The sequence below is a fragment of the Xenopus tropicalis genome, chromosome 8, assembly GCF_000004195.4.
Source record: "Xenopus tropicalis strain Nigerian chromosome 8, UCB_Xtro_10.0, whole genome shotgun sequence".
Lineage (NCBI taxonomy): Eukaryota > Metazoa > Chordata > Amphibia > Anura > Pipidae > Xenopus > Xenopus tropicalis.
This window is the reverse complement of record NC_030684.2, coordinates 129,711,125-129,783,213: the sequence shown is the minus strand read 5'-3', so window position 1 is coordinate 129,783,213 and position 72,089 is coordinate 129,711,125. Positions and strand designations below refer to the sequence as shown.

The 72,089-nt window shown below is 39.8% G+C and overlaps 2 protein-coding genes across 2 annotated transcripts; both read left to right on the top strand.

Annotated features, from left to right (window-relative positions):
* The first annotated feature begins 12,787 nt into the window (after window positions 1-12,787).
* LOC116406846 lies at window positions 12,788-15,778 on the top strand. Its single transcript, XM_031891811.1, has 4 exons — window positions 12,788-12,876; window positions 13,597-13,938; window positions 14,360-14,665; window positions 15,702-15,778. The coding sequence occupies exons 1-4, from the start codon at window positions 12,816-12,818 to the stop codon at window positions 15,776-15,778; spliced, it is 786 nt and encodes a 261-aa protein (XP_031747671.1). The 5' UTR covers window positions 12,788-12,815.
* An 11,736-nt stretch (window positions 15,779-27,514) lies between these two features.
* Window positions 27,515-51,959, top strand: LOC116406845. The gene is made up of 7 exons (XM_031891810.1): window positions 27,515-27,833; window positions 27,918-28,220; window positions 43,501-43,827; window positions 46,430-46,729; window positions 47,504-47,617; window positions 50,753-50,796; window positions 51,702-51,959. Exons 1-7 carry the CDS (start codon window positions 27,515-27,517, stop codon window positions 51,759-51,761), a joined length of 1,467 nt encoding a protein of 488 aa, XP_031747670.1. The 3' UTR covers window positions 51,762-51,959.
* The last annotated feature ends 20,130 nt before the right edge of the window (window positions 51,960-72,089 follow it).

Genomic DNA, 72,089 nt, shown 5'->3' with positions numbered 1-72,089 from the left:
TATTCATGGTGTTAGACTGTGTGCACTGTCCAGACTGTCATTTCCTCCCAGAAGCAATGGTATTTGAATTTGTAGTCATTTCTTCAGCTTGAGTTTAATGCAGTATATATTTACTTCTCATGCATTCATCTTTTTGAGCAGTACTGGAAATCCATCCCAATCTCCCATCCAACCTCCCATTCTATTTTTGAGCAGTACTGGAAATCCATCCCAATCTCCCATCCAACCTCCCATTTTGAATAATTTGCCTTTAGATTGTTTGCTACTGCTCATCTCAAGCATTCCATTATGGGTCTGAGTGGAATAGTAACATTATATGGTGAACAGATGTGAGTAGTGTTCATCCATCTTTTCTTTTGGTCTAGAATTGTGCTCATAAATTAAATACAGTGGTGAAAATTATATTTCTTATCCCTTTTCTCGTGCATTTCTTTAATGGTCTCTGCAAGTATAATTAATTTGATGGGGAATCATCTTTTTTGTCAGACTGTTCAGACCTGCTGAGATCATTTCTCTTCATTCCTTGTGCCCTTGCCCTTAATCTTGCCATCATTACTGATGCGGGTGGAAATATATCATCTTCTTTGTCTTGTACATTTTGTGTGTCTGGCTTTCTCTCTAGGGCTTTGGGACGTACCCTAGGTCCTTTGCCCAGTCTCAGCCTGAAACGCTTGGGGTTCCATAAAGCTACATCCCCAGGGTTGGGGTGCAACTTTCTCTTCCTTGTTTCAGGAATTGGGTTCCTAAATAGAGGGGAATCTTCATATGGGCACTGTCTGAGATGTTCCATTTGTTTTTGTAGAACAATCTGCTGCTGATGTGCTTGAATGGCACGTTCCCTGTCACTTAATGCTATATATTCATATATTCCTCTGGTTGTATTAGAAGGATTCTGAGGGGCATTGCACTGATTAGATTTCATAATGTTACATTGCTGTTGAGTAGAATTGTCTTTCCGGGCCATGGAAAAACTAATATTTGGCATTATTCTGGTATCTGTTGCTGGCAATGGAATTCCAGCAATATTCCCAGTGTTAATGTTCTGTGGTTTAAATCCATCATTAATTCTCACCATAGAGCTAGTACTTGGTATTGTGCTAGTATCTTTGGTGACAGTCATTACTGGTGGAACAGTTGTCGGGCTAGTGACAACGCTAGTGTTTGTTTCACTTTTTGATATTCCACGAACTTTGGCAACTGCATCCTGGAATAATTTGAAATCACTAACCTGGTGCCGATTATATCGGGTGGGCTTTCTACCTTTAGTAGATTTTTTACAAGTTGGTCTGTTTGTGTTTGTGTCATTTTTATTAGCTGCATTGTGTTTATCAGCCTCTTGCCTTTTTTCATTTCCGGGCTGTTGCTCACTGGAACAAGCTCTTTTTATTCCAGAGGAGCTGGTACTAGGAGTTGCCTCTGATCTGGAATGAACCCTTTTTCTCCCAGAGGAGCTGGTACTAGGAGTTACCTCTGATCTGGAACAAGCTTTTTGTGTCCCAGAGGAGCTGGTACTAGGAGTTGCCTCTGAACTGGAACAAGCTTTTTGTGTCCCTGAGGAGCTGGTACTAGGAGTTACCTCTGAACTGGAATAAACCCTTTTTATTCCAGAGGAGCTGGTACTAGGAGTTGCCTCTGAACTGGAATAAACCCTTTTTATTCCAGAGGAGCTGGTACTAGGAGTTGCCTCTGAACTGGAATGAACCCTTTTTCTCCCAGAGGAGCTGGTACTAGGAGTTGCCTCTGAACTGGAACAAGCTTTTTGTGTCCCTGAGGCGCTGGTACTAGGAGTTACCTCTGATCTGGAATGAACCCTTTTCATCCAAAAGAAGCTGGTACTTGCAGTTGCCTCTGAATTGTGACGTTTCTTACTGCCAGTCTGGTCCTGAGGAGAATATGCTCTTTTCCTTCTGGAAGAGCTGGTCCTTGGACCTGCACTGGAATTGCTGGGCACATTTGCACTGGATGATTGACCAGTCACAATGCCAGCATTGGCTCCAACTGGAGCTGCAACAGGATTAGTACCTGCTGAAATGCCAATGATTCTTGCAATGGCATTCTCAAAAACAGTTATTACTGTTTTCACTGGTTTTCCAAAAAGATTTGGAGCCATATCACCTGGATCACCTGGATGGTCACTGTGTACTTAGCACTGAGTACTAAGAGGTGACTGCATCCGTCGACATCTAGATGTCAAATGACAGCTGTGAAGCCATAAACTCTGTTCTTATCTGATTAACTGATAAGGTTGTCATGGTAACAGAGTGTTACCATGACAACCTTAGCAGGGGTTAAGAGACCTCTGATTGGTTGTCATGGTAACAGAGTGTTACCATGACAACCTTAGCAGGGGTTAAGAGACCTCTGATTGGTTGTCATGGTAACAGAGGTGGTGTGATGCTAAATCTATGTGGGTGGTCTAACAGCTGTGAAACTTGACACCATGCAAAACCTCTGACCACTGATAAGGTTGTCATGGTAACAATGGTGGTGTGATATGCTAATTAGCATAAATCTATGTGGGTGGCCAAAAGGCCGGGAAAGCGTTACTATAGAAATGGTTGTTTAGATTCTGGAAAATGCTCAGGCGCCTTGCTTGGGAGACTCTGGCTCCCGTGTGAATAAGCAGTGGTACAGTCTGCAAAGCAACAGCGCAGGGGGCAGGAAAGGGGATCGGTACCGATGTGCCACTAAGCACTTGGCACTGTTTGGGTCTGGCATGGTTGGTTAGGGTAGGGGGGCGTCTATTTATGTGCTTACATCCCCAACATACATGTAGCATTATAACAATAAAGCCAAAAGATGAAAAGGCACAGCTCTCTATTCACCTATATAGGGTTTTTTGTGTTGTATTGATCAAAGGGTAATATAATACGATACACGGAACACATCTTACACATACACTTTTTAGTGTAGACCTTAAATATGTCAAATGTGAGTTTCTCAGAAGCATGCTTCCTAGGATTGGTTGAGAGCAAAATTCTGGCAGATACCAGTGTATCCTCCTGAGGCATTTATACTTCAATATTTAAAAATAATAACCCTATCCTGGAAGCCTATCTACTTTGAAATTCTGGAAATATTTAATAAAATAGGCCCTCCCATCTATTAGATGATCTATCTGAGCAAAGGTTGCCTGGACAAACTTTAAATAATCTTGGGTCCCATACTTGCCACATCTTCAACCAAGGACAGTGTCTAACATGCCTATGGTCTGGTATGGAACTTGTTATCTAGAATGCTTGGGACCTGGGATTTCCCAGATAAGAGGTCTTATCTGGGAAATCTGGATCTCTATGGATCTCTATACCCTGTCTGCTAAAAACAAAATAAACAAACCCAACAGTGTTGTTCTGCCCCAATAAGGGGTAATTATATCTTAGTTGGGATCAAGTACAGGTACTGTTTTATTATTACAGAGAAAAGGGAATCATTTAACCATTAAATAAACCCAAATAGGGCTGTTCTGCCCCCAATAAGGGGTAATTATATCTTAGTTGGGATCAAGTACAGGTACTGTTTTATTATTACAGAGAAAAGGGAATCATTTAACCATGAAATAAACCCAATAGGGCTGTTCTGCCCCCAATAAGGGGTAATTATATCTTAGTTGGGATCAAGTACAGGTACTGTTTTATTATTACAGAGAAAAGGGAATCATTTAACCATTAAATAAACCCAATAGGGCTGTTCTGCCCCCAATAAGGGGTAATTATATCTTAGTTGGGATCAAGTACAGGTACTGTTTTATTATTACAGAGAAAAGGGAATCATTTAACCATGAAATAAACCCAATAGGGCTGTTCTGCCCCCAATAAGGGGTAATTATATCTTAGTTGGGATCAAGTACAGGTACTGTTTTATTATTACAGAGAAAAGGGAATCATTTAACCATTAAATAAACCCAATAGGGCTGTTCTGCCCCAATAAGGGGTAATTATATCTTAGTTGGGATCAAGTACAGGTACTGTTTTATTATTACAGAGAAAAGGGAATCATTTAACCATGAAATAAACCCAATAGGGCTGTTCTGCCCCCAATAAGGGGTAATTATATCTTAGTTGGGATCAAGTACAGGTACTGTTTTATTATTACAGAGAAAAGGGAATCATTTAACCATTAAATAAACCCAATAGGGCTGTTCTGCCCCAATAAGGGGTAATTATATCTTAGTTGGGATCAAGTACAGGTACTGTTTTATTATTACAGAGAAAAGGGAATCATTTAACCATGAAATAAACCCAATAGGGCTGTTCTGTCCCCAATAAGGGGTAATTATATCTTAGTTGGGATCAAGTACAGGTACTGTTTTATTATTACAGAGGAAAAAAACGAATTATGCGGTTAAAATGAAGTCTATAGGAGACAGTCTTTTCATAAATTGGTGCTTGCTAAATAATGGGCTTCCAGGTAATGGATCCCATACCTGTAACCCATTATGTAATGAATTTTACGTCAGGGCCTGCTTTTTTTCTTCCCTTCCTCTTATTCTGGGCGTGGTTGTATCAAAATAGGCGCGGTCGTGTGAAATAAAATCTCGCCATTCCGGTAGTTTCACAAATTGTTCAGTGAAGCGAAATGGGACAGATTCGCTAATGTTAAAACTGGAACGAATTAATAAAAAAAACCCCACAAGCCTTTTGTGTACATTATATCAGTTGGGGTTGAACTTGATGGATGTATATATTTTTTCTCCAGCCGTATCTACTATGTTACCTGTAGGTAATAAATCTGGGTGCCACATACTTTTCCCTAATTACTTCTCCTGTTCCTCTTACACAGCTGGATAGTGCAATAGTGTGACCCCCCCTAAATAAACCCTATATTTTTATACACAAATTCAACACAGGCTAATATGACTTTTTACTCTAAAGTGCAAACCTCTGTTATACTAATAGGATATTACAGAAATTGATTTCAGACAGTCACCACCTATAGGTATATATATATATGAAAGGTTTATTAATATAAGTTTATAAAATATTAGCCAACAGACTGGATAGGATTATTTATCTAGAAAAAAACAAACCTCATACCAGGAAGGCAGATAACAGAAAACATTGACAGGATCTTGGCCATGTACATGTGTCCAGGAATACTAAAAATTCTTTCACAGGGTGAACTGTTTGTAATTCTGCTCAACCCGGGGAATATGTATGTTCCCTCAAAATTTCATACCTGGTGTATGCAGCCATTAAGGTGCAAAGGTATGCAGGTATGGGATCCATTATCCAGAAACCTGTTATCCAGAAAGCTCCGAATTACGGAAAGGTTATCTCTCTAGACTGCATTAATTAAATAATTCAGTTTTTTTAATGATTTCCCTTTTCTCTGTAATAATAAAACAGTACCTGTACTTGATCCCAACTAAGATATAATTACCCCTTATTGGGGGCAGAACAGCCCTATTGGGTTTATTTAATGGTTAAATGATTCCCTTTTCTCTGCAATAATAAAACAGTATCTGTACTTGATCCCAACTAAGATATAATTACCCCTTATTGGGGCAGAACAGCCCTATTGGGTTTATTTCATGGTTAAATGATTCCCTTTTCTCTGTAATAATAAAACAGTACCTGTACTTGATCCCAACTAAGATATAATTACCCCTTATTGGGGGCAGAACAGTCCTATTGGGTTTATTTAATGGTTAAATGATCCCCTTTTCTCTGTAATAATAAAACAGTACCTGTACTTGATCCCAACTAAGATATAATTACCCCTTATTGGGGGCAGAACAGTCCTATTGGGTTTATTTAATGGTTAAATGATTCCCTTTTCTCTGTAATAATAAAACAGTACCTGTACTTGATCCCAACTAAGATATAATTACCCCTTATTGGGGGCAGAACAGCCCTATTGTTTGTTTTTTTGATGTTTAAATCATTTTTTAGTAGAAAGATCCCTTTTCTGAAAAAAACCCAGGTCCTGGGTATTCTGGATAACAGTTTGCATTTATATAAATATGGAATAAAACTAGCATAACCCTAATAAATAGTTAGAAATCACACTCCTCTCTATTATTTGAACACTTGACCTCTCAAATTGTATTAGGTGTATTAGGGTCAGCACAGTATGAATCACGGTTTTATCCCAAAGATTACTATACTGTCATGTACTATTCAGTGCACTTCTAATTCATAATATGGAGCAGTGATGAGCGAATCTGACAAACGCAGCTTTGCTGGGTGGAAAGTATCTGGCTATGGCTCAGGCTCTGAGGTACTTACTTTAGGTACTAGGGGTTAACAGTGCCCATACTCTGCCAGTTATTAAGCACAACTCTAAGGTTATTTAGCACATACATATTACACAATGATCCCTGCTATCACCCACATCCCCCGGACTGCGGTTGTGAATCCAGAAGCCCAGTGTGTGGGATGGACATATCCGCTTATTCATCAGCCTCCATATGGTGGACAATGGTTTGGATAGCAGGGACCCAGGAAAGAGCTAGAGGTCCTACGAGGGGCTGTCCCCCTACTGTGGACAATAAAATTTGTTATTCTTGGGCCGGCAACTTTGGGAAGAAAATAAACACAGAGAGACTAAAGGCGGTGGTGCACTACTATGGGTGGTGTGGAGTTAAACTGATAGGAGGTGAGTGATTTCTCCTGTCAGTTGTCCATTCTGTCACCTTGACTGTTGGACCAGTTCCTACAAGGTAATTGTTGATCCCAGGCATCCTGCTCTTTTTTGCTCCCTTGTTACAAGAATGGACAAGCTTTCCCTCATTTAGGGCCTCCTGTGGCTGCAGATTCCTGCACTTTAGCCTCTTCTCCTCTAATCAGGAGACCCCACTCTGTATGGAGTCTGCCTGCCCCCTTGTTAGTTACCTTAGCTGGAGAGGCCAAGGAAAGCCTATGTGGTGTAAATTCCAATGGGGGTGAGCCTGGACTCAGCCTTGAGGACAGAAAGGCCATAGCCAGAGGGAGGGATAGGGGCCACTTTTCTTCATAAAGAAAGATTCCACCCTCTGTAAACTGGGTGCTGTTATTAAGGACAGTGATATGTCAGGAAAAGGGCAAATTCAAAGAGCTCATCACCTCCCTCCAGGTCAGTTTCCACTGATAACAAATCTTTCTGGATGTCCCCAGGGGGGGCTGATACTTTTAAGTCGAAAACAATTTCCTGTGTGCGCTGCATGATTAATTCCTGGGTACGGGACCTCCTGATCGTTACATTCCCTATGCTCCGCAGTGTACTGTGTACGATGCTGTTGAAAAACACTCAGGTAAGTATGGTGAGCTGCTCAGTAAGGTTGATATGGGGCCAATAGAACTTTTCCACAGTGACCCCCAAAAGAAGCAGAGAGAGCTGGAGTTCTTGTACAACACTATGGGCCTGATTCACTAAAGTGCCATAAAATTTATCGCACGCTTTTTTGCGCTAAAATAGACACGATAATTAGCGTGTGATTTACCATAGTATTATTGCGTGCGTTAAGTCGCCTTATCGCGTGCGTTATTTTTAGTGCGACCGCATGCGCTAGTTTTAATGCATGCGTTAATTTCCGCCCTGAAAAGAAGGCGCGCTAAATATCGCATTAGGCTATGTGAAAATTAACCCCCTACTACAGGCAGGCGAAAAATGATATAAAAGTACAGTAAATGAGCTTTTGGCAATAAAATATGGACTTACAGTGTTATTTATTCAAGTCTGTGTTTCCCCTAGAGTGACGCAGCCGCCAGTTTGCAGCGAAATGGTCATTTTTAATACAGTAATTTTCCGCAAGTATTGGTGTGTATGGCTAACATGGCGTGCGTTCATTCGCGCGACTATTTATATGCGGCAACAAGTGATGAAATGTTTCGCCAGGCATGGATTCGCAGCTAATTTTTGGACGTGCGGCAAATTTTTCCGCGGCGTTTTTTTTAATGCGTTTTGCAAAACAATCCACCAATGGCAAAACGCATGAAAAAATTTGCCACGCAAAAATTCACCGCACGTCCAAAAATTGACACAGGCGGCAAAAAATAATAGTCACGGGCAACAATTTTTTTGCCTGCACAACATTTTTGCCGTTTTGTGGATCTTTCGAAAGATTTGCTAATTTTTCACCAAAGAAACCAGAACACAAGCATCTACCATTTATATGTGGCTAATATTTATATACACTATTTATATGATACCATTTATATGTGGCTAATATTTATATACACCATTTATATGCGGCGACAATTTACATACACTATTTAAAGCTACTATTTATATCCGGCGACTAAACGCGAGCGTTATTTAGCGAATGTACCGGCAAATACCGAATTGAAATAGTCTTCTAGAGTCAAATAACGCATGCAATATCGCTCGTAAAATAGCGCAAGTATGCTTATAGTGAATTGTGCGAAAAGTCGTGAAAATGAAGACGCAATAAAATTTTTACCGCACACTAAAAATAGCGCACGTTATTTCGCACTTTAGTGAATCAGCCCCTATAGGTGAGTGGTGGGGGTTTAGGAGAACTGTTCCGAAGCACCATGTGGAAAACTGTAGGAAACTCCAAGATGATTGATACTTCAACCTTTCAAGGATCGACAAGGCACACCCTTCCTACTATATTTCATATGAAGACACCCTGAAGAAGTTTGGTGTTAAAGGATGTTGGAAGTGAACTCCTCAAAGGACAGGGCTGCTCAGAGACTTCCAGTATAACTGACAACATTTCTGCATTATGTACAGAATTTATAACTCATAATACATGGATATTAGAGACATTCAGTGGTATTTTGTCTAAATGATTTCATGCTGTGTCAGTTCTCCAGTCTGGAATTTAAACTGTTGCTAGGGGCTCACATACCCTAGCAACAAGGCAGTTTGAATGGAAGATGATTAGGAGATTGTATAAGTAGAACGGTGATACAAATTAAAGCAAAAACAGCAGCCAGATAGAATAGATAATGAAGAATGGCTCTCATTTTTGACTGTATGAAGTTTTAATAATAACCATAATAGTTATAAGACATCAATATATGCTAAGCACAGAAATACATAGTCTTAAATTGGCTGCTTATCTAGCAACCAATCAGCAGGTAGCATTTGCTGGGCAGCTGAAAAAATATACGACTGGTTGCTATGGGTTACTAGATGTAGGCAGGCTTAAGGAGTTTTTATTACTTTACCCCATAAGAATGCACATTTTTACAACTCTGAAACAACAGTTAGCTCTAAAAAAAAGGGTTTTGTGAGGTGTAGTAGATGTATTAATTGTTAAAAAGATAAATATAAAAGTAAATAAGTTTATATAATAAGGCAAGGCTGTCATGGGAAAGAACTGTAACTGTTGTGTATTATGTATAGTAAAGCAAATGGTGTCAAGGTAAGTGCTACCTGTAGGCTACAGTGTATGGTACACTATAGGGCTCACATTGAAGCTATTCATTAGGCAGAGTTATAGGACCTGTTATCCAAAATGCTTGGGACCTGGGGTTTTCTGGATAAGGGGTATTTCCATAATTTGGATCTTCATTCTTAACGTCTACTAAAAACACCACAACCTGCATTCAATGTGCTACCAAATGCTTGGGCAATTGCAGTCGCTTCTCACACTGGGATTATTGGGGGCACTTGCCTTTGCAAATGAGACTTATATCTAATATCAATATCTCATTTGAAAAACCAAATCATTTTGTATTTATCCACAAGCGTTTGGGCACTGGTGTTGGGGAACAGGCCCGGCCCTTAGTTCTCATTTGAACTCATCCTACAGGTGTTCAGTTGGGTTCCGGGCTCTGTGCAGGGCAGTCAAGTTCTTGCACTTCCATCTTAGCAAAGCCATTGTGGAACCAGGGGCCCTAGCCCAAACCATCCAAAAACAAGACCTTAATCCAAGAGTGAATATTTTATTGTACAAGTTTAATTACTCAAGGCAAAGATTAATGTACCTGCACAGGAAATGGTCACCCACAAACAGGACGACCGTTTAATAAATGATCACATTGCATATTTTTATTTTCTCTCTTTCGTTACCTTGCAAGGTTTGTGGTTTTCTTGTTTCAGTCTAACTAATGGAAATTATTATTTGACACAACATCCTGTCTTGTAAGCGGCCTTAGGCTTAGTCTAACATCACAAGTATAATATAGAGATTACCAGAAGGAACAGGGTAAAACTGTAGAGGCCACAGAAAAGAGATTGTATGGGGCAGCAGGTTCTAATGGAGGAATCTTTATTGATGCATCCAGTAAACCCAATACACAGAGAAAAACATTGATTTCAGTGGTGAAGACCCCACATCTAAAAGAGTGCAGTTTGTACTTACCCAAAATGCCTACATTCGGAGCCCACTTGCTTCAAGTCACTAGTTCTGTATGCCCATCCTGTTATAAATAGGGAATATGGTTTGAAGTGACCAATGTATTATGATTGCTAGTTTCCTCCTACAACTATGAAACCCAAGGAATGAATGTATACTTATGAAAATGGAGAAGAAAGCCAATCTATCTCACAGGGCACACATCCAAAAAGAGTGCAATTAATGTTTACCCATGCCTGGGTGATATTCCTTTCCTTCAACCTGTAGCACATGACTCTTGTAAGGTTCTAGGCTGGTGGACACCATTAGAAAGATGAGTGTCAATCTCTTTAAAAAATGGCTGCCCTCATGACCCTGGGCCTTGGAATCTAGCGCCATCTTCTCCAGTACAAGCTGTAGTTACAGGGAACCATGTGAGGCCATGCAGGGAAGTTACCTAACACTGTCCACACATAGAGGTCCATATATCAACATTCCCATTTAGTGGTTGTAGATGTTTCTGAAACACGAATAAACTCATCGTTTCTAAAACCACAAATGCCGAGTAATTGGTCAAAACGACCATTTTTAAAAAGCTCAAATGAAAAACCCGCAAAAAGACCACAGAATCCCCGGGAAAATCATTTACGTAAGAACTTTTGTTCTTACAAAAACAGGAAAAACTCTCAAACCAGGAAGCAAAGAAAGACTGTTCCAATTCGCCTAGGGCGGCTCCCATTGGCTTCCACATAACCCCAGCAGCTTTTAGATGACAAAGTTTTGTAATTTTTTTTTCATGGATTTTTTTTTAATAAATCACACATTTTTTCATGGTTTAGAGAAAATAGTAAAATCCGCAATATTTGTTGCTATAAAATATACTTTTTTTTATAGTATGTGCTGTTGGGTCATTTTAAGTACCAAGGACCGCCTCTGGGACCATAGGAGTCACAGTGCACACAAACAAGCCAAGGCACACATACATGCTAGGCCTCATCAGCCAATGAATGGACAGAGTTCTGCCTTTTGCTCCCACACTACTTCCTGTTACAGTTAGAGCTGCATCACTTCCTGTCAGCTGATCTCTGAGGGAGCACACAGCCCATCAGTAAATGGCGGCTCAAGGGAAAGAATGTAAAAGGGCAATATTTACTGATATATATATTCCAGTTTGGGGAGATTCTTTAATAGGCCATCTAATAGGATATAAACTGTCACTTTAGTATTTATTCTTGGAGTATAATGTTCCTTTTATAAAGAGTAGCCGCACTCTGGCGTAATACACTGAACCTCTATGATCTCCATCAACAAAAATATGAATACTTGAACACAAAAATATGAATACATTTTGAGGTGGAAAAACTTCCTATAACCGCCTAGTTTTATCCTTCACCAAACAGAATACAGTTCATACGTGAAAAGATCATAGAAAAATAATATCCAGCTCCCTTCATTTTGGCTCAGAAGGTGTAAAAATCCTTCCACAATCCATAATGGAAGATGAGTCCTGGTTGAAGGTTCTTCATTAATGCTACTACTAGACTAACAGTTAGTCACTGATAAATTGCCCTTAACTTGGAACTATTTGATCAGTAGAAGGTGGTTAGAATAATTACATATGGATCTCCGGTTGGTAACACAGCAAATGGACGAAAATGGACCTACCTGTCAGGATCAGTGAGGATTCGAACACCACTTGGGGTGCTCCTGGCGGCGTGCGTTTGCCTCTTGAGCCACTGGAGGCATTTTGGGCTGACTTCTGTCTGATTCTTCTATTTTCTGTCTTCTACTTCTCTGTCTGCTCCTTTTCCTCCGCCCACCTAATTAACCTCATGTGTTTCCCATCTCCTAATCTTCGCCGTTTATAAGCCTTTCCATTGCCCCTTGCTTGGTCATTAAGTGTTTCCTGTGACCCTGCCTCCGTGTTCCCTGTTCCTGTGTCTATTCTTGTTATCTTGCTGGTTCCAAGCTCCAGACTCCGAGTCCTGTTCCTGCCCTTGCCCTGTTCCTGTTCTCTGGTGCCCTTCCTAGTTCTGCCTTGATTTCCCGGTTCTGACTTGGCCTGTCCTCGACTATGCTTGATTGCTGTTTGCCCTGACCCTTTGCCTGTTTTGGATTCCGCCTCTGCCTGCCGTTCTATATTCAGTGTGTATATCCATTGTGTGCACTGTTACGTCACTAGTTATTAAAGTTCTTCACTATCATCATGGCCTCTGACACCAGTCCTGTGATATATGGCTACACTACGGGTTACCCAGTCTTCAGGCTCCCACCTTTCTGGTACTCCATGGCGTCTCCTCAGGGAGATCAGGACATTACCTTTATCAGAAAGGCTGGGAATTCTGCAGAGGCATGAACCTTCACTGGCATAGGGATGGTAGTCCTATACGTTATCTATGTCAATATATGCTTTAAACTGAGTATAATGCTAAGCTAATGAGAAGCAAATGGAACATTTTTATATAAAGAGGAGCCTTGATTCAGCCCTGCCCCCTCTGATTGTGTATAAGGAGGGACTTTAGTCTCATTTCAAGATCTCGTCGTCCACGGAGCAGAAGACTGAACAGCAAGTGAACTGTGATCTATAATGCTTCTTATTTCTAATAATCTAAAGATGAACTTGATCAATTTGATAATATTGTCTAAAGGTAAGTCAGAAATAAATGATTCTATTTTATGTTTTTATAGTAAGTAGTATGACCCTTACATTATATGCAGTATTTCTACTCTGATGCTCAAACCTAAGAAAACCCTGCATATCGGGGGTATAGTTTCCTTGAAAGGTTAATACAGATCTGGGCTTTACTGGCCATATTTTACAATTACAATCAGTTCTGCAATGTACAGTTCTGTATGTATGTATGAATTCAGAATATTGATCACGTTTTGTGTAAAGAAGCAATATTTAATCACTTCAGTTCCTGAGATGTTCCCCTAACTCTAATGGGGACTTTGACTCGAAAAGATTTTAGAAAATCAGTGTAAAGTCTGTTGTGCAAAGGGGTTAAAGCAACCCAAATACAGTGTTCCAGAGGACGGGAGAATAGAACCTCGTTACATTAGAGAAATGAGCTGTATCTTAGTGCTATACAGAGATATAGAGGATGCTGAAGCAGTTGTATACTGTAGGCAGTTTCAAGAAAGGCTTGGATAACTCTTCAGCTTGTGTTGACCCTAGGGCTCGTGTTCATATTGATATTTTGCTGTAAGGAAGGATTTTCTCCCCTACATTTCACAGCAAAATTTCAGAGGTTTTGTTGTTGTTTTTCATCGTTTGGATGAGCTAGAACGCGAGCAGGAATGATATCTACTGGTATGTGTATGTGGCAATGCTATTATTATTATGAAGTGACCATGATTGGTTTAAGTTTCAGCATTGGTTGCCCAGATGGCCCCGTGCCAGCCTCAGGAATTCCTCTTTGTTCCTGTTGGAGGGAAAGCCAAAATCTCTTGTGTTTCTAATGGAACATTAGATAAATTGTTTAGAATTTCCTGGTACCGAAGAACATGGAGAGTCGGAGAAAACCCTGAGCTCATTCTAGATTGGGGAGAAGTGACCAAAGGACATAAATATAATTGTACTCACACAGAGAGGAGCAGCAGCCTGGAAATAAACAATGTGAAGGAGGAGGATTCCGGGACCTACTATTGTACTTACTATACTTTTACGTCACTGATCTTCTCTAATGGGACAACTCTCATTGCCGGAGGTGAGGAATTCTGTTCTTCAGCAGATACACATTAATCATTTATATGAATTATTTCTCATATCTAAAGGGTTTTAGCATCAGAGTAAGCCATTCACAAAGCACAGACAAAGATCATTTATTCTTAAAGTGACAGTGATTTATATAGTAAACAAAATCCATGTAAGGATCTTCATCAGGGTTGAAGGATTCTTTTACCTGCTCAGGGGAGAATCTTGTGGTTTGTAAGTTGGGAGAGGGTAATATAGAAGGGAACCAGTGCTATTATACTAATAATATTCATGCAATATTTTCCTAGGGATTTATTTGCCCTTCTAAGGTCTTTGCTGTCACATATAGTAAAACTGAGTGGTTATTTTTAGCAATATTCAGTTTTCTTTTTGCCTAAATTCTTCATCTTTGTTGCCATCTTTATTTACTACAGACAGCTTCACTGCAAAAAGTTCCGTCCAGCTGATGGTCCCTCCTTCTTCTCCTCTTCCAAATACCTCAGTCCAACTGGCCTGTGTGGCTTCAGCTGTTGGGTATATGGTTCATATTTCTTGGAACCTGTCAGGGACCCCTCAGAAGGGCAGGGTCGTTGCTATGGAAGAACCTGGTGGCACATTGACTTTCCTCAGTTATATCACAGTTCCCAGAGACACCTGGTACCAGGGCGCGAGTTTGTCTTGTCAAGTGAGGTTTAATTCCTCCTCCGCCACTGCTGTCCATGGTCAGGCTACAACACAAGGTAATAACAGTTTTTACCTTTAAAGCCATATGACAATTAAAGAGTTTGCATCATATATTTTTCTAACAGTACCCACCAAACAATATACTTTAAAGTAGACCACCAATGGGATAAGGATATTTACTTTATTTATATACAGCTGATATATTCATACATCATTAACATCAGTACAAACCCCAGTAAAGCTTATATTTAAAGGTCCCTATGACATTCAGTAGGGTCAGTTGTGTCATTAGTGTGGGAGGAAACCAGAGTAGCTGAAGAAAACCTACACAGACATAGGGGGAACATATAAACGCCTTGCAGATAGTGCCCTGACTAGACTCAAAGCTTGGAACCCAGAGATAAGGATTTGTAATAATCTTGTATTGCTAGTTACTGTATTGCTATTGGGGCAGTTTTATATATGGAGGATCATAGAACCCTTTCCTCTGTTTTTCTGTCTGTGACATCACCCAGCCTGGTTACAAGCTGGAAAGCAATCTGATTGGCTAGGAGCCCCTATGCACCTCTGGGAAAAAGGAGGACTCAGAGAGTGACAGGTTTGGAAGGGTTATAAAGGGGTCCCTGCTGCAGCAACCAGCAAGTGCCAGATCCAGGGAAGGAAAGAGCAGCAGAGAGTGAGAGTGCAGCATGGAAACAGGAGAGGCTTCGGTTTGCTCAATTGGGACAAGCCTTTAACTCCAGCCACATAGAGAGAGGGTGTTCTGTGTCCAGCCCAGCTGTCTGTGGGTGCCTGTTGCCATCCTTGTGTTCCCCCTGTGTAAGGACAGGTGTTTCTCATAAGCCTGCTATGTGGGAGCAACTGCCTATCCAAAGAGAGAGGTACTTTCGGCCAGGTTGCACTACCTGGAGTGTTAAAGAGCTCTTGGGGAAGGGGCCTATTGCTAGGGACTGAACTGTCCAACTGGAGAGGAGTGTGAGACATGATCAGTATTAGTGTTTATAATAATCACTGTTTTACTCTTTATTCATCTTCAGAATAAGATCATTTTGGTTATTGCAATATGATTTATTTTCCTGGTGTGCTCCTCAGTGCCCACTAGGTGGAGTTACTTCGCTAAAATCCTAGTTCCCAGTTACTTTCATAGCAAAGAGGTTCAGGGCCACTAGATTCCAAACACAGGTAACCACCAAGAAAAGTGAGTGTGATGATCCTGTTCAATGGGAGTGAGCCAAGAAAGGATTACACATCTTAAAGTCAAGATGAACGGTCTTGGTCATATTTAAGGCATATTATAATTTGCACTAAAGACAAAATTGCAAAAGGAGCCTCTCCCTAACCCTATTGTGCCATAGAAATACTTCTACCATGGGTTCTCCCCCTGCCATTTACACTGCGGCAGCCTCCATACCAAGTCTCGGGTAATAGTTTCATTAGCTAACAGGGCTATTAGCATCAAGCACTCCCCCATCTTGTTCAGAATCCTGGAACCTTCTACAGATTGTGGCCACACTGCAGTTAATATAAGATATCCAGATGGCTGGCAGTGCAAAAACAAGAGGCAGACAAAACTCTGCCATACCATGACCATCTACAAGCACAGGTATTTGTTCTTCCGAATGGTGCCCCTTAGTGCTCTAGAACTTTTATCGGGGACACAAGTAAACAACCATCAAGTAGTCTTCTCTGTGTCACCGTATATTTCACAGTTCTAAATATGCCTCAGTTGTAATCATGTTATTCTATGTGACTGATGTGTAATGTCCTACAGCTGCTGAAGATGAAGGTTCCCATTCAACATGTTTCATACTTGCCCTGACTGGCAGCCTTCTATTGATTCTGGTGCTGTCAGTGCATCTCTACTGGGTCTGGAGGAGACCAGGTAACTATTCAGTTCATAATTTAGTTTATATGAAGTTATTTTTTGGCCGGTGTCCATCTGACATCTTCTTTACTTCATTGAAGTCATGTAATAGAAGGTGTAAGCTTTGTCATCCAAGTGGTTGCCATGGGTTACTTGATTCCCTTGTGTTTCCTTTCAGTTTACCCCCATTCCAACTTACACCCCCTTATTCTAGCTACTTACTGCTTCCCATAAACACCTTCAAACTGCATAAGACGAATTAATATGAGTGCAAACCTCACATTTTATAGTACAGGATCTTTTATCAGGAAACCCAATATCCAAAAGGCTTTAGATAACAGGAAGGTCATATCCACAGAGCCCATTTAATGCCAATAATTCAAATTTTTAGAAAATATATTTTCTCTGTAATAATATGAAAAACAGTACCATCTGCATGAATCCATATTGGTGGCAAAATGATCCTATTGGGTTTATTAGGAGACTTAAGGTACGGTGATCCAAATTACAGAACCCCCCCCACCCCCATCCAGGTCACCCCAGGTTCAAAGCATTTCAGATAATAGATCCCAAAAGATTAAGGGCCAATTTATGGAAAAGTCACAGTTGGTCACACATTTGCACACAACTGCGGCACAATCTTGTGTATTGCAATTGTAATTTCATGATTTTGCGTGATTTTCCCAAACTCAATCGTGGAAAAAGAAACTTTAATCACGATTTACAACTTTAATGAGCGAAACCTGTTGAGATGCAATAGATGTCAATGAGATGTTCATCTCATTAGTGATGAGTGAATCTGTCCCGTTTCGCTTCACCCTAAAATTCGCGAAACGGCAAAAAATTTCCGAAACGCATTTGTCGAACAAATTTTTTTTGTCGTCCACGTCGTCCGCACATTTTGTCGCCAGTGCGCCCACATTTTGATGCATCCACACCCAATTTGACGCGCGACAAAAAAAATTATCTGTCAAATTTTCACGGAAATTTCGCAAAACAATTTGCTAATGGCAAAATGCGGAAATTCACTGTGAATCCATGCCTGGCGAAAAAATTCGCTCATCACTATTCATCTTGATTATTTGGCCAACTGGAAAAGTCACAAAGTGTTTAAATCCCCTGATATTTTTTTTTCAGTAAATGCAAGAAAGGCCTTGGGGCGAAGGGACTCAAACACACAGGTACATTGAATCCATTTTTCCATTTAATTGTTCTTTCATGTCCTATGGTTTTCAAATATATATATATATTTAATATGATGTTTCAACTGCATTTCTTTAGGAAGAGATTATATATTCACACCTGGATCCACGGTCGTTTCCCCAGAGACCAAAGTAACTACAGCGCCACAGAACGATGAAGAACTTTATTAGCATTTACTCATTAAAGGCTTGATTTCTCCAGTTGCGGTTGCCTAATTACTAATTACAGCTGCTACAAATTATATTTTGCTAGATATAATTTAGGCTGATGCCACACATGGCGTTTTTACACTGTGTATTTTCTCAGCCTAAAAACGCCGCACAAGCCACACAGCCCCTGACTATGGCGTTTTTCAGCCTAGTACTGGTGACGTAGCAAATCCCGTTTCCCATGGTGCTAATAGTGTGAAATAGTAAAAACGCTGTGTATTTCCGCTAGGTCTGGCAGCTGCCTTTGTGTATACATAGGAATAATTTGCTTTGCAAATACTGGCGTATTTCAGCCAACGCTTGAAAAATCCGTGCTAAGGCGTTTTCTAGCGTATTTAGCCTTTGTGTGGTTTGCTTCGAGTCTTTTCAAGCTATTTCTATGGATGATGATATCACGCGTTTTTCAGCCGCTGAGAGAATTAGAAAATACACAGCGTAAAAACGCCACGTGTGGCATCAGCCTTGCATCACAAACTACATTACTCACCAAGTTTAAAGTCAAAGCATTTTTTCACTGTGACTTTGAATCGAGTTTGAAATGAAAAATCGATGGCTAGTACATGAGCCCCCCTAGTTTCGGCTTTCGCTCTACTGCGCATTCGCTTGCCCAGAATGAAAAGAAGGCAGAAAGCTGAAGAAGAAATTCACATTATATGATTCAAACGTATGTGGAGCTCGGACCTTGGTAATTGTAAGGCCACTTGCCCAAATTAAGTCACATTACGCCACAGAGGCAAGATCGTATATTTGATATATTAGGTTTTTAAAAATGTCAGATTGCGAGAAATATTATGGTAGAGATAATGACAAAAGAAGAAGAGTAATGGCAGAAACCAGACAAGTTAGCTTGTACCATTCCATTAGACGGTGTCTATATTTGTATATATATATATACCTGTATGTGTGTGTGACATCTTTGTATATGGAACCTTTTTAGTACAGACATTGTACAGAAAGTCTGTTTAATGAGAAGAGCGAAAAGACCATAATGTTTGTGACCACAACTGATTAAGAAGCAGAAAACCTTGTTGCACATCTCTAGCCAATGGTTTGGGTTCGTCTGAGGTTTATCACGGAATGGAAAAATGGTTTGTTGGTCAGGACTCCATGGAGGTTATAGATAAATTAAGGGTAACACAGATTGTACAGCTGCTAAACAATATTATTTGAATATTCATAGTCATAAGTTGTTACATGTATAAGAGAAATGTATCTTTAAATAACTTGTTTATTGAGAGTCTATGGTTTAAGGGATTTATATTTTACATTGTGCCTGAGTCTGAGCTTTCAGAAGGAGGCAGCGCTACACATTAGAACTGCTTTCAGCTAACCTATTGTTTCTCCTACTCCCATGTAACTGGAGGAGTCCCAAGCCGGACTTGGATTTCTTACTATTGAGTGCTATTCTGATACCTACTGGGAGCTGCTATCTTGCTCCCTTCCCATTGTTCTGCTGATCGGCTGCTGGGGGTGAGGGGGGGTATCATTCCAACTTGCAGCTCAGCAGTAAAGTGTGCCTGAGTCTGAGCTTTCAGAAGGAGCCAGCGCTACACATTCTTACTATTGAGTGCTATTCTGAAAAAAAAATCAGTTTGTGTTTGTGAAAAACAGATTACAATGCAGGATTCCACTGGAGAAGCTCTATTAACTGATGGATTTTGAAAAAAAAAAACAGGTTTTGTGTGAGAAACTGAGGAAACTGGAATTTATTTGTGTGCTGCCTCTACCCATAGGTGCATGTAGGACAAGGAATAAACAATAACAATGATACTCAGGGAACCCTTTCTTTGATTAGGCACCAACACCAGGCATCTCCTGTGTCCTGAATCTTTCCCAGTTGTCCCCTGGGGATCCCAGCATCTGCCAGTTCCACACCTTATAGTCATTGAGCTTAATGCCCCACTGGAGACTGGGCCATGTAAAGTAACCAGTGAATGGGATTAAAGACCCTGAGTCAGGGTTCCTGGGAGATCTTGCAATAAGATCCCTTGTATTAGGGATATGGTACATCTGGTTTCTAATACCTACATAGTGCAGTAGTAGCTGAGGTGGCAAAATAGACAACCAGCCATCAGGTTTAACCCTGAAAGAAAAAGTGTCAACACCATTGGGCAGTTAAATACTGTATATGTGGTCTGCAACAAGAAAATACTCTAGAAATTATACTATAGTTTGTAAGATGCTCTTGTATGATCCTTGCTAATCATGGTGTATGATACAATGTCAGTTATTCATTTAAACTCGTATAATTAGGAGTTAAAAACAGTTCAGTTGTGGGTTTTTTGTTACATGTGGTCAGGAAATAAAATCATTAAGTGTTTGTGCTCAGTACTAAATGTGCCAATAGGTGGGATTCAGACTATAGGGGATATATTGCAAAGGTAGTGGGGGAATATTTGTTTCATTACTTATCCAAAAATACCTATTATCCTATTGCCTCTGTCATCTGCTGCACAGGTTAGAGAAGGGGGATCTGACAATTTGCCCCCCCCCCATGAAGCAGGTTTAGGCATTCCTGGAATCAGGAATGGAAAAGCATGGAAAAATGAAGGGTATGGGGAGTGGGTTAAGTCAAGATGAATAGGAAGCAGATCAGATGGAGATGCATGGAGTAGGTCAGCATGGAATCATCGATCAAGAGCAAGTATGTTACTGGAAGAAGTACCCAAGGAACCTATGTGGGACACAGGAATTAATTAAATTGACTGTAAAAGAAAAATGGTTGTTTCTTGTGCTCTTCATATAGGGATAGAGATCATGTATTATTCAGAGCAAGATCCTTTTGCATTAACTAACACGATTGTACCAGGCCCTGGTTATTTATTTGTTTCCCAGAGAATGAGTAGAGTGGTTATTGATATACATTAAAGACATCAATATCTCTATTTTCTGGATTTTCTACCTAATCATACATTTCCCCTAACATATACTGTCCTGGACTTTCCTTGGAAGAAAATGAAAATGCCCCTGTGCAGTACCAATAGGTTAGTGAGGGTTCCAGCCTACTGACCCAATATGTGTATCACCTAGCTCAGTGGTTCCCAACCTTCCTAATGCCGCCACCCTTTAATACAGCTCCTCATGTTGTGTTGACCCCCAACCATATAAATATGTGTTTTCCCATGGTCTTAGGCTACCCCTGTGAAAGGGTCATTCAGCCCCCAAAGGGGTCCCGACCCACAGGTTGAGAACTGCTGACCTAGCTACTTGTACCCTCTAGTGATAAGCAAATCTGTCCCATTTCGCTTCCCAAAAAATTCACGAATCTTTCAAGAGATTCGCGAAACGGGTGGAAAATGTGTGAATTGTCGCCCGCGGCTATTCTTTTGTCGTGCGGCTATTCTTTTGTCACCCGTGGCTATTCTTTCGTCGTGCGGCTATTATTTTGTCGTCCGCGGCTATTATTTTGTTGCACAGCTATTATTTCGCCGCCCGCGGCTATTCTTTTGTCGTGCGGCTATTCTTTTGTCGCCCGCGACTATTATTTTGACGCGGACGACAATTTTTGGACATGCAGCTAATTTTTCCACTGCAAATTTTTTTTCATCCGTTTCGCGAAACAATCCGCCAATGGTGAAACGCGGATATTCGCCGTGAATCCATGCCTGCCGAAACATTTCGCCCATCACTAGTACCCTCTCTACCCAAGAGGGATCGTGCAGTTAATAGTGATGGCTTCACCATAAAAGTCACGAAACAGCAAGAAAATTTGCGAAATGGCGAAAAATTTGCAAAATGAATTTGTCGCACAATTTTTTTTGTCGCCCGCATCTATTTTTTTGTGGCCCGTGCCCAATTAGACGTGACCGGGCCCTTTTTTACGCAACCGCGCCCAATTTGATGCGTGGCAAAAAAGTTTGGGTGACAAATTTTTCCGCTGCAAATTTTCACAGGCGTTTCGTGAAACGATTCGCCAAAGGCGAAATGCGGAAATTTGCTGCGGATCCATGCCTGGCGAAAAAATCCGCTCATCGCTAGCGGTTAACAATTCCATTATTTTTTTTGCATAAATTATATTAGGTAACTACTCGATCTAATGATGAGGGAAATAAACCAGTTCATGTGCTGAGAGAACAGATAGCAGATGATAATTAAAAAAAATGGCAGTTTTGAATGCATATCTGGGAGAATAAGAGGCTCTGGAGGATGTTTTGGCTGTCTAAGGGTAAAGAGTGGGTCATATAAATACCCATGTAGTGAAGGGAACGCCAAGTTTAGACAACTTTTTACAATCGCACTGAATTCGAAGAGTTAAAAAAAGTGCCCCTTAAGTGCCCATACACAGAGCACTTCAGTCCAGGGCATTGATTGTGCTGGTTTAAATATCCAGCTCAAGGGAAGGATTTAGGTTCCACATCAAAATGCAGAAACCAGGTCCATAAATGTGGCCTAATGTCTTGTAGCCTGTAAGAAAATGATCCCCAACCAGTGGCTCTGGGCAACATGTTGCTCCCCAACCCCTTGGATGTTGCTCTCAGTGCCCCCAAACCAGGGAGTTATTTTTGAATTCCTGACTTGGGGGCAAGTTTTGGTTGAATAAAAACCCAGTTTAATGCCAAAAAGAACCTCCTGTAGGCTGCCCGGTACTTTTTTTATGCTTGTGTTGCTCCTCAACATTTTTTCCATTTGAAAGTGACTCATGGGTTAAAAAGGTTGGAGGCCCCTGCTGTATGGATACTTGGGAGGCATGGATAATATGGAATTAAGCATCCTCACTAGTGATGGGCGAAATGTTTCACCAGGCATGGATCCGCATTTCGCCATTGGCGGATTGTTTTGCGAAATGAATGAAAAAATTTGGAGTGGAAAAATTCACAGTGCGTCCAAAAATTGTCATGGGCATCAAAAGAATAGTTGTGTGTTAAAATAAATAGTCATGGTGTCAAAATAAATGGTTGCACGTCAAGAGAATAGTCGTGGCGCCAAAATAAATAGTTGCGGGCGTCAAAATAAATAGTTGCGGGCGTCAAAGAATAGTCGCAGGCAACAAATTTCTTTTTCCGTGCAACATTTTCGCCGATTTGCGAATTTTCTGCCGAAGCGAAACGGGACAGATTCGCTCATCAATAATCCTCACCAAATAATATCTCAGATGCTCCATTAGACCAAAAGGCTGACTGATGTTTCTCTGCCTACTCTTCAGTTTGTTTGTACATGTTGGTAGCTCTGCTTTTGTGTGGCTTGTGGATTTCCACCCTGGTTATAAATTTAAAACAGAAAGTAGAGCTACTCGCCACTATATAGTGAGACTGAGCCCCCTGGTTTTTGTAGTTTCTGCAAGAAAAATGATTGGGTTACGAGTCGGCTGTTCTTCTCTTCACCCTTCAAGAACTTACAGAGCAATAGTCTAGAGACAGAATCCACATTTGGAGTTACCTAAGGTTCAGAAGGATGCAGAATTGGTGGGAGTAGTGATGAGCGAATCTGTCCCGTTTCGTTTTGCCGAAAAAATCGCAAATCTTTCAAAGATTTGCAAAACGGCAAAAAAATTTGCGAAAAATGTCGCGCAGAAAAGAAAAATTGTCGCCCATGACTATTCTTTTGACGCTCACGACTATTCTTGCGACAATTTTTGGATGCGCAACTATTCTTTTGATGCCCGCGACTATTCTTGCAACAATTTTTGGATGCAGGACTATTCTTTTGACGCTCGCGACAATTCTTGTGACAATTTTTGGATGTGCAACTATTCTTTTGATGCCCGCGACTATTCTTGCAACAATTTTTGGACACGCGACTATTCTTTTGACGCTCGCGACTATTCTTGTGACAATTTTTGGACGCGCAACTATTCTTTTGATGCCCGCGACTATTCTTGCAACAATTTTTGGTCACGCGACTATTCTTTTGACGCTCGCGACTATTCTTGTGACAATTTTTGGACGCGCAACTATTCTTTTGATGCCCGCGACTATTCTTGCAACAATTTTTGGTCACGCGACTATTCTTTTGACGCTCGCGACTATTCTTGTGACAATTTTTGGACGCGCAACTATTCTTTTGACGCCCGCGACTAATCTTGCGACAATTTTTGGATGCGCGGCAAATTTTTTCATCCATTTCGTGAAACAATGCATCAGTGTCGAAATTTGTCATGAAAAAAAATCGATCTTTTTTCGATGTGACAATACCGCGACAAATCTGAAAGAAAATATATGCTATCTGAAACCCATTGAGATCCTGTAGAAGTCAATGGTAGATGTTTCTTTGCTTTGTGGTTTTAGAGGTTTTTGGGGAGTTTTTTTACGCTGATATTTCTGTGATATTAAAAAAAAAGTTGCAGGTTTTATGCAACAATTTGAAAAAGTTTTTTTTGTTTGTGCTTTCAGTTTCGGTTTGGATCTTCTGATAATCTCACTTCGCGGAAATGAGTTTAGTTGTGGTTTCAAAAACCGTTAAAACCAGGAAAATCAGAATGTTTATAAATTGGCCTCCCTGTGTTGTATATCAGTAGTGATGAGCGAATCTGTCCAGTGTCGCTTTGCCGAAAAACTTGCGAAACTACAGGAAAATCCGTGAAATATCTGTGAAACGTGTCTGTCGTGACTTTTTTGTTGCGTGTGTCTTTTTTTATGTGCCGCGCCCATTTTTACCCAACCAATCAGGCTTGTTACTATAGAACTATAGCTACTGAGTTGCAGTTGGTGTAAAGAGATACCAGTCACAATGATCTACGTACAATGACTTGTATGTGTCATTAAAGCCCATATCCTTTGCAGAAGAGCAGTTATTGCACAGTCAGTAGCCAGGCCAACTTTTACTTACAAAACCCTGATTAAAAATGCTTGTGTGCATTTCATTAATATACTATGTTAGTAAAAGCTGAAATTCAGAAGGCAGTGCCATAATAAGTGATGCAATAAAAGATAGACAGTATTAGTAGTTCCTTTGCTGTACAGGGGGAGTGTCTAGGGGATTGGTAGCATCACTCTCGCAGTCCAAAAGGAGTGTCTCATTCAGGGTGATCTTATATCTGGGCAATCTGAAGCAGAAGACAACAACATCTGAGGACTATGCTTAACTGCACTGGGCAGATGATACTTCTCAGCTTAATCCTACTATTGAAAGGTAAGGCAAACAGACACGGATAAAGAAAGACAGACAGACAATTTATGGCACTAACTACAAATTACATGCATTACGCTGGTTTCTGATATAGTTATTATATAGTTTTATCTTAGTTCTTACATAGATTGAGATGAAATTGCTATCCCAAAAAGTTAGGATAGTTTCAGCTTTAAGAGAAAGTTCACAGTCACTAATGGAGATATGTTTTTAAAAAGTACCATTGAATTATGCCCTTTGCCAGACAAGCCAATGCTCCATAAGGAGGAATTATGCATGAAGGTTTTTCATCTGCTTATATTGTAATATACTGCTTACTAATGTGTGTAGTAAGGCAACTAGCTTCGTGAATTGTACATATTTTGTATTTTTACTATTTTGGCTGGAAAATAATCACTATGGTTATGAAATTGCTGTTACTATATTGATACATTGCATTAACTAAATAATAAAAGGGTCTGGATAAATATATATATATACAGTATAGTCTTGTAAAAAATTGGCACTCACCAATATCGGGGCAACGGCTGGGTGCTGACCAGAATAATGCATTAAACTCAACAGTAGAAAGCACTCACAGCTATAGCGTCAATCAAGTCAGTGATTTATTTCAGCATACCATCTACACGTTTCGATCGAAACATGTAGATAGTATGCTGAAATAAATCACTGACTTGATTGATGCTATAGCTGTGAGTACTTTCTACTGTTGAGTTATATATATATATATATATACACAAAGGATGGCACACCGCTACATAACATACCTCGGGTGCTCGGTAAAGGGTTCCAATAGTATAAAAAAGACCAGCAACTCCGGGATTTCTTGTGAAAAATCAAAACATGTATGAAAAATCAAAACATGTATTCAAAGTAGCATAAACAGCCGACGTAATGTTTCGGTCCCCATTGGGACCTTTCTCAGGCCCTGAGGCTTCATGTTCTTGAATGTGAACACTGTTGTGAACTGTTAGTAGTGCGAAGATCAACTAGTGCAAACCTTTATTTATTGTTGAGATATATATTTGTGTGTGAATGTATAAACTGCAGCTAGAATTTAACACTGTATAGAGGTAGGTAATCAGAGAATTCACACTCATGCCAAAGAAATAAAGTGAAAGATATTATTCAGCTCAAAAACATATAAAATAAATTTCAGCACATAGACCAGTGATCCCCAACCAGTGGCTCTGGGGCAACATGTTGCTCCCCAACCCCTTGGATGTTGCTCTCAGTGCCCCCAAACCAGGGAGTTATTTTTGAATTCCTGACTTGGGGGCAAGTTTTGGTTGAATAAAAACAAGATTTCCTACCAAATAAAGCCCCCTGTAAGCTGATAGGGTACATAGAGGCCCCTAATAGCCAATCGCAGCCCTTATTTGGCTCCTCCATGAACTTTTATGATGCTTGTGTTGCTCCCCAAGTCTTTTTATATTTGACTGTGGCTCATGAGTAAGAAAGGTTGGGGCCATAGAGCTTGCAACTAAAAAGTCTCCCGTAATATCTCTACTCCAGCTACTGGCACCAAAACCTTCTTGAAGATCAGGCAGGCACATGATCAGGCATTTCACGCTGGAACATGGGACACAATCATTTCTTTGATCAAGTGGCCATGTTGAGGCATGAAATGCGTAAGGCTATTTGTTTCCATATGAGATGGCATTGCTATATACACTTATTCTGCATTCATTTACAAATGTGTTCCAGTGTGCCTGCCCGCTCTTCTGAATTTTTTCTAAGTTGCACCTATATTTATAGGACAATCTGTAAATTATATCTTTATAAATGGTATTTTTATATGTACACCTGTTGTAAAATATGAGGATATCAGAAATCACTTTGTGTTCCATGACCCAAGTCGGCTCTAACAGCTCTAAGCTCAAGAGATATTCAATTATATTTTGGTTACATTTAGCCTTGAAAAGGTTCATAAAACAATTACACCATTCAGTCATAGTTTACTAGAAGTCTGTGAAGTCTGCATTTGTATGACCTGTAGGTCTTTCATAAAAATGAATATATAAACCTTTATTCAACATTTCGGCTCAAACTTAAGTCTTCATCAGGAATACCCACAAAAATACCTCAGTGATGTTTAAAACAAAACAAAAATATAATATATAATTATTTTAAATATCACAGGGGTATTTTTGTGGGTATTCCTGATGAAGACTTATATAGATATAAGATTTATATTTTTACAAAAGACCTCTGTATGCTGGATTGTATTGGACACATATAATTAATATAAAATAAGGTCCCAAAAGGGACCGAAACGTCGGTTATACATTCAATACACTTGAGATTGTTTTGAACTATATAAGACCCTTGGTGCTGGCTGTGTTTTATTTTGTATTTTGTATTCCGTGCACAAGGGCAGCTATCTATTAGCATTTTGGAGTGAGGTGCTGTCCTGAGGACTTTTTTTTTTTTTATAATTAATATGTGAGATATAATCCTTATCTGAGGTAAACCAACTCTGTTGAGTTTATTTAATATTTAATTGATTTTTAGTTGGCAAAGTATGGTGTTCCAAATTTTATTTTGCAGTGTTAGTGGCTCAGATGGTTCTACAGCAGCCTCGGGACGTTGTGTTTGTTGATGTGGGAGGAACAGCGAGGCTCCCCTGTGTGTCCAATCGAACCCTGGAGACAGGGGGCACAGTTTCCTGGTACAGAAGGACATGGAGAGTGGGAGAGGCGCCTGAGAGAGTGGTGTCTTGCTCTAATCAGTCTGAGAGACATAAGTGCAAACTCGCATCTGATAGACATAGAACGGATCTGGAGATACACAATGTGCAGCGGAAGGATTCAGGGGTGTATTACTGTGCAGCCGAGTATGGAAACATGATCTTTGCTAATGGAACAACTCTTATTGTGGGAGGTAAGCCATTTTATTTGTGCTTGATTGTGAATTGATAATAATATACAGTTTTCATTTCTTCTTCTTTTCTTCTTTCCTTTTCAGACAGTTCCACATCCAATAGTTCAGTTCACCTGCTGGGCCCTTCCCGTGCCACTTTCTCCAAAAAATCAGTCCAGTTGGCCTGTGTGGCACAAGGGGCTCAGCACATGGTCCATATGGCATGGAACATCTCTGGGACTAAGCCCTCAGGCAGAATAATTGCTATGGAAGATATTGGTGGAACGTGGACATTTCTGAACTATATCACAGTTCCCATGTACAAATGGAAGCAGGAGGAGAATTTGGTTTGCAGTGTTTGGTTTAATTCCACTCCAATCCATGTTCTTAAAAAAATAACCGAAGAAGGTAATAATAATCTCCTAGAACCATTATACTTTTTTTAAACTGTCTCTTTGTTTTTGAGTCCATAGAACAGGGCCCCGTTGTGGTCTGGCAGGGAGCTGTAGTTTCTATTGGAAAGGCCATTAATGAAACACAGATAGAGCCTAGTCAGTCTGAAAGGAATTTATCCTTTATAGCCTACGTTTATGGGCTTATTTATCTATTTTTAAGTTTGTTTTTCTAAATCGAATAAACTTGCCCATCGAAGGTCCACTTATTTATTAATGAGGTAAACTGGTGCGATTGAAAAAAACTTGAATACCTAGAATTTTTGAGTTTCCAAACTCGAATATAATTCAAAAACTCAAATATCTCAAATCAAAAATATGGCTTGACTTTGCCTAGGACAACTCCCATTGACTTCTATTAAAACTTACACGCTTTTAGATGGCAAAGTTTTACATTTGAGTTTTTGTGTTTTTTGTACTTAATAAATACCAGACATTCAACTCGAATTGTGTGAGTTTTAGCCCTAAAAAATTTGAATTGTGAAAAAAAAAACACTTCAATGTTAATAAATTTCCCCCTTTAAATAGCTGGCATATATTAATTATAATTGCTTCTCTTCTCAGTATTATTTCTTTCCTTTTATTTTCCATTTTTTTCTGCTACATTTTTATATACTGTACATATTCCCCTCCCCCATAGTATGTGTCATTGTATCCCATCCCATTATATCCCATATATAACCAGTTGTTTTTAAGTACTAAAGTCCCTCCTTCAGGCACTTGCTATGTTACATCAATTAATACTCAGGCTTCTACCCCCACAGTAAGGTCAATAGTTACCCATAGTTACCCATATTCTCAGTTTCATAAGACTTTTTAATAGATCACTGATTGGGATATACTGTAAGTTATCTTAGTTGTATTTTCATTCAGGACATGTAGCTCTTCTTTAATTCTTAATAGTTTTATGTGTTTTATGTTGTTTTAATATCTTATATGATGATAAACTTATTGTTTGTTTCACTAAATGTATTGCGTGGGCTCATTTGCCATAAATCAGGTAACAATGTGACTTCTCCTCAAAACTAGGAACAGCCGAGAAATCATTTGCAACTGCCTGTTCAGCCTTTCTGATACCTTCCCTGACTGTCGGTCTGTTGCTTCTTTTGATCCTCCCAATACAACTCTTCTGGAGACAAATACGGCAAGGTAACAAGGGTGCATATTATATTTTAAATATTAAGTTATAAGTATACAAAATACAATCAATGTGCATTTACAAGAACCTACCCACACACTATGGGGCACATTTACAAAAGCATGAACGCTCGAGCGTTCATGCGTACGCTCCGAGCGCATTTTCGCCAATTTTTTCGGGCATCCGCACGACTTTTTCGTACGGCGCACAACTTTTTCGTACGCCGCACGAATTTTTCAGATGTTTGCACGAAAAAATCGGAAAAGGTTTTACCGTTGTTTACAATTGTTCGGTACGAAAATTTCGTGACTTTCGGATCGCCAATATGATATTATCGTGACTAATACGATTTTTTCGTAAGCATTTTCGTGATATTTGCAATCTTCTGAAATTTTCGTTTCCAATGCGAAAATGCATAGTATCACTATAATCAAGCAGTCAGCAACACAGGGCCGCACACACTGGTATATGTTAAGCAGGATTTATCCAAACTTCATTTTGGCCACAGAAAGTGAGTAGTGAAATAACAATTTAGACAGTCACACCAGCCTTTGTCAGATAATATAATGGTGTACACATACAGGGATATATGTATGAACCCCCACCCATTATTTAACCAGGGGTGGGGAATATGAATGGGTGGGCCATCTATTACATAATCACAATTGTACATTAGAAACGGGTATAGTGTCCAAAATAGTTTAATACAAAGTAGTGATGAGCGAATTTTCATATTTGGCAATTTTATTCCGAAGTGAAAAACAGTGTTGCGCGTTTTTTTTTCTTTCCCGTGATTTTTTTTACACAACCACGCCCAATTTTGATGCAACTGCAACTTTTTTGATGTGCAACAAATTTTTCTGCTGCAAATTTTCACTGAAGTTTCGCAAAACAATTCGCCAATGGCAAAATGCGGAAATTCACTGCGAGTCTTTGCCTGGCGAAAAAATTCGCTCATCACTAATACAAAGTCCAGTAGAAAGACCTTTCCAAGAAAAAGTCCAGAAATGTATACATTATTATCTATAATACACTTATACCTGTCAAAAGAAAGTGAAATACAATATATAAACAGTATGCAACATGCTTACTCGGCTATACTATACAAACCAGTTGGTCACCTTTACTTGTTATCGGTCAAAATACCTTCCAACTTAATATCTAGGAAAGAACAAAACAATATATCAGCACAAATCAATGTATAAGCTTACAAATAGCAATTCAGATTCCAACACTCATTGAGGCCTCTAGGTTGCAACATATCCAATGCCCAAATCCAATTGTCTCCCCTTTTTAGTAACAAATTCTTGGGGTTGAAATGATGACTTACTCTCAAATTTGCCATCTTATTAAAGACACGTAACCATTCAAGTCAAAAAGTGTTTGGCCAGATATGTTTTTGATTTTTGTTTTGTACTATCTCAGTCATGGCATCTTATACATACAACATAATTGGCATATCAATGGAAAATAAATGTGCTTTCAGATAAGATTTATCCGCTTGCCAATGAGTCAGATTGTAGTGCAATTTGGCCACAGACGGGAATAAATTAAGTGATCAAATCTAAGGGGCTGATTTACTAACCCACGAATCCGACCCGAATTGGAAAAGTTCCGACTTGAAAACGAACATTTTGTGATTTTTTCGTATGTTTTGCGATTTTTTCGGATTCCAATACGATTTTTGCGTAAAAATGCAAGTTTTTCGTATCCATTACGAAAGTTGCGTAAAAAGTTGCGCATTTTTCGTAGCGTTAAAACTTACGCGAAAAGTTGCGCATTTTTCGTAGCGTTAAAACTTACGCGAAAAGTTGCGCATTTTTCGTAGCGTTAAAACTTACGCGAAAAGTTGCGCATTTTTCGTAGCGTTAAAACTTAACGCTACGAAAGATGCGCAACTTTTCGCGTAAGTTTTAATGCTACGAAAAATGCGCAACTTTTTACGCAACTTTCGTAATGGATAGGAAAACTCGCGTTTTTACGCAAAAATCGTATTGGTAACGAAAAATTCGTAAAGAATCCGAAAAAATCGCAAAACATACGAAAAAATCGCAAAATACAGATCATTACGAAAAAAACGCAATCGGACTCCATTCGACCCGTTCGTGGGTAAGTAAATCAGCCCCTAAGAGTAAGCAGTTGTCTAAGTGGAAGGGCAGCCCCAGACCTGCTGTACTAATTGCCATGAATTGTTTTGCTTGCTTGGGATCATACAACTAATTCTGACTATAAATAAATGACATGGCAAATCTTTGGCTAGCTTTAAAAAATAAGGAGGCAATATATTGATTTGTATTGATAAAAAGCACCTTTTTCACTTTCAGGAATCAAAGGAAAAAAATCTAATAGGAAAAAGACTGATGTTGAAGTCACTGAAAGTGATTCTCAGGTACATATATATATATATAATTAAAGGTACCTGGAATTGTTCAGTTATAATCATGTATTTAGATAGATTTGTAAGCAGTGATGAGCGAATCTGTTCATGAAACGCATTTGTCGCACAATTTTTTTGTCACCCGCATCTTTTTTGTCGCCCGCATCTTTTTTGTCGCCCGCATCTATTTTTTGTCGGCCGCGTCTATTTTTTTTTGTCGCGTGCATTTTTTTTTACGCAACCGCACCCAATTTTGACGCGACCATGCCGGTTTTACTCGACCGAATTGACGAACCGCGCCCGATTTGACACGCGACAAAAAAAATTCCGTGCGACAAATTTTTCCTCCATGCCTGCCAAAAAAGTACTGATGAGCGAATCTGTCCTGTTGTAAAATTTGCGAAACGACAAGAAAATTTGTGAAACGGCGGAAAATCCACAAAACAATTGTCACAATACTTTTTTGTCACCCACATCTTTTTTTGATGTGACCCCCCCCCCCCAAATTTGATGCAAAGACAACTTTTTTTGACGCTTGAAACATTTTTCCATGCCCGCTGAAAACATTTTCATCACTAAAGATAAGTAGTGATGGGCGAAATAATTTGGCAGGCATGGATTTGCAGCAAATTTCCACGTTTCGCCTTTGGTGGATTTTTTTTCTGTCAAAAAATATTTTTGCGCACATAAAAAAAAATGTCATTGTGTCATTGTTTTGCCGAGCACATCGAAAACTTGTTTCTGTGTTTTGAAATTTTTCACCTTTTTGCAAATCTTTTCTAAGATTCGTACATTTTTTTGGCGAAGCGAAACGGGACAGATTCGCTCATGGCTAAAGATAAGCTTACTTTTCTACAATTGAATCTTCCAAAGATGGAATATACCTATTTAATGTTAAATCTGGAGACCAAGGAAGCCATGACTGTACCCTTGAAACCCCTGCAGAGATCAAACCCAGGGGAAAAGGGCTTAGTGACTTCTTCTTTTTCTGAAATGTTGGAGGAAAAACAATTTCATATTTTAATAAATAGATCCCTAAGCAACCAAAATAGGTCCTTAACAAGTCCTGGAAATGTCACCATATTGTATATAGTTGTACAGCACACCTCCAGGGCACCATAAGGATGGGAAATTTGGACTGGCGACAGCAGCAAATAACTGCCACAGCCGACCTCCATAACTATAAATAACAAATCTATCTTATTCGTAATAGTCCTATGCCTCATGAGGTGTTTTGGTTGATGGGGGTTTATCAACCTAGGGGAAAGGGGTCTTGGCTCCCAATGGTCACTCTAACACAGTGATCCCCAACCAGTGGCTCGTGAGTAACATGTTGCTCCCCAACCCCTTGGATGTTGCTCTCAGTGCCCCCAAACCAGGGAGTTATTTTTAAATTCCTGACTTGGGGGCAAGTTTTGGTTGAATAAAAACAAGATTTCCTACCAAATAAAGCCCCTGTAAGCTGATAGGGTGCATAGAGGCCCCTAATAGCCAATCACAGCCCTTATTTGGCTCCTCCATGAACTTTATGGTGCTTGTGTTGCTCCCAAAGTCTTTCTACATTTGACTGTGGCTCACGAGTAAGAAAGGTTGGGTATCCCTGCTCTAACAGCATCATAGGTAGTTAAAATGTCTAATGTACCATAGGTTTTGGCAAACTGAACTTTCATTTTTATGTTTTTTGTGTGTAGAAGAATTTTAGAGCTGGGGATTGAATGATGTTGGGACATGTGTCTGTACTGTAAAATGCATCTCTACATGTAACAAGGATTACTGGTGAAACATATTATCTTTTAGCAGGGAATCGTTTACTGCCAGCTGGCACTCCAGGGCCTTCCTCGTGGCAGAAGGTCTCCAGACAATGAAACAACCTGAACTGAACATCTGGAATACAAACTAAGGCTGAATAAATAACTAAACCCAAATGTTACAGTGTTTGATGGAATCATATCATCTAAAGGGAAGAACAGAAGTTTTTTTTTTAAATCTAAAAAAGTGAACTGAATGTGCATTTTACAGCTTTCCTCGTCTTCCAACATAAGTTTCTTACTCTCATAGTAACATAGTAACATAGTAACATAGTAAGTTAGGTTCAACCATAATGCCTATATATAACCTGCCTAACTGCTAGTTGATCCAGAGGAAGGCAAAAACCCCATCTGAAGCCTCTCTAATTTGCCGCAGAGGGGAAAAAATTCCTTCCTGACTCCAAGATGGCAATCGGCCCAGTCCCCCATATAATAAATAACTTGATAAGTTACAGAATATATTACATGTCTTCCCCTCTGGGATTTCATAAAACACAGTGCGGCTCAACCAGAATTTTTTTTGGACCTTAGAGTTTCTTCCTTAAACCTATTGTTTACTTTACTGTTGTACTTTGAGCCAATAAGTTCATTAATTAGCAGAATGTTTGAACTAAGAAAGTTTAACATGGTACAACATACAGCCTGTTGATATACCTGCCTGTTCCATGTCTTGTTGCAAAATAAAGGGGTATTAACATAAAGTTGGTGGTCCCTTTGCTGCTATTATAGCCAAGTCTTTTCTATAAAGGTTTTCTACTAGATGTTGGAATATTGTTGGGTGAATTAGTGTCCAATCAGACATTATTGAGGCCTGACTCTCAGAGAGCATTCCCATTCATTCCAAAGGTTCATTCGGGTTGGAGACAGGGCTCTGTGCCACCAAGTTCCTCCACTTCCATCTCAACAAACCCATTTTCTACCAATTTTGCTTAGTGAAAATGTACATTATAGTGCTCAAACAGGATACATCCTTCTCTAAACGATTGGTACAATACAGGAACACGTAATTTACTTAATGAAGAATTTCAATGCATACTGTAGCATTATGGTTTGCTTTGCTAGAACTAGGGGTACAACACATGGAAAACAACCATAAGTGTTCCTCAGCCACCACATGCTACAGTCATTATTACATGTTCAGATATTTAGTGTACTTTAGACATCCAACACATCCAGACAACTCAAGTCTGACTGCCAGTTGGTGAGGTGCCATTCACCATTCCAAAGAACACATTTGCTGTGCTCCAGAGTCCAATTGCTGCAATCTTTCTACCACTTCTGCTCACTCTTGGCATTATGTTTGGTGTATAGTTGTCCACAGTCCCGTGTACCCGATGAATAGTTCTTGTTCTGAATTTTTTACCTGGGACCGTTTGGAACTTGACAGTGAGTGTTCCAGTTGATTACATTCTGTATGATTTCAAAAGGGGCATCAAGATACTTTTGGACATAAAGTGTATAAGGTAGAGAACTCCTAAGCAATATGAAACCTGGTTGTATTTAGTAACAAAAACACAAAAATGAATTGATAGTCACACAAAATAAGAATATTTATCATTGTAACTTAATAAAATCACTTTTTTTGAATAGTAATATTCAACAACAGATGCTTTTCATATGCGTTTTAACTCTAGGCGGCAAGGAAACCATTGACCGTTGACTAGTGATGAGCAAATTTTTCCGCCAGGCATGGATTCGAAGCGAATTTCCGCATTTCGGCATTGGCCACTTCCGTGAAAATTCGCTGCGGAAAAATTCAGCACACGGAATTTTTTTGTTGTTGCGCGGTCGCATCAAAAAAAGGTTGCGGTCGCGCCAAAAAAAAGCGTGTTGCGTCAAAAAGTGCAGGCGACAAAAAATAGACGCGGAGACAAAAAAAATTGCGCACCAAATGCGTTTCACTCATCACTACCATTGACTTTTTTATTGGCAGTGCTGCAATATAGCCCATTAATTATCACTTCCAGTTACACCCCTTCCTACTTCCTGTTCTAAATATACATTTCACACAGTCAAGGTGCAGGGTGCAAGGGGCAGTTTTTTTATATGCCATTTGCCATATGTTCACCTCTAAAATGCTGTGTTTTTTCAGCCGTATGGGAAGCTGCTTCTGCCATAATTGTGCCAATTGCATCATGGAATTGCATGTGCGCATTTTAATGAATCAGATCCAAGTTGTGGTAAAAATTGGGAGATTAAGTAATTTTCAGTATGTACAATTAAAATGCCATTCTCTTGGTGCAAGCCTACATTGTCTATTGATGCAGCACGCTGTGGAACCATGGAATAAGTGACTTGTCCAGGGCAGCAGTAGCTACAAATTTTCCCAGCATTGATAGGTACGCTTGCACACAATTCATCAGAAGAGGCAGGAGAGATGCAATGGCGCTTGGTACAATGTACAGGAATCAAACCCCTTATCCGTAAACCCATTATCCAGAAAGTCCCAAATTACGGAAAGGTCATCTCCCATAGACTCCATTTTAATAAAATAATTCACACTTTTCAAAATGGTTTCCTTTTTCTCTGTAATAATAAAACAGTACCTGTACTTGATCCCAACTAAGATATAATTACCCCTTATTGGGGGCAGAACAGCCCTATTGGGTTTATTTAATGGTTAAATGATTCCCTTTTCTCTGTAATAATAAAACAGTACCTGTACTTGATCCCAACTAAGATATAATTACCCCTTATTGGGGGCAGAACAGCCCTATTGGGTTTATTTCATGGTTAAATGATTCCCTTTTCTCTGTAATAATAAAACAGTACCTGTACTTGATCCCAACTAAGATATAATTACCCCTTATTGGGGGCAGAACAGCCCTATTGGGTTTATTTCATGGTTAAATGATTCCCTTTTCTCTGTAATAATAAAACAGTACCTGTACTTGATCCCAACTAAGATATAATTAATCCTTATTGGAGCCAAAACAATCCTATTGCATTCAATTACTGTTTAAATAATTTTTTTAGCAGACTTAAGGTAGGAGATCTGAATTACGGAATCCGGAAAACCCCAGGTCCCGAACATTACGGATAACGGGTTCCATACCTGTACATGGCTGCGACATTTGCTTCCATTTTTTTTTATGACCTAGGGGTCATAAAGACCATTGATTGTGGTTGCACAATCCTAAGCTAGTTCAGAAGCACCCAAAATCTCCAAAAGTTGCTCGGTTCCTTTGTTCTTCTCTAGCGTACCATTACAGTGTTAGCTTGGGACAAGCAAGAATGAAGAATTTCTGCCTTATGATGTATAACTCTAATTGATATAACAGGAAAAAATGGAGTCATATCAGCCTATTCTGGGCCGGAGAACAAGATGGGCGGCTGACTGCTTAAGGTGTGATTTTTACAGAATGGAAAGATGTGGTTTGTGACAAACATCCTGTCAGTAAATAAACTACTTGAAAAGGCGAGCCTTCTAAGCTATGTTTAGACATAGAAATGGCAAGGGACAAAGCGTATTGTGTGACGTGAGAACTCCTCATAACCTCCAGCCTCAAACCCATTCCTGTTGACCACACATAGAACCTTATTGCTTATTGCTTCATTGACCGAATTACATAATACACACATAGAGGCCCTTGTTCCATAAAGGAAAGTTTATAAACACTGGAGTAGTTATATAGTAGTAGTGAGTAGTATATAGACAGAGAGGTGAAGAAGAAGAGCTGTTTGTTTCTGCCATGCTGGGCTAGGAGTGGTTCTATCATTCTATAGGATCAATTGCAAATGAAAACAGAACTGTAGCCTATTGGAGGATTGTGCCGCCTCCATCCCAGTATGGCTGATAGAATTAGACAGGACATACTGTACATTAAGTTGCAACCAATGTTTCACTTTCAAGCGACATTTGGGCAAAAGTATGTTCACGCCTCAACCTTCTAGTAATACTAACACTTTCCTATGGATTTTCATAGGAAAATACATTATTACTTCAAAATCTTGTCACTAGTGATGAGTAAATTTTTTCGCCAGACATGGATTCGCGGCGAATTTACGCATTTCGCCATTGGCAAATTGTTTTTGCGAAACTTCCGTGTCAAAAAGGGCGCACCAAGTCAAAAAGGCACGGGCAACAAAAAATAGACACGGGCGACAAAAATTTTTTCGCCGTTTCGCGAATTTTCTTGCCATTTCACGAATTTAATGGCGAAGCGAAACGGGACAGATTCGCTCATCACTACTTGTCACTCAAAGTCATGTTTTGGATCTTGATCAGATTCCGTTCAGCATTTGGCCAAAATATTTGCTAAGGATTTGATATCCAGCAAATCTATGGATTAGATGCGCCCCTAATGTACATTAGATAGATGATATAATATATATGATAGATGAATAAATAGGGTAATATCTCAATGTTTATCAGTATAAACAGATGAGAGCACTTGGAGGCTGTCACCTTAACTGTTTAGGGCCTCGGTTTTTATCTCCTATGTCCCTTCATTTGCTTTAGTATGTGCTACTAAGAAGGAGGTAGTAGCATAAGGTGCGGAACTCATCTCAGCACTGTTCAGTTGTGTAAGTCAAACCAAGATAGCATAAACACAATAACAGCCGAATGCAGTAATAGTTAAAAAAAAACGTTGTGGTAAGCTAAGTGGTAGCCTTTGTGATGTGGTGAAGAACATGAAGAAGAAGAACTCTCTCCGTTTAGCACTATAACTTTAAAACGTATATTCTGTACAATGTAGTCTGTTACAGTGCTGACTAAAACTGTCTGACTTTCTTTGTTTCTTTTTTTGGCCTCCATGTCTTTCTAGGGTTATTCTTTGCCTAATCTAATACTATTAAGACCTGGTATCTAAGGAGCCAAGAGCTCCTTTGCTTTGGGAAAAATCACAGACCAGTTTCTAGTTCTCTTCTTGGGTCTTGAGTTGTCATTCCTGCTACATTATCACTATAATAAACAGGGGTTGAACCGCTTTGAGAATAGAACAACTCCCCTTTGAAGGGAAATCATCTTTTCCTTGTAGATTTCAGGCCAATGGTTGTCCAGCACCATTTCATTAAACATGTTTCGCTAAAGTCACTAATGGGTTATTTTTTTGTCTTGGTCTTTACTGGTCTGAGTCCCTGCAATGTGTTCTGCCTTGCTCACAGCCATAAGAGCATCGATCTATTTGCAAGGTTGTTTATTTTTAATTGATTAATGGCAGAGTTGAAGTGTATGTTTTTAGTATATTATTATTCAGCTCATTTAAAGTGGGTAAAAAGCCACCAAAAGCACTTGGCCCGATTTACTGTATCTTTAGATTTTCTCAGATAGATATTTACTGTGTGTATGTGCTACTAAGCTGGGAGCCCAATGACCCGAATAAAATGTTAGGGAAGCAGGGCATGACTATGTTAGGAGGAAAAGCCACCCCCTTTTCACCCCCTCCCACCACAGGTTATTACAGTTGGTACAGGCAGGGCAAAGAAAAGGCAAGACCCTCCCCGGATGTGAACTCACAATATTCCGGCGGGAGAAGGAGCAGGATCAACAGCATCCCTCCCTCCCTATTAGATAGGAGTCCAGTAGTCGCAGTGCTGGGTCGACTTTGAGCCCCAGAGGAAATTAAAAAGTTGCAGTTGGAAAATGACTGGGTAACTGGGTAGGCCTGGGGTCCTCAGGGAGATGGATAATCCTAGAATGGGACTTGGAAAATAGACAGGACACAGGCTCCGGGCCTGGGCTTAGGGTCAGACCTCCTTAGAGGTATAAGTAAGTTGACTGCTTTTTTAATGTTTGGACTTACAAACAGTAATACAAGTTATGGTTGTTTACATATATATTTACTGATTTATATTAAATTTTCCATCAAACAACTGCGGCCTTCTCTCCCCAAATTTAAGTTGTCCGTTGTCTTATTTCGGTACCAGGGGGAGGGAAAAGGGGGCACGACAGGCTCGACGCTGCATTAGTCATGCAGTTTTAGCCATACCTACGCAGCCATATTCTCTCTGACAGTCTGACCAGAACAAAATGAACACTTCTTGAAGGGAACCTACTGTATTTATATCCATGTCACAGGAAGCCAGAAGGAGAAGTGGCCTGATTGTCAACAGCTTGTAAACTATAGCTCCCATAGCAGCTTCTTGGGTTTATTCATATCTAGGGATGAGCACATTTTTTCACCAGGCATGGCAAAATGGGCGCAGTCATGTCAAAAAAAGTCTCTCGTGACACCCGCCATTTTTTTTCTGTGAAGCAAAATGGGACAGATTCACTCAGCACTATTCATATCCCATACAGAGATATATTATGTCTACATTAGCATGCGTATGCAGGGCCGCAGAATTTCGGCATAAGAGTGAATACCCCCAATATAGTGTGCATAACAACTTGGGTGGGATTTACCAATTTATTAGTTTTGGTTAGTATTTTCTGTTAGAAGTATACATGTATATTGTGTCATAATATCAGTTGGGTGCATAGACAGAGAGCCCTGAAGGAAATAGGATCATTTTGTATGTATGTATGTATATCTTTATTTATAAAGTGCTACTTATGTACACAGCGCTGTAGAGTAGAATACATTAATACAAACAGGGGGTTAAAGATAATAATAGATAAATACACAGTATAACAATAAATACAAATAAATACAAGGTACAGTTGCAATAAGAGTCAGAAACACAAGATGAAGGAGGTCCCTGCCCCGTAGAGCTTACAATCTATATGGGAGGGTAAGAGTCAAAGGCACAAGAGGATGGGGGTCCCTGCCCCGTAGAGCTTACAATCTATATGGGAGGGTAAGAGTCAAAGACACAAGAGGATGGAGGTCCCTGCCCCGTAGAGCTTACAATCTATATGGGAGGGTAAGAGTCAAAGACACAAGAGGATGGAGGTCCCTGCCCCGTAGAGCTTACAATCTATATGGGAGGGTAAGAGTCAAAGGCACAAGAGGATGGGGGTCCCTGCCCCGTAGAGCTTACAATCTATATGGGAGGGGTAACTAACAGACACAAAATTTTTTTTATATAATGCTCGTCTTCTGCAGAACTAAAAGCACTTTACAGCAAGCAAGGCAGCTATTATAGGCACACTAAGGGGCTCATTTACTTACCCACGAACGGGTCGAATGGAGTCCGATTGCGGTTTTTTCGTAATGATCGGTATTTTGCGTTTTTTTCGTATGTTTTGCGATTTTTTCGGATTCTTTACGAATTTTTCGTTACCAATACGATTTTTGCGTAAAAACGCGAGTTTTCCTATCCATTACGAAAGTTGCGTAAAAAGTTGAGCATTTTTCGTAGCGTTAAAACTTACGCGAAAAGTTGCGCATTTTTCGCGTAAGTTTTAACGCTACGAAAAATGCGCAACTTTTCGCGTAAGTTTTAACGCTACGAAAAATGCGCAACTTTTTACGCAACTTTCGTAATGGATACGAAAAACTCGCGTTTTTACGCAAAAATCGTATTGGTAACGAAAAATTCGTACAGAATCCGAAAAAATCGCAAAACATACGAAAAAGTCGCAAAATGTTCGTTTTCAAGTCGGAACTTTTCCAATTCGGGTCGGATTCGTGGGTTAGTAAATCAGCCCCTAAGTATGCTGGGATCCCAGGAGATAAAGTCCAGGTCCACAAGAAGTTCCACAGGGAATTAAACCAGAGTCTCTAGCATAAGATCCTACATCAAGGGTTGATCGCTTAACCTCTAGGCCAATGTGGGACAATGGTGATACGGTCACAGAAGAAGTTAACATTAGCTGCCTGGGGTGGCAGGAGTTCACCTTTTATGTGGGTCAATAGAAACTGAGTGGCTGCCCTCATCAAGGTGGTCCATCATGAAGACAATTTGGGGTACAGTTTGGGAGAGAATATCTGTTTGCGCATGTACATACTACAGAAAGCCTCGATGCTGGAATGGCAGTTGATGTCATCTACTTGGACTTTGCTAAAGCGTTTGATACAGTACCTCACAGAAGGTTAATGATCAAATTAAGGAATATTGGCCTAGAACATAATATTTGTAATTGGATAGAGAACTGGCTGAAGGATAGAGTACAAAGAGTGGTTGTAAATGGAACATTTTCTAATTGGACCAGTGTGGTTAGTGGAGTACCGCAGGGGTCAGTCCTTGGGCCTTTGCTTTTTAACTTGTTTATTAATGACCTGGAGGTGGGCATAGACAGTACTGTTTCTATTTTTGCTGATGACACTAAATTGTGCAAAGCTATAAGTTCCATGCAGGATGCTGCCGCTTTGCAGAGCGATTTGACAAAATTAGAAAACTGGGCAGCAAACTGGAAAATGAGGTTCAATGTTGATAAGTGCAAAGTTATGCATTTTGGTAGAAATAATATAAATGCAAGTTATACACTATCTGTTTTGACTTTGCTAAGTCGTATTGCGGCAGCACAGGATTGGTAAAGGTATCACAATAACCAATTAAAAAGTGGTTTATATGTGAATTCAGTACGTAGGTTAGGCTGTCGAGTTAAGTCGATCACAGGTAAAATAGAAAGAAAAAAAGGTTTATTTTGGGGGGAGGGGTGATGGGCGTGGCTATAAAGCCAGTGTTCTCAAAGCTGTTCCCCTGTGAGATGCATAGCTAGACTTCCCCCGGCTACACAGAGATGTGTCTATTCAGCTTCCTTCTCTTCTCGAAAGGTAAGAAAACTTGTTTGAACCATCTGATAGATCTGTCACAGCTTTAAGCAAACGTAGGCTCATAATAACTGAGTAAAGCCTTCTGAAGCCCACTGGTTTCCTGCTTAATTCTATATGCACCCTAGAACACCACTAACGTTTACATAGACTCCTTTATGGTAGTTTTGACAATTCCATCAGACATTCCCCAAAAACAAATGTCCAGGAAATGCATTTGGGGATAATTATATAGTGAATTATTATGAAATAGAATGCATGACATGTATTGAAAGGTGCAAGGAATAAAGGCTGATGGTAGGGAATGGGGAATGGTTATTCTTCACTTGAGATGGGACTAATGAGATTTTAGTTGGGTTATGGTAAAGCATTAAACTATTTTTTTTTTTAACCCAATAGATAGAGATCAGATCTATGCACATAGGTTCCCTAATACACATACACAAGTGTCACTGTAACCCTACTGCTCAGATGAGCAACACTTAGTTATTCTGTTCCATGCAAGGAGACCAGCTCACACAGCAGAGAGCATTGCACCAAAGCACATAGTTATTGCCCCAGACAGCAGGGAGGCAATGGGGAGTCCCCAATCTTCCTATTAAAATGGTTGAGACTCATGTCAAGTGTCAGACTGGCCCACCTGGATACCTGGAAATGTCCCGGTGGAACAAAGAGGTAAAATAGATGGAAGGATAGTTCTAGCACGTAATTAAAAATAATAGGAGAATAAAGATGTTGAGTGAGGAAAGGAGGAAAAATATTTTGGAGAGTGGGCCCATGGTCTAAGGTTTTCTGATGGGCCCCTGGGTTCTTAGTCCGACACTGCTCATGTCCTATGGATCCCCTTTAGCTGTACCCCATACTCCCCCATTTCACCCCTCCATGTATAGCTGAAAGGTACCAAGATCTTGTGGGACACTCCAACTGGTACAGAAAGGACCAATAAAAATGACATATGGGGACAACCCTTTCTTGCTTTCTCAGTCATTTACCCAGAAATGTGGGCTCAGGAAGGATAAATGAGGTTGTCTCCCTGTCCCCCCACACTAAGAGCAATGTATGTATGAGTGGAGAGTGAACCTATAAAGGCAAAAAAAACCCACAAAATCCATAAACTGCTACTGCATAGAAATCCCAATATTCTTTGTGGAGATATGGCCCGTCAACATTTTATTTTTATATTAACAGAGACACTTTTACGGCAAGCTTATCCAATTCAGCCTGTACCAACCACCATGCTTTATATCCCTTGCTCATAGCACATACATATACATAATACACAGACTCATACTACTTATTTTGTTTCCCAGCTGTGGCTGTACAGATGGCTCTCTATCCAGTTGAAGAGGTTGTATTTGCTAAAGTGAATGGCGCTGCCCGGATCTCTTGTTCATTTGACAGTGAATTTGATAGCATCACCAGGATTATGTGGTTCAGAAAGACTTTTGCATTGGGAGAAGCTCCAAAGACAGTTGTAACGTGCGCAGGCAACAATAATACACATAAATACCTATGCGGCTCTGATGCAAACAGAACGACACTAACGATATTTAATGGGCAAATAAATGACTCGGGAATATATTACTGTGCTTCATACGAATCCATGGCTGGAAAGGGGACCCGTGTCATTGTGGGAGGTGAGTTTAATGCCTCTATGTCTGAATATGTGTCAGTGTTTTTAAAGAGACCGAATCATTGTTAATCTAATAAAGGCAATGGAACATTTTAGATCAAATTTGTGTTTTCTTTAACTTTATCAAAGGGTTAAAACATGGTTTATCCTTTGATAATATATAATGGGACGCTTAGAGCAAGATTGCTATTTCCCCCTGCTCACACAATTAAATGTACTGTACCCTTCCTATAGTGAGTCACAAATGCAGGTTTGGCATTCTTATCATTTACAGTAGGGGGTACATTTCCCCTTATAATACATGAGTGATACTCAGGGTTCCCTGTATAACTCAGCCTGCAGCCTTGTGCCTTTATATGGGCACAGAACCCCTCAGTGACTGCTAATATCCTTATTATTTACAGTAGGGGGTACATTATCCTTATACTACATGAGTGATACTCAGAGTTCCCTGTATAACTCAGCCTGCAGCCTTGTGCCTTTATATGGGCACAGAACCCCTCAGTGACTGCTAATATCCTTATCATTTACAGTAGGGGGTACATTATCCCTTATAATACATGAGTGATACTCAGAGTTCCCTGTATAACTCAGCCTGCAGCCTTGTGCCTTTATATGGTCACAGAACCCCTCAGTGACTGCTAATATCCTTATCATTTACAGTAGGGGGTACATTATCCCTTATAATACATGAGTGATACGCAGAGTTCCCTGTATAACTCAGCCTGCAGCCTTGTGCCTTTATATGGGCACAGAACCCCTCAGTGACTGCTAATATCCTTATTATTTACAGTAGGGGGTACATTATCCTTATACTACATGAGTGATACTCAGAGTTCCCTGTGTAACTCAGCCTGCAGCCTTGTGCCTTTATATGGGCACAGAACCCCTCAGTGACTGCTAATATCCTTATCATTTACAGTAGGGGGTACATTATCCCTTATAATACATGAGTGATACGCAGAGTTCCCTGTATAACTCAGCCTGCAGCCTTGTGCCTTTATACCTTTATATGGGCACAGAACCCCTCAGTGACTGCTAATATCCTTATCATTTACAGTAGGGGGTACATTATCCCTTATAATACATGAGTGATACGCAGAGTTCCCTGTATAACTCAGCCTGCAGCCTTGTGCCTTTATATGGGCACAGAACCCCTCAGTGACTTCTAATATCCTTATCATTTACAGAAGGGGGTACATTATCCCTTATAATACATGAGTGATACTCAGAGTTCCCTGTATAACTCAGCCTGCAGCCTTGTGCCTTTATATGGGCACAGAACCCCTCAGTGACTGCTAATATCCTTATCATTTACAGTAGGGGGTACATTATCCTTATACTACATGAGTGATACTCAGAGTTCCCTGTGTAACTCATACATGAGTGATACTCAGAGTTCCCTGTATAACTCAGCCTGCAGCCTTGTGCCTTTATATGGGCACAGAACCCCTCAGTGACTGCTAATATCCTTATCATTTACAGTAGGGGGTACATTATCCCTTATAATACATGAGTGATACTCAGAGTTCCCTGTATAACTCAGCCTGCAGTCTTGTGCCTTTATATGGGCACAGAACCCCTCTGTGACTGCTAATATCCTTATCATTTACAGTAGGGGGTACATTATCCCTTATAATACATGAGTGATACTCAGAGTTCCCTGTATAACTCAGCCTGCAGCCTTGTGCCTTTATATGGGCACAGAACCCCTCAGTGACTGCTAATATCCTTATCATTTACAGTAGGGGGTACATTATCCCTTATAATACATGAGTGATACTCAGAGTTCCCTGTATAACTCAGCCTGCAGTCTTGTGCCTTTATATGGGCACAGAACCCCTCTGTGACTGCTAATATCCTTATCATTTACAGTAGGGGGTACATTATCCCTTATAATACATGAGTGATACTCAGAGTTCCCTGTATAACTCAGCCTGCAGCCTTGTGCCTTTATATGGGCACAGAACCCCTCAGTGACTGCTAATATCCTTATCATTTACAGTAGGGGGTACATTATCCCTTATAATACATGAGTGATACTCAGAGTTCCCTATATAACTCAGCCTGCAGCCTTGTACCTTTATATGGGCACAGAACCCCTCAGTGACTGCTAATATCCTTATCATTTACAGTAGGGGGTACATTATCCCTTATAATACATGAGTGATACTCAGAGTTCCCTGTATAACTCAGCCTGCAGCCTTGTGCTTTTATATGGTCAGAGAACCCCTCAGTGACTTCTAATATCCTTATCATTTACAGTTGGGGGTACATTATCCCTTATAATACATGAGTGATACTCAGAGTTCCCTGTATAACTCAGCCTGCAGCCTTGTGCCTTTATATGGGCACAGAACCCCTCAGTGACTGCTAATATCCTTATCAGTTACAGTAGGGGGTACATTATCCCTTATAATACATGAGTGATACTCAGAGTTCCCTGTATAACTCAGCCTGCAGCCTTGTGCCTTTATATGGGCACAGAACCCCTCAGTGACTGCTAATATCCTTATCATTTACAGTTGGGGGTACATTATCCCTTATAATACATAAGTGAGTCTGGGATGTGTCCAGTTCTTTGTTACATCTTTTTATGATTTTAGATGCTTCTACATCAAATACCACTGTCCATCTCCTGGCTCCATACAAAGTCCCTCTGGATTCCCAACCCATTCATCTGACCTGCATGGTTCGTACATTGCACCAAATAGTCCGTTTGATTTGGAACATTTCTGGGAACCATCATGAGGGCAAAGTGATTGCTATGGAACATCCTGCAGGGACTTGGAACTTTATTAATCCCATCACAGTTGACAGAACACAATGGGACAATGGGAAACTGACTTGTGAGGTTCACTTTAATTCCTCTGTTATCAGTGCTCACCTTAATATTGTCAGCAAAGGTATGTTGTGCAATATATGATAACTATGGATAGATAGATAGATAGATAGATAGATAGATGATAGATAGATAGATAGATAGATAGATGATAGATACATAGATTATAGATAGATACAGTAGATAGATAAATGATAGATAGATAGATAAATAGATAGATAGATACAATAGATAGATAGATGATAGATAGATAGATATATGGTAGATACATAGATTATAGATAGATACAGTAGATAGATAAATGATTGATAGATAGATAAATAGATAGATAGATAGATGATAGATGGTTGGTAGATAGATAGATAGATAGATAGATAGATGATAGATACATAGATTATAGATAGATACAGTAGATAAATAATAGATAGATCGATATATGATAGATAGATAGATGATAGATAGATAAATAGATAGATGATAGATAGATAGATAGATAGATGATAGATAGATAGATAGATAGATAAATAGATAGATGATAGATAGATAGATAGATAGATAGATAGATAGATATATAGATGATAGATAGATAGATAGATAGATGATAGATAGATAGTCGATAGATAGATAGATAGATAGATGATAGATAGATAGATAGATAGATAGATGATAGATAGATAGATAGATAAATATATAGATGATAGATAGATAGATAGATAGATGATAGATAGATAGTCGATAGATAGATAGATAGATAGATATAACATGATGGGATGATATCCTGCTTGTATAATATTGGTATTTTCTATATTTTTTCCCTTTTCTCTTATTTTAAACATAGAAAGCACAACATTTGGCCACAGATGTGCCGCATCTCTAATTCCAGTGTTGATTGGCATTCTCTTGTTACTTACAATACTTTCCGGCCATCTCTTGTGGATTTTTAAACAACCAGGTAACAAGGAGGCTGCTTTTATAGCCTCACCTAAGCTGCCGCGGTGTCTGGCTGGTCACCCCGACCTTCCTTATCTCCTGCCATAGCTTTTCCATTGTTTATGAATCTTTATAAAAAAAAGAAACATTTTCAAAAGTAGCCTCCCATGTGGAATTCCTAGTGAGTTACTATAACCCAGTGATCCCCAACCAGTGGCTCAGGGCAACATGTTGCTCCCCAACCCCTTGGGTGTTGCTCTCAGTGCCCCCAAACCAGGGAGTTATTTTTGAATTCCTGACTTGGGGGCAAGTTTTGGTTGAATAAAAACAAGATTTCCTACCAAATAAAGCCCCTGTAAGCTGATAGGGTGCATAGAGGCCCCTAATAGCCAATCACAGCCCTTATTTGGCTCCTCCATGAACTTTTATGGTGCTTGTGTTGCTCTCCAAGTCTTTTTACATTTGACTGTGGCTCCCGAGTAAGAAAGGTTGGGGACCCCTGCTATAAGCTATACCAGTACAGGCGTTCCTTTGTACTAAGCACAGTTGTGCAGGAAAGTCATACACCTATACCAGCATACAGTAGTTATTCCCTTGTACTACATACAACTCAATAGAAACAGCTCCCTGTTTGATTATAGCCTCAAGTTATGTGACCATATACTACATATTTCCTGGTAATGAGTAAGCAATAGCTCACAAATCCCTCTTCTTGTATATAATGGAAGGGTAAAACTGCAAAAGAATTCCCTTAAATCTTATTTGCCTTTTCATGCATTAACACATATTAGTAGTGATGAGCGAATCTGTTCCGTTTCGCTTCGCCGAAAAATTCGCGAATCTTTGAAAAGATCCGCGAAACGGCGAAAAATTCGCGAATCGGCGAAAATGTCGTGCGACAAAAAAATTGTCGCCCGCGGCTATTATTTTGTCGCGCGGCTATTGTTTCGTCTCCCGCGGCTATTGTTTTGTCGCGCGGCTATTATTTCGTCGCCCGCGGCTCTTGTTTCGTCGCGCGGCTCTTGTTTCGTCGCCCGCGGCTCTTGTTTCGTCGCCCGCGGCTCTTGTTTCGTCGCGCGGCTCTTGTTTCGTCGCCCGCGGCTATTGTTTCGTCGCGCGGCTCTTGTTTCGTCGCCCGCGGCTCTTGTTTCGTCGCGCGGCTCTTGTTTCGTCGCCCGCGGCTATTGTTTCGTCGCGCGGGGCTCTTGTTTCGTCGCGCGGGGCTCTTGTTTCGTCGCGCGGCTCTTGTTTCGTCGCGCGGCTCTTGTTTCGTCGCCAGCGGCTATTATTTTGTCGCGCGCTATTGTTTCGTCGCCCGCGGCTATTATTTTGTCGCCCGCGACTATTCTTTTTTGACGCCGGCGTCAATTTTTGGACGTGCGGCGAATTTTTCCGCGGCGAAATTTTTCATCCGTTTCGCGAAACAATCCGCCAATGGCGAAACGCCATCCGTTTCACTACTCATCCGAGCAGCTTCTCCAGTTCAACTGACTGGTATGGGAAGTCCTCAGTTCCGTTTCGCTTCGCAGAAAAATTAGCGAATCTTTGAAAAGATCCGCGAAACGGCGAAAAATTCGTGAAACGGCGAAAATGTCGTGCGACAAAAAAAAATGTCGCCCGCGGCAATTATTTTGTCGCGCGGCTATTGTTTCGTCTCCCGCGGCTATTGTTTTGTCGCGCGGCTATTATTTCGTCGCCCGCGGCTCTTGTTTCGTCGCGCAGCTCTTGTTTCGTCGCGCGGCTCTTGTTTCGTCGCCCGCGGCTCTTGTTTTGTCGCGCGGCTATTATTTCGTCGCCCGCAGCTATTATTTTGTCGCACGGCTATTGTTTCGTCGCGCGGCGGCTCTTGTTTCGTCGCGCGCGGCTCTTGTTTCGTCGCCCGCGGCTATTGTTTCATCGCGCGGCTCTTGTTTCGTCGCGCGGCTCTTGTTTCGTCGCGCGCGGCTCTTGTTTCGTCGCCCGCGGCTATTGTTTCATCGCGCGGCTCTTGTTTCGTCGCGCGGCTCTTGTTTCGTCGCCCGCGGCTCTTGTTTCGTCGCACGGCTCTTGTTTCGTCGCACGCGGCTATTATTTTGTCGCGCACTATTGTTTCGTCGCCCGCGGCTATTCTTTTTTGACGCCGGCGACAATTTTTTGACGTGCGGCGAATTTTTCCGCGGCGAAATTTTTCATCCGTTTCGCGAAACAATCCGCCAATGGCGAAACGCAGAAATTTGCCGCGAATCCATGCCTGGCGAAACTTTTCGCCCATCACTACTCAGTATATGTACTCTTCCACAATCACAATGGTACAGTAGTGGAAAACTATATATGCCAAGGGCTTCCCATACCAGTCAGTTGAACTGGAGAAGTGCTTGAATGAGTAGTGAAACGTCTTCAATGATTACTCAGTAAGTCCAGTTGCCCTAGTACTGTCCTAAACCTCTTCTGTTTAACCCAGGGGTTAGTGTTGGATTCTGTAACAGTTTCTGGAAGGCATTATGTGGAGTCTTCTCTTTAGATAAACAGTGACACCCCCAGCGATAGGAGGAGAATTATTTCCATGGGCCAGTGAAAAGCTTGGGGATGAGTGGCTGTCAGCCAATCACAGTGAACTAGTAGAGCTGCTCTTTGTTTGAATCCTATGTTAAGCTTATGTTTGTGAGCATAACTTTAGATCTATTATTTAAGGTTGAGTTTTATCATTCACTCCCCTACATATTGGCTCAATCATTTGTTTATTCAGGTAGTGCGGAATATTGTAGCCTTTATTCATACTATCTCTTTAGCTGTGGAGATTTTAAAAAATATTAAATTATTCTGCTTCCTACACACTCTTCTTCTGTTTGGTAGAGTGGGAGGTGGGTGATCAGATAAGGAAAATATAGATATTGGGCACTCAAGTGAGTTGGGCGCTTAAGGTGAATGATCCCCCTAGTTTCTGCAATGTCAATGTGATCAAGTGGATCCTTATTGTTCCACCTAAATTGAATGTTTTAGTCATTATATGAACCAGTCAATTGACTTTGAGGTCTCATTTGCTCCAGGTGTTAGGCGATACAGACCTTAAATTCAGGATGAGTGAAGCCTGTGCCAATAGGACAGATCAGTAATAAAATACAAAATGTTGAATGAAAGTGACAATATACAGTCAATTCATGATTTTGTTCTGTTTCAGGTCAAAAGAAAACTGAGCGAGAGACGTCTGTAAGCGACACTCAGGTACAATCAGAATTAAACAAGTGCTCACAGGGGTCATTTATAAATGAATGGCAAATTGATCTAATTTATCGAGGCAATGCACAACTATTCCTATTGAGCCTTGGGATCCCCACGGCTGCCAGCACATTAGACTTAATGGTGGCCCCAGGGTTCCTACGGCTGGGTGCAGCAATGGGTGCACCAGAATTACGCCCAGAGAATAAGGTGCAAATGCAGTTTGGAATATATGATCTGAAAGTGACACACATCCACCCTCTGAAATTGTTAGAAGCAACTGATTTGTGTCAAACCAATTGCGTCCATTTTGACAGGTGCATTTGCAGTGGAATCAACTCTGATTGGCCACCATTACACGGGAATTATGGGTGGAACGCTGCATGGGGATTTGCACACTGCACTTCATAAATGACCCCTTAGACCAAAAATATCTGGGGATTTCATCAAGGGAACAGAGTTTTTTAGTATATGTACATTCGTTATTAGTGAATAATGTACCCCCAATAGTAAAATATAAGGATAGTATAGGCACCAACGGCCAAGTGCTTTTATACAGGTCATGAAACTCTAAGGTGACTTCTAATATTGGTATATTTTTGTTATAATACACACGTATCAATGAGTCACATGACGGAAATTACATCACTAAGCACTGATTATAACTGGTGACATCACTAAGAGCTTTTATAAGGATATAATGTGCAGAATGTTTATGTCTCTTGTGTATTACATGTACAGTATATATCTTTTATGTAAATAAATGCTCTTATAGAGATGCAATAGGGTTGTGATGCATCTGGCTACTGTATATGTGGCCTGTATACAAGGACACAGTATGTCAGTACTATATAAATAAAGGCCGAAGCCTGCTAAATTTTAATATTAACCTTGTTTGGTTTATAATTTAGGATGGAATTGTTTATGCTGAGCTGAACAGGGGCTCACTGAATCCACATAGAACTGAATGAAGACATTTCTGGAAACTTTGGTTTTTGGACTGGAGCAAATATTTGTGTTTTCATAACCGGATCTCTGTCAGAGAACATGGCAAATTATGGAGGGGAAATAACATGTTTTTTCCACATATAGCATATATGAGGCCTATGGGACATTAATTATATATCCTTTCCAATATTTATAAGCACTGCCAATATACTTCTGATTTACTGAGCAATTTAGTCGCACCGTGGGTGACTAATTGGTCTGAAGCGCCTTTCCATCTGCACCAAAGGCAATTGTCGGCGGAAAGGCCAACGCATCTCTTTGGTTTTCCAAAGCTGAAGGCAGGAGCCTTAGGGGCACATTTACTAACCCACGAACGGGCCGAATGCGTCCGATTGCGTTTTTTCGTAATGATCGGTATTTTGCGGGTTTTTTTCGGAAAAAATGTCGCAACTTTTTCGTTACTAATACGATTTGTGCGAAAAAATTTGTGCGAGTTTTTCGTAGCCATTCCGAAAGTTGCGCAAAATGTGGCGATTTTTCGTAGCGTTAAAACTTGCGCAAAAAGTTGCGATTTTTTCGTAGCGTTAAAACTTGCGCGAAACGTTGCACCTTTTAAGTTTTAACGCTACGAAAAAGGCGCAACTTTTCTCGCAAGTTTTAACGCTACGAAAAAATCGCCAGATTTTGCGCAACTTTCGGAATGGCTACGAAAAACTCGCGTTTTTTCGCGCAAATCGTATTGGTAATGAAAAAGTCGCGACAATTTCCGAAAAGTCGTAAAGATGCCGAAAAAATCGCAAAAAATACGAAAAAGTCGCAAAATGTTCGTTTTCAAATCGGAATTTTTCCAATTCGGTTCAGATTCGTGTCTTAGTAAATGTGCCCCATAGTGTGATTATTATTGTAGCCCATGCAGACGTAGCAATGAGATTTGCAGCCTATTTTGCCGTGGCTGCGACTATTTTGCTGCAACTTTTTTTTTCGACACCCAACAAATTTTTCCGCAGCAAATTTCCACAACACGATTCGCCAATATCGTCCAACACAGAACAGCATGCACTCAGCGGACTCCAGGTTAGCGGCTAAAATAAAAAAACCTTTATTATTGGTAAAAACCTGACGCGTTTCATGTGACCACACACGTAATCGCCAATGGCGACATGCAGAAATGTGCCGCGAGAAATTGGTTGCGTGCCAAAAATAGTTGCATCAAAATAGGCTCAGCCATGTGAAAAAAAAAGTTGCAAGTCCCGCGTTTGGCTATATTTTCGCCGTTTAGCAATTTTTTTTGTTATTTTTTACGTTTTTCTGTGAAGCCAAACGGGAGAGATTCACTCATCACTATGCAGAAGCATTTTCAGTGTTTTTAATCATTTTCCTGCCAGACCCTGAGCTACAAACAGCAAAATGTTCCATCTGCCATTACCCTAAAAGATGGCACTAATCCACTGATATGTCTCTTCCACGGTATGTTGTTTTTATATGTCTTAACCTAAAATATTTATGTTTGCATTCCCATTATTTCTATATTCCTCTTGTTAAATACTGATGTGTAAATAAAAAATACATAATTAAAAATCAGTTGTGATTATGTTATGTGTCCATTCATGTTGAACCATATTATACATATGATAGAAATCAGCAATGGGCCGAAACAACAATTCATACAGTGTGCAGGGCAGGGCACAAAGTGCAAAAACCATGGTGGTTTGCACCCATTTTGTTTGCAGGTTGCTCCTTATCCGTTACATGTTACTACATGTGAATTAGATTGAATTTGCCTTTGCTTGGGATATCATGTCCAGTTTCAGACTGATGGCAATGCAGTTTTGGTAAAAATAGAAAATGAGCTTTACTAACATCCTGTTATCTCACACCTTCAAACCCCATAACCAAATTGCTGTGCAAAACTGGTGACAATTGACGTGTATATTTAGAGAAAGGAAACTAAAATAGCGGTTACTGAGAATTAACAGAGTCAAGTTAAATCACTTATAGGTCATTCTGACCACTTACCTATGTGGCTTGACTTGTTTATCCATATAGTTATACTAGCAATGCCTGAGGGAGAACTAAAGCCTAATAAAAGAAGTAGAGTAGAAATATTGTACATTATGTTTTGCGTCTCTGTACCAGCCCAAGGCACCCACAGCCCTTTAGCAGGGAAAACCTGTGCCCCCAAAGATGCCCCAGTAGCCCCCCATCTCCTTTTCTGCTGATTCCCTGCCCATACTCTGTGCTGCTGGCACTTACCTGAGCTTAAGGGTCCACTCACTATATACTGTATATATACACTATATAAATGTCACGCTATACTGTATATATAGAATATAAATGGCACACTATACTGTATATATACAATATAAATGTCACACTATACTGTATATATACAATATAAATGGCACACTATACTGTATATATACAATATAAATGTCACACTATACTGTATATATACAATATAAATGTCACACTATACTGTATATATACAATATAAATGGCACACTATACTGTATATATACAATATAAATGTCACACTATACTGTATATATACAATATAAATGTCACACTATCCTGTATATATACAATATAAATGTCACACTATACTGTATATATACAATATAAATGTCACACTATACTGTATATATACAATTTAAATGTCACACTATCCTGTATATATACAATATCAATTTCACACTATACTGTATATATACAATATAAATGGCACACTATACTGTATATATACAATATAAATGGCACACTATACTGTATATATAGAATATAAATGTCACACTATACTGTATATATAGAATATAAATGGCACACTATACTGTATATATACAATATACATGTCACACTATACTGTATATATATAATATACATGTCACACTATACTGTATATATACAGAATATAAATGGCACACTATACTGTATATATACAATATAAATTTCACACTATACTGTATATATACAATATAAATGTCACACTATACTGTATGTATACACTATATAAATGTCACACTATACTGTATATGTAGAATATAAATGTCACACTATCCTGTATATATACAATATAAATGTCACACTATCCTGTATATATAGAATATAAATGTCACACTATACTGTATATATAGAATATAAATGTCACACTATCCTGTATATATACAATATAAATGGCACACTATACTGTATATATACAATATACATGTCACACTATACTGTATATATACAGAATATAAATGGCACACTATACTGTATATATAGAATATAAATGGCACACTATACTGTATATATACAGAATATAAATGGCACACTATACTGTATATATACAATATACATGTCACACTATACTGTATATATACAATATAAATGGCACACTATACTGTATATATACAATATAAATGGCACACTATACTGTATATATACAATATACATGTCACACTATACTGTATATATAGAATATAAATGTCACACTATCCTGTATATATACAGAATATAAATGTCACACTATACTGTATATACAGAATATAAATGTCACACTATACTGTATATATAGAATATAAATGTCACACTATACTGTATATATACAATATAAATGGCACACTATACTGTATATATACAATATACATGTCACACTATACTGTATATATACAATATTGCAATAACCCCTAAGCTCAGCTTCTCAACAGCAGCAGATTTTTTCACGAAATGGATGAAAAAAATTCACTGTGAAAAAATTTGCTGTGCATCCAAAAATTGTCACCCGCGTCAAAAAAGAATAGCTGTGGGCAACAAAAGAATAGCCGCGGGTGACAAAAGAATAGCCGTGGGCAACAAAAGAATAGCTGCGGGTGACAAAAGAATAGCCTTGCAACAAAGAATAGCCTCGCAACAAAAGAATAGCCGGGCAACAAAAGAATAGCCGCAGGCGACAAAAGAATAGCCGCGGGCGACAAAAGAATAGCCGCGGGTGACAAAAGAATAGCCGCGGGCGACAAAAGAATAGCTGTGGGTGACAAAAGAATAGCCTTGCGACAAAAGAATAGCCTCGCAACAAAAGAATAGCCGGGCAACAAAAGAATAGCCGCAGGCGACAAAAGAATAGTCAATATTTTTTGATGCACAACATTTTTGCCGCAAAACGGGACAGATTCGCTCATCACTATCAGTCTGTGATTGCACCATTATTGGCTACGTCACTTTTTCCACAGGATTTTTAAAGTTTGGGGTTGCTTGTTTGCTCTGTGCTTATAATATTGAGGTTATCTGAGTCCAACAACTATAGCTAAGCAGGCAGATATAAATAGATCAAGTTTGGTAACACCATTGATGTTCATCAGCAAGCCCTATCCTTCCATTCTTCATAAAAACTCACTTGCCATTCAGGTGAAACTCCTATTGTGGAAAGATGAAGACAGAAATGAGATGCTACTGAGCCAGAGAAAAGCACATCTTCAGGTATCTCTGTATTTTTTTGAAGTGGACAGTGTATAATGTAGTAGGGATGCACCAAATCCAGGGTTCAGCTCCGGATTCAGCCAAGATTTTGTCCTTTATCAGCAGGATCCAGATCTGACCAAATCCACATGCCATCCTGATAATAACGTGACTCTTTAACCTCCTTCTGTATTCAGCTAAATCGTTCACAAAGGATTTGGTGTTCAGAAGGATTCCAAATTATCCTATTTGGTGCATCCCTATAATGTAACAGGATAGTGGAATCTCACTGGTCTTGTGGAATAATGGGAAAATGAAGTAAGGATTCCCTGAATATCCTTCTGAATTGGGTAACTGCCATATCTTCCCTTATGTTATGGGGCAAAGGTGAGTAGCACTTACTGTATGTTGGAGTTCTTAGGGACCTCTCACACTTACCCACTGACCTGTTGGGTAAGGGAAAAATAAATATAACATGACCAAGGGCCCCCTATTCAGTTCTTCACCCGCACAGGTCCTATTCTTGCATTGGGTGCCACAGTACAAATAAACTCACCTATTACCAACAGTAAAGCATGTTCCACCTGTAACTTCTACTTCCAGTGGGATGAGAGTGAGAGGAGGAGCCATGAATAGGTAAAGGTTTTATTATTTCCAAACATGGGCTTGGGACCTGGGTAAGAAGTCTTTCCATAATTTGAATCTCCAAACCTCAAAACTATTAAAAATCATTTAAACATTAAATAAACCCAATAGGGCTGTTCTGCCCCCAATAAGGGGTAATTATATCTTAGTTGGGATCAAGTACAGGTACTGTTTTATTATTACAGAGAAAAGGGAATCATTTAACCATTAAATAAACCCAATAGGGCTGTTCTGCCCCCAATAAGGGGTAATTATATCTTAGTTGGGATCAAGTACAGGTACTGTTTTATTATTACAGAGAAAATGGAATCATTTAACCATGAAATAAACCCAATAGGACTGTTCTGCCCCCAATAAGGGGTAATTATATCTTAGTTGGGATCAAGTACAGGTACTGTTTTATTATTACAGAGAAAAGGGAATCATTTAACCATGAAATAAACCCAATAGGGCTGTTCTGCCCAATAAGGGGTAATTATATCTTAGTTGGGATCAAGTACAGGTACTGTTTTATTATTACAGAGAAAAGGGAATCATTTAACCATGAAATAAACCCAATAGGGCTGTTCTGCCCCCAATAAGGGGTAATTATATCTTAGTTGGGATCAAGTACAGGTACTGTTTTATTATTACAGAGAAAAGGGAATCATTTAACCATGAATTAAACCCAATAGGGCTGTTCTGCCCCAATAAGGGGTAATTATATCTTAGTTGGGATCAAGTACAGGTACTGTTTTATTATTACAAAGAAAAGGGAATCATTTAACCATTAAATAAACCCAATAGGGCTGTTCTGCCCCCAATAAGGGGTAATTATATCTTAGTTGGGATCAAGTACAGGTACTGTTTTATTATTACAGAGAAAAGGGAATCATTTAACCATGAAATAAACCCAATAGGGCTGTTCTGCCCCAATAAGGGGTAATTATATCTTAGTTGGGATCAAGTACAGGTACTGTTTTATTATTACAGAGAAAAGGGAAGTTATAAAACATGATAAATATATATATATATATATATATATATATATATATATATATACATTTTATGTGACCTACAGTGTACTGTATTTGTTTGAGTCAGATTCTCCACCACAACTTTTTCCATTAGTGACCACTCTGCAGAAACCACACTAACACCTTGCTGAGCGATTAACACACATTTCCTGTTTACTGCTTTAGTATCGGAACCACCCTCTTCCTTAGGCTCGTGTGACAATCTAATGGGTAGTTGGTGCAAAGTGCTGAAATGGCTAATGGCATTTTATAAGATTATGTAGGTTTATAATTAAACTGTCCTAAGCCCCATCTCTTCATTTTCACCGTGTGTTTAGTAAAAACCTTTTTTGGCTCCTCCCATAAAAAAATTCCATTTTGCAATGTTGAAGGGTGATGTCACAGTCCCCAAGCTGTGATGTCAGAAATAGACCTGAACACAGCGTGGGAAGTTTTCTTATTACCTTCTATATCTGGTTTGAAGTTTATTCATAAATCCAAAGGCCGGGTCTATGCCAACTGTTACCAGAGAAGTGAACCCTGGAATTCCAATTCCATATATATATAGATCTATGGTATATAGACTAAGAGATAAGATAAGATAAGAGATACAGCAGCCATACATGTGTAGAGACCTAGAGGGTTAATAATCCCTATAGCTCTGAACCCATGCCTTTCCTTTTTTCACTGTTTCTGGGCCTTTATACTTTGTAGAAAGTGCAAGGATTACATTTCATTATATTGTATGTATGTATATCTGTATATATGTATAAATAAATAAAAGATACAATTGTAATGAGATAAGAGTCAAAGACACAAGAAGATAGAGGTCCGTGCCCCGTAGAGCTTACAATCTATATGGGAGGGTAAGAGTCAAAGGCACAAGAGGATGGAGGTCCCTGCCCCGTAGAGCTTACAATCTATATGGGAGGGTAAGAGTCAAAGGCACAAGAGGATGGAGGTCCCTGCCCCGTAGAGCTTACAATCTATATGGGAGGGTAAGAGTCAAAGACACAAGAGGATGGAGGTCCCTGCCCCATAGAGCTTACAATCTATATGGGAGGGTAAGAGTCAAAGACACAAGAGGATGGAGGTCCCTGCCCCGTAGAGCTTACAATCTATATGGGAGGGTAAGAGTCAAAGGCACAAGAGGATGGAGGTCCCTGCCCCGTAGAGCTTACAATCTATATGGGAGGGTAAGAGTCAAAGACACAATAGGATGGAGGTCCATGCCCCGTAGAGCTTACAATCTATATGGGAGGGTAAGAGTCAAAGACACAAGAGGATGGAGGTCCCTGCCCCGTAGAGCTTACAATCTATATGGGAGGGTAAGAGTCAAAGACACAATAGGATGGAGGTCCCTGCCCCATAGAGCTTACAATCTATATGGGAGGGTAAGAGTCAAAGGCACAAGAGAATGGAGGTCCCTGCCCGGTAGAGCTTACAATCTATACGGGAGGGTAAGAGTCAAAGGCACAAGAGGATGGAGGCCCCTGCTCCGTAGAGCTTACAATCTATATGGGAGGGTAAGAGTCAAAGACACAAGAGGATGGAGGTCCCTACCCCGTAGAGCTTACAATCTATATGGGAGGGTAAGAGTCAAAGGCACAAGAGGATGGAGGTCCCTGCCCTGTAGAGCTTACAATCTATATGGGAGGGTAAGAGTCAAAGACACAAGAGAATGGAGGCCCCTGCCCCGTAGAGCTTACAATCTATATGGGAGGGTAAGAGTCAAAGACACAAGAGAATGGAGGCCCCTGCCCCATAGAGATTACAATCTATATGGGAGGGTAAGAGTCAAAGGCACAAGAGGATGGAGGTCCCTGCCCCGTAGAGCTTACAATCTATATGGGAGGGTAAGAGTCAAAGGCACAAGAGAATGGAGGCCCCTGCCCCGTAGAGCTTACAATCTAGATGGGAGGGTAAGAGTCAAAGGCACAAGAGGATGGAGCTCCCTGCCCCGTAGAGCTTACAATCTAGATGGGAGGGTAAGAGTCAAAGACACAAGAGGATGGAGGTCCCTGCCCCATAGAGCTTACAATCTATATGGGAGGGTAAGAGTCAAAGACACAAGAGGATGGAGGCCCCTGCCCCGTAGAGCTTACAATCTAGATGGGAAGGTAAGAGTCAAAGACACAAGAGGATGGAGGTCCCTGCCCCGTAGAGCTTACAATCTATATGGGAAGGTAAGAGTCAAAGGCACAAGAGGATGGAGGTCCCTGCCCCGTAGAGCTTACAATCTATATGGGAGGGTAAGAGTCAAAGGCACAAGAGAATGGAGGCCCCTGCCCCGTAGAGCTTACAATCTAGATGGGAGGGTAAGAGTCAAAGGCACAAGAGGATGGAGCTCCCTGCCCCGTAGAGCTTACAATCTATATGGGAGGGTAAGAGTCAAAGACACAAGAGGATGGAGGCCCCTGCCCCATAGAGCTTACAATCTATATGGGAGGGTAAGAGTCAAAGGCACAAGAGAATGGAGGCCCCTGCCCCGTAGAGCTTACAATCTAGATGGGAGGGTAAGAGTCAAAGGCACAAGAGGATGGAGCTCCCTGCCCCGTAGAGCTTACAATCTATATGGGAAGGTAAGAGTCAAAGACACAAGAGGATGGAGGTCCCTGCCCCGTAGAGCTTACAATCTATATGGGAGGGTAAGAGTCAAAGACACAAGAGGAGGGAGGTCCCTGCCCCGTAGAGCTTACAATCTATATGGGAGGGTAAGAGTCGAGGACACAAGAGGATGGAGGTCCCTGCCCCGTAGAGCTTACAATCTATATGGGAGGGTAAGAGTCGAGGACACAAGAGGATGGAGGTCCCTGCCCCGTAGAGCTTACAATCTATATGGGAGGGTAAGAGTCGAGGACACAAGAGGATGGAGGTCCCTGCCCCGTAGAGCTTACAATCTATATGGGAGGGTAAGAGTCAAAGACACAAGAGGATGGAGGTCCCTGCCCCGTAGAGCTTACAATCTATATGGGAGGGTAAGAGTCAAAGACACAAGAGGGTGGAGGTCCCTGCCCCGTAGAGCTTACAATCTATATGGGAGGGTAAGAGTCAAAGACACAAGAGGATGGAGGTCCCTGCCCCGTAGAGCTTACAATCTATATGGGAGGGTAAGAGTCAAAGACACAAGAGGATGGAGGTCCCTGCCCCGTAGAGCTTACAATCTATATGGGAGGGTAAGAGTCAAAGACACAAGAGGATGGAGGTCCCTGCCCCGTAGAGCTTACAATCTATATTTATTTAAGTTGAACCCAGCTGATTACAAGAAATATGTGTTACTTTCGGTCTTTGCATTAATCAAATGACTGCCTACATCTAATTTTGGAACTCACTACATATAAGTTTACCTTTCCCTTTGAAGGTGGGAAGGAAGGACTTGTGGTTAAAGAGACTTGAAACAAAACCACGACTGCCTGGAAACATGAAATCAGCGAGAATATTGTGTGTCACACTGACCGACTGGAAACCGTTTTATTGTAAAATTAAATATGTTTGTTTTGCCGCCATAAAGGCAGTTCCCTCCTCACCCTGAACTTTCCCCTTTCAGCACAAGAACAAATGCACCTTCTTTACATTATCCACTGGGTGAGGGAAAATATGTTCTATGTAACTAAACTGCACTATTGTGCAATACTATCATTCGCTTTCTCCTGAGATAAACTGCTAACTTTGTACTTCCTTTCTGCCTTTCTGCACCACTAACTAGCGAGGCCGATATTCTGATTCTCAGAACTCAAACACCTCTGAGTGCAAAGTGGGACAATTGCTAGAAAATGTGTTTATATTACAGGTATCAGACCCTTTATCCGGAAACCCGTTATCCAGATGGTTCCGAATTACAGAAAGGCCATCTCCCATAGACTCTTTTCTCTGTAATAATAAAACAGTACCTGTACTTGATCCCAACTAAGATATAATTACCCCTTATTGGGGCAGAACAGCCCTATTGGGTTTATTTAATGGTTAAATGATTCCCTTTTCTCTGTAATAATAAAACAGTACCTGTACTTGATCCCAACTAAGATATAATTACCCCTTATTGGGGGCAGAACAGCCCTATTGGGTTTATTTCATGGTTAAATGATTCCCTTTTCTCTGTAATAATAAAACAGTACCTGTACTTGATCCCAACTAAGATATAATTACCCCTTATTGGGGGCAGAACAGCCCTATTGGGTTTATTTCATGGTTAAATGATTCCCTTTTCTCTGTAATAATAAAACAGTACCTGTACTTGATCCCAACTAAGATATAATTACCCCTTATTGGGGGCAGAACAGCCCTATTGGGTTTATTTCATGGTTAAATGATTCCCTTTTCTCTGTAATAATAAAACAGTACCTGTACTTGATCCCAACTAAGATATAATTACCCCTTATTGGGGCAGAACAGCCCTATTGGGTTTATTTAATGGTTAAATGATTCCCTTTTCTCTGTAATAATAAAACAGTACCTGTACTTGTTCCCAACTAAGATATAATCTATTTCACACATATTAGTGATGGATTTATGGTGAATTTCCTCGTTACGCCATTGGTGGATTTTTTTGCAAAAAAAGTCCAAAAATTTTCACCCGCGACAAAAGAATTGTCATGAGTGGCAAAAGAATTTTCTTGTGCCAAAAGGAATTGTCTCACTAATCAAAAGAATTGTCTCTCACGCCAAAAAGAATTTTCTCTCACGTCAAAAGAATTGTGACATGCAACATTTTCTCCGTTTCGCAAATTTTGAAAGATTCGCAAATTTTTTGGCAAAGTGAGACGGGACAGAATCGCTCATCACTACACATTATCAGAGAACTGGACCTACATTATAAATATGAAAAAAAATGCAAGTACTGAATCCACAATTAGCTTTAATAAGAGATGGGGATAATGGTCCCTGCTCAGACAGACATCCCCTATTAAAAATACACTAGAGAGCAAAATAAAGATATCAGCGCATACCTGTTTTACTTTGCTGCAAAGTTGGCATAAAACTTTGTGAAATGGTGACATTTTGGAAACATTATGACAAATGCATTGGAAAAGGGCAGTATTCTCGCAGCAAAGGTATTGGAGTCAACTGAGTCAATGCATCAAAGGACGTTTTTTCTATGTTATTTTAGCTCACCAAATGCATTGTAGTCAGCGGTTGTTTTTTCTCAAGTTTTTCCCCTGTGCAAAAAAACACACATATATATATAAAACACAAAATTGTAGCGCAGAACACTCATAAAAACTCTAATTCAGGCAAATAAATCAGCTGAACCCTACTTGTCGGATTTGTTTTGGATCAATAACTGATAGAAGCGGTTTAAACAAAGGGCTCTCATAAAAAATCTCAGTGTCAGTGGCATTAATACACATGGAAGACCCCATAACTGTGAAGAGGTCCAACGGGAGGGGGGGGTCACCTCCTCCTTACTGCCTGTGACTGTTTTGACACGTTTTCTTCTGCCCTTCAATGCCAGTAAGTGCCCAGAGTAGAGGGCAGAAGGCAGACTGGTAAGGGTGCATTAATGGTAATATAGCCTGACTGACTCACGTTATGCTATTTCTGGGGTACCTACGTAACTAAATAGTGTTACCATCCCCATTACCACCACAGCTTGTGGTAACTGATGCTATTCAGTGGTTCAAAGTCAGACGTCAAATGAAGGGTGGGGCTGAAGTATTGCTGCATAAATAAGAAGTAAAAAAAAAGTTGCTTTGCCTGCTTCAAAATCAAACTCAACCATTGATAAATGGGTTCTAAATGATGAAATATTATTATTATTATTAGGAAGGCAATTTGAGAAGTGCAAAAATGTGTGCCTGGCTAGCCTGTATCCCATAATACTCCCATCTCCACCTTGCAACTTTTTCTTTTAATTCATTTTTAAAAAGCACTTTGATGGCTCAACCTGTATTTTGTTCCATCTTGACCACATTAATGGCGCTTGCCATGTTTATATTAATCATTGTACTTGGGTATGAAACTATAATATCAGAGAGGCAGACTATATATTTTATTATTTTATCATATGGTAATACAGGTATAATATTTTACGATCTAGGGTTACATATCAAAAGTGTCTTCAGTGGGTGCAAGATAGATAGAGGCAGGAGTAGTAGTAAAAGAAGATAGTAGGTGTAAGTGCAAAAGACAGATGCTAGCTGCCATATATTTTGCACTCTACACCCACTCTGAATGCAAGAGGCACTTACAAGGGCCAGGCTGGGATGGGCATGTTGGTGTCCGCCTCCCAGTCTCCCTGGTAGGGGGACTGGGACCCGACACCATTCTAGTGCTCCATGAAATAGGATGAACATCAAGGGGCCCATTCACTGGTCCGAACTTATTCGGCTTAAAATCTCGATTAGGAAAAAATTTGGAGTAACCACGATAATTTCTGATGTTCTGATGAAAATGTCACGAAAATGCTTTTATCGGTCATACGAAAATATCGTAATTGCCTTCCGAAAGTAACAAAATGAAACGAAAAGCCTTTCTGGCTTTGAAACCTTCAATGCATGATTTTGGAAGCCTCCCATAGGACAAAAGATAGTCACGATACCAAAGCTTGAATGAATTCCAAAATGGTCGTAGTCATTGCAAAAAGTATGACTTTTTTTGTGGAAGCTAATGAAAACCACGAAAAAGTAGTGGAATTTTAACGAAATCATTGTGGACTTTCAGAATGTTCGATAAGTTGGAAAAAATATGATTTTATCTCATAAATACTTAATTAAAGTTTTGTAAATGGGCCCCTTAATTTTAAAGAGGCTGAAGAAGAGTTCCTTATGGGGAATTCAGAAATGGAATAGTTAAGAAGCAAGAACATGGGAAATGGCAATGGATGTGAAGGGTGTGAAAAAATGGTGGCTCTGTGGAACGAAGGAGACAACTAGGATCATATGGAGATGCAGTAAGGGGGAGGCTTAACAGGCAGCCATGATAAAGATTTAACAAGGGTGGACAAGATTCTATTTTAGTTGGAGCAGGGGAATTCTAACATTAAAGTGACTGGGGGTGTGGATAGGCTTTAGTAAACTTGGTGGGATTGGAAAAACAATGATGGCATGATGTTAGGAAAAGAGCTCGTCAAACAAATATATTTTCTTCCATGATGTAATGTGTGGAAAGTAGATGTGGTTTTCTTAAATGCTGCTAAGTGATAGTAAGTCTATCAGTTTCAAGAACTCTTGTACATACACAAATAATTATCTGAAAGATCTTGTGCAGTGAGCAGATTACAACAGTGCATCCTATATCTCATTGTCATGGTGTATCACAGGGTTCTGTATTGGGGTCACTTTTATTTAGGTCAAGTATAACTGTCTTTCTGAAAACATATTTCTTTATATCTCTAAAAATTATCTGATTTAGGTCCAAGCAGTTCTCACTGACACATTAATCTACATTCAGCCCACCCATTGCACCAGGAAGCTCTAGTTCTTGCAAACAACAGAACTGGTGTTGTCTAGGTTAGCGAAGAGAAAAGATGCTTGTCTGGGCTCTCATTGCGTGCTTAACGTGTAAGTAAGCCTCTTACTTGTTTATATTGATACTTTCTGTACTTTATTACACAGCCTTGATAGTGGACTAGAGTATATACGAATATATCATTGGTGGTACTAAACTACAAAGGTTTATGAGCTTAGAGATCTTTTTGCCTAAAGGTATCACTAATATATTAGTTGTTTGTGGCTATTGTTCTAAATTATTGTTGCTTTCTTCACCAACCAGCACTTTTATCATTACCGGTTGTGCTTATAACCCACAAAACTGGCATCTTTTGCTTATTGTATGTATGTAACTAATATATAAATATACCGAGCACCTCTTCCTTACACCGTTGTACTGACTAACCCTTTTTAAAACCTATTCAGTGGACAGGACGATCAATAAGCTCCTTTACTAAAGGTTTTACAAACAGCTAGTACTTTTTCAAACTTTATTGCCTTGAAAAAAGGCATAAAAAACACGTTTGATAGTGTTTTAGCCTCTGCAATTGCTGCCTCTGGGGGAGGGGGGGTTAATATGAGACTGTTGTTAAGAAATTGATGGATTTGTGAAGATGTGTTTGGCTTTCTTACTGCTTAAATACCATGTTATTGATAGTTAGATCTGTTTTTTTTCTGTGGCTCTCATTGCCAGATTGTTCATTTAAACCAGTGATTCCCAACCAGTGGCTCAGGGGCAACATGTTGCACCCCAACCCCTTGGATGTTGCTCTCAGTGCCCCCAAACCAGGTAGTTATTTTTGAATTCCTGACTTGGGGGCAAGTTTTGGTTGAATAAAAACAAGAGTTACTACCAAATAAAGCTCCATTTTTTATGAAATGCTTAATTTCTTGGTCCATTGCCACCATCAGTACAAACAGCTAGAACAGCCTTCACTGGTGCATTCATCAGAACACAACAAGACACTCCATTTTTTCATTGTAGTGAATAGTATTTCTCTGCTATTTTCCATGATGAGGTTATAGTGCACCTATAGCTTGTAGCTTACTGACAAACCCAATAATCAAGTTAAGAGCCTGCCTTCATATATAGAGTAGGTTTGACTGTATAATATAACTCACAATGTGCTATATATTGGAGAGAAACTATTCATCACAATGGACTCTATGCAATATGTATAAATGCATTTTACTTTTGTAACCCATCATAGTTGGAATTCTTTCTTTTTGTCATTATGATGTAAAGATGATGATTCTTCTACATCCATTTCAACTAAAATATATGTATATTGCTGTTGTTGCCATTTATAGAGATGGTTCAGTTTTCAAATTCTCATGCAGTTGGGTGGTACTTCCCTACGGGATCCCTGTAGTCCTGGGGTCTCTGCTGTGCAGAGTATATACTTATTAATACATACAGGTATGGGATCCCTTATCCAGAATCTTGTTATCCAGAAAGTTCTGAATTATGGAAAGGCCATCTCCCATAGACTCCATTATAAACTAATAACTATTTTTTGAAAATTATTTCCTTTTTCTCTGTAATAATAAAGCAGAACCTGTACTTGATCCCAACTAAGATATAATTACCCCTTATTGGGGGCAGAACAGCCCTATTGGGTTTATTTAATGGTTAAATGATTCCCTTTTCTCTGTAATAATAAAACAGTATCTGTACTTGATCCCAACTAAGATATAATTACCCCTTATTGGGGCAGAACAGCCCTATTAGGTTTATGTCATGGTTAAATGACTCCCTTTTCTCTGTAATAATAAAACAGTACCTGTACTTGATCCCAACTAAGATATAATTACCCCTTATTGGGGCAGAACAGCCCTATTGGGTTTATTTCATGGTTAAATGATTCCCTTTTCTCTGTAATAATAAAACAGTACATGTACTTGATCCCAACTAAGATATAATTACCCCTTATTGGGGGCAGAACAGCCCTATTGGGTTTATTTCATGGTTAAATGATTCCCTTTTCTCTGTAATAATAAAACAGTACCTGTACTTGATCCCAACTAAGATATAATTACCCCTTATTGGGGGCAGAACAGCCCTATTGGGTTTATTTCATGGTTAAATGATTCCCTTTTCTCTGTAATAATAAAACAGTACCTGTACTTGATCCCAACTAAGATATAATTACCCCTTATTGGGGGCAGAACAGCCCTATTGGGTTTATTTCATGGTTAAATGATTCCCTTTTCTCTGTAATAATAAAACAGTACCTGTACTTGATCCCAACTAAGATATAATTACCCCTTATTGGGGGCAGAACAGCCCTATTGGGTTTATTTCATGGTTAAATGATTCCCTTTTCTCTGTAATAATAAAACAGTACATGTACTTGATCCCAACTAAGATATAATTACCCCTTATTGGGGGCAGAACAGCCCTATTGGGTTTATTTCATGGTTAAATGATTCCCTTTTCTCTGTAATAATAAAACAGTACCTGTACTTGATCCCAACTAAGATATAATTACCCCTTATTGGGGGCAGAACAGCCCTATTGGGTTTATTTCATGGTTAAATGATTCCCTTTTCTCTGTAATAATAAAACAGTACCTGTACTTGATCCCAACTAAGATATAATTACCCCTTATTGGGGGCAGAACAGCCCTATTGGGTTTATTTCATGGTTAAATGATTCCCTTTTCTCTGTAATAATAAAACAGTACCTGTACTTGATCCCAACTAAGATATAATTACCCCTTATTGGGGGCAGAACAGCCCTATTGGGTTTATTTCATGGTTAAATGATTCCCTTTTCTCTGTAATAATAAAACAGTACCTGTACTTGATCCCAACTAAGATATAATTACCCCTTATTGGGGGCAGAACAGTCCTATTGGGTTTATTTAATGGTTAAATGATTCCCTTTTCTCTGTAATAATAAAACAGTACCTGTACTTGATCCCAACTAAGATATAATTACCCCTTATTGGGGGCAGAACAGTCCTATTGGGTTTATTTAATGGTTAAATGATTCCCTTTTCTCTGTAATAATAAAACAGTACCTGTACTTGATCCCAACTAAGATATAATTACCCCTTATTGGGGCAGAACAGCCCTATTGGGTTTATTTAATGGTTAAATGATTCCCTTTTCTCGGTAATAATAAAACAGTACCTTGTACTTGCTATTTAAATGATTTTTAGCAGACTTAAGTTATGGAGATCCAAATTATGGAAAGATCCCTTATCCGGAAAACCCCAGGTCCCGAGAATTCTGGATAACAGGTCCCATACCTGTATTTATTTCTCTTTGAATTATATAAAATACGTGACACTGGTATTCCCAAGACAATTTAGGAATGAAACCTCTAATTCTATATTACTATTCTCTGCAGGTGTCGCCACATACAGTTTTGAAAAGAATTTAACGGACTTGCTTCTGTTTGAACAGCCTGGTGGCTCTGTCACTATCACCTGTAAAAAATACTCATTCACTCTCCAGTGGTATAAAGAAGACAGAGAAGGACAATTCATGGATATCCCACTTCGTTTTTGTCCACCTTCTGGACCCATTCAACACATTAAATATATGTCAAACTGCAAAACGGATATATTCAATATTTTGACAATTAATAATTTGTCATTATCAGATGCTGGGATTTACTATTGCACCTCATCACCAGTGAGTCCAGATTTCGATATTGCAAAGATCTTGGTTGTTACAGGTAATTCTTTATTGGACAAGCAGGAGGTGGCTAGGGATGACAGTAAGTTTTACCAGTTGAGCACAGCCTTGGATCTAAAATGGGCACTGGAGGCAACTGAACAGAATCAATGAGACAGGGAGTTGTATACAAAATATATAAACTGTACACAAGGCATACTACTGGCCTGTCTGACTTATTAAACCAACTAAACCATTTCTGTGCTGTAGTTTCATACCTTTGACAAGGAAAGTAAAACTTTGAAAGAAGTTTAATAAAACAATAATGTTAGCAACCTGACATTTTAAAGGTTTGGTTGGAACACAGTCTGAAAAAGATGTTATAGTGAAAGCACTATGCTGAGTTCAGATCATTTGACACAACATTCTTTCCTGTCCTCTTTTGAATCCAAAACAATTTTAAGTTGGCAATTATTAATCTAATTTAGAAATCTGGGAGCTGCACAATTGCAAATCGTTTCCAAATGGCTTAACTAGGTTTTAATGGGTCCACAGCAAAATCTTTCAAAGTCCCAATAATCCCGGGAAGAAGGTTTCTATTCAGGGTCGGACTGGGGGTGCAGGGCCCACTGGGGCTTCTGTCTCAGGGGCCCCTGCACCCCCCAATGATGGCCTCCAACACCTTCACCCCCCCCATGCAGGGGCCCCCCAACAGCTGTCCAACCCCCTCCCCCGAGCGCGCCTAAATGAAACTTACCTGAAATGAGTCGGGGGGAGGGAGAACAGTGGATCAGTGGAGCGCCCTGCGGGGATCGGGTCTGGGCCACCGGGGCCCACCAGGCTTTTTCCCAGTGCCCCGCTGGCCCAGCATTCACAGGTACTGCTCTCTGCATTTAAGGAACTTTATAATAGTTGAATTCTGAAAGCTATGTTTGAAATTAGAGAAGAAATTAGAAGGAACATTGGTTGCAGCAGATCTTCAGTAACCCATAAAACATTGGAATGGAATATATATATATACACTGGATTAGGAAATCTCCATATAGGAGTCAGTGAAACTATATACACGATAATGTACAGTATATAGCCCCTATATGGACATTTCTATTTCCTATGCCACTGCTGATGTTTTTATGGGTTAGGGTATCTTTTTAACCTATTTTGGCTTCTTTATTTTGGTTTATGTTAATAATACAATTATTTTTTTTCTTTTTAAATGGTTTTGATTGATAGAGAAAGGCTAATCAGGGGTTCAGTTCAAATAGATTGAAGTTTGTTTGTGTAACACCTTCCTACATACTGTACATTTAGTATGATGACGTTTCTGCTTGGTCTTCATTTTTATTGCTTGTGGTTTTTGATCATTGCTTTTCTACTCTCCTCACCTTCAGCCTGAAACTGAACGTGCTATTTAGTTACTTGCAGCAACAAGAACACAATTTAATCCTGAGGTTAGATTCTACTGTTACTTACATCATGTATTTATCCAATCACAACATCTCCTATTCCCCTTCCAATTTGCTCATCACTTTACTCGACTCTTTGGATAGCAATTCATATACCCCATAGTTTATTATTTACAATATAATGTATGTGTATACTTTCAGATTCTTCATATGTGGAACCTAACATCTCCATACTGGGGCCAGTGGAAGAGGAGAACACAGATACTGATTCAGTTATGCTCCTATGTGTAATACATGGTTGGTCTGACAAATGGACTCCAGTACATTGGTACATTCATGGGAAGCAACTAAAGGGTCAGGACTCTATAGACCTCGATGGAAGTTATTGGAGCCTGATTGTTATACAGAACAGAAATAAGGCTCTGGATTCTTATGTTACTTGTTCAGTTCAAGAGATTTCCAGCAGAAGGATCTATAATGCCACTTATCCAGGCAATTCCCTTGCAATTACAAAAGGTAAATACAGTGCACTCCATACATTACATGCATGCATGGGGAAAATATCCTTTATAGGAAATTCTAGCTGATTCCATGCCCCAGACCACTGAAGTTGTTGCATAGATTCATCAAACTGCTACTTATTCATGAGGTTTATATGTTATTCTGCACTTCATTTGCACTCAGTCACTAATTTTCCAAGTTTCTAAAAAGTTGGCTGGAACAAAAATGTAACTAAATGAAAAATTAAACTGAAGGTAACAATGATATTGAGTAGAGGGACTATATATTTTCCTCCATGGAAAACCCAACTTGCCAATCAACTTTATAAGTCAAAAGGGTTTGAGGATGCAAGGGTGGAAGGAGCTCTCTCTCAGACTTGCTATATGCCCCCATGTTCATTTTTGGAGCACAGAAATATGTGGCAACCCCATGACTCCAGTGATGTCTGCTCAAGAACAGTGATCCCCAACCAGTAGCTCTGGGGCAACATGTTGCTCCCCAACCCCTTGGATGTTGCTCCCAGTGCCCCCAAACCAGGTAGTTATTTTTGAATTCCTGACTTGGGGGCAAGTTTTGGTTGAATAAAAACAAGATTTCCTACCAAATAAAGCCCCTGTAAGCTGATAGGGTGCATAGAGGCTGCCTAATAGCCAATCACAGCCCTTATTTGGCTCCTCCATGAACTTTTATGGTGCTTGTGTTGCTCCCCAAGTCTTTTTACATTTGACTGTGGCTCACGAGTAAGAAAGGTTGGGGAACCCTGATTTAGAGTATTAAGTTGGGCACTTGGGTTGATAGCAGTAATGTAGGTTACCTTGAATTATTTTCAATGAGTCTGATAAGATTCTCTCTGTTGAAGGCAGCATCTCCTACCCAGACTGTTACATTGTGGTGTATATTGGAATAGGCTGTGTGCTCCTCCTGCTGCTAATACACGGAATTATCCTCATTGGAAGGAAAAAAAACTTTTTAAAAGGTAAAATTAATCTTATCCATTTCTATTTTTCACAATTTCGTGCTGTATTCGGGCTATAAAATATTAGGTATTGCATTGAATTTGCCCATAAAAAATATATATTTTTCATAATAAAAGTGAAATAACATAGATTATCAGGAGACTCATAATGCAGAATGCTAGGAAACCTGCCAATGCCATTCTGCACAGTAGGGCCACCCTGCTAGATCCCCATTATCTCAGTACCGCCCATCAATAGAGACCAATAGATTACCGTGTATAACATCATCATCATCATCAACAGGATCTGACCCTCAAACCTAAAGTATATTGTATAATTGGCCTAATATAAGGAATAAAT

Excerpts from the sequence above, each read along its gene's own strand:
- LOC116406846 (XM_031891811.1), top strand. The coding sequence starts at position 12,816 with ATGCTTCTTATTTCTAATAATCTAAAGATGAACTTGATCAATTTGATA. Across the intron at positions 12,877-13,596 it reads TTTGATAATATTGTCTAAAG|TTTCAGCATTGGTTGCCCAG; the intron begins GTAAGTCAGAAA and ends GATTGGTTTAAG. Across the intron at positions 14,666-15,701 it reads TGGTCAGGCTACAACACAAG|TGCCCACTAGGTGGAGTTAC; the intron begins GTAATAACAGTT and ends TGTGCTCCTCAG.
- LOC116406845 (XM_031891810.1), top strand. The coding sequence starts at position 27,515 with ATGGTTCTACAGCAGCCTCGGGACGTTGTGTTTGTTGATGTGGGAGGA. Across the intron at positions 43,828-46,429 it reads GACCCGTGTCATTGTGGGAG|ATGCTTCTACATCAAATACC; the intron begins GTGAGTTTAATG and ends TTATGATTTTAG. Across the intron at positions 50,797-51,701 it reads CGTCTGTAAGCGACACTCAG|GATGGAATTGTTTATGCTGA; the intron begins GTACAATCAGAA and ends TTTATAATTTAG.